The sequence below is a fragment of the Lissotriton vulgaris genome, chromosome 3_1, assembly GCF_964263255.1.
Source record: "Lissotriton vulgaris chromosome 3_1, aLisVul1.2, whole genome shotgun sequence".
NCBI lineage: Eukaryota > Metazoa > Chordata > Amphibia > Caudata > Salamandridae > Lissotriton > Lissotriton vulgaris.
The window spans coordinates 586,456,570-586,528,658 of NC_141689.1; the positions used below are offsets into that span (position 1 = coordinate 586,456,570).

At 49.0% G+C, this 72,089-nt stretch overlaps 1 protein-coding gene across 1 annotated transcript; it reads right to left on the reverse strand.

Moving 5' to 3' along the window:
* Window positions 1–23,896: 23,896 nt before the first annotated feature.
* LOC147726816 (uncharacterized) lies at window positions 23,897–41,825 on the reverse strand. Its single transcript, XM_086963510.1, has 2 exons — window positions 41,069–41,825; window positions 23,897–23,910 (listed from the first exon to the last, which is right to left on the reverse strand). Exons 1-2 carry the CDS (start codon window positions 41,823–41,825, stop codon window positions 23,897–23,899), a joined length of 771 nt encoding a protein of 256 aa, XP_086819636.1.
* Window positions 41,826–72,089: the final 30,264 nt, after the last annotated feature.

The following is a 72,089-nucleotide window of genomic DNA, read 5'->3' on the forward strand; positions in this document are numbered from 1 at the left end:
CCATGTTTACCTATTGTATATCTGTCTCCATTACCCGTATTTTCTTTAGCTCAGGACTACCGAATAAAGGATTAGTGAAACTCCTTTGATATTTGTAAAAAGGTTTGGATTGATCATACTATGACCAAATATCATCTTAGATGGGCCTACCATAATAAGATTAACAGTTCGGTTTGTGATTATTATCCGACTGACTAACAACCCGCTGCGTTTCTTGTGGTATTCTTTCATAAGTTCATCAATTAAATAATTCTTTCTTCCTTCACGCCTGTAAATAAACCGGCGTCTTTAAGACCGTGATGTGATCACGTTGGACACGTGATCGGCAGTACCGCCTCACACGCATTCCGCATTTCCTGTGTTTTAAATCACCAGCGGCTCCAGTACCGCGGTTGTTGATACGGACGGCGGATGTGGCTGTCGTAGGTTTTCCAGTGGGGAGCCGCTTGGAAACTAGTAAGTTTATCTCCACTTTTAGCAACGACAGTCCATTATTGTTTTATTAGCGGCTCCGAGAGGATAGAAAAACTCATTCCCATTGTTTTCACGCTAGATCCAAACGTGAAGATTTCCTCCTGCCGCTACGCCCATGGGGTTCACTAAACCATGATATGATGTAAGTGTCTGGCCGATTTTTCCTCTTTTGGAGTGTACTGTGCCCTAGATGCTCTTTGTGAAGGTGTTTCTGGTGTTATCACTTTAGTTTCCAAACCACATTGATGGTTCGTCGAGCACTGTTTTTATGTAAACACTTACTTTTTGTGGGTATCCTATGCACAACGGACAAAGTTAAGACGTTGTTTGAAATGCTGCATGTACAATATTTACATTACAAGCATGTTTTTTCCTACCAATAGTTTAAGGAAAATTTTTTTTTCTCAAAGCGCACGTAACATGGTCTCAGTAGGCGCATGCACATGATCAGAGACTACCAATGTAGATGTATCTTTTCAAGGGCTTGAAATGTGGACGCCTTTGTGTATTTGTTTATTCCTACAGATTTTTTCCGTTTCTCCTATAATGAGGAGTTAATTGAAATTGGGGAAGAATATCCTAGAGGAGCTTCGACAACTGCAGGTCGTATTGTTCCTTGCAACCATTCTTTAGGTCTGAGCGCTTTAGGGTGTTCCGACCATCGAGTGGTATTGTATTTTACTTTTTTGTCCTGACGAATGCTGAGCTGAGTTATTGCTCAATAAGCAGAAACATGTTGACCGGATTTTATCACTTTTCTTTTTCTTCTTTCACATAATTAAGGGACTCATTGGTTCAAATTTGCACAACCTCTTAGTAGTCCTGAAAAATAATCACGTTTTTCAAACATTGGTTTTAATAGAGTTAGAGCTACCCTCTCATTAAAATAGTCTTGAGGAGTAGTCCACACTCTTTTTAATGCACTTTCACTATTCCTAGCAACTAAGGAGGCCCCGATGAAGACAACTGGCTACCAGCGTTAAGCTGGGGCCTGAGGGTTTTTTTAGCAAGATCTAGGTATGGGCGGAAAATCCGTTCCGCTCGCGGATTTTGCGGATTTTCGGGAAATCCGCAATCCGCGAGATTCGCGAATCTCCCGCAAAATCCGCAAATCCGCGAGCAGCGGATTTTGCTCGCACTGCTCGCACTGTTCGCGTGAGTTCGCGGCTTCCCAGTACAACTTCGCGCCCCGCGAATAAGTGCTAAATTGCAGAAATACGATCTTAGCAAAACTGAAAGTACTTGCCAGGTTCAAAAGTTCAGGCTCATCATTAGTAGCCATTTCCTGTAGTGCTTCCTGAGGGGCCCCTCCAGAGTTCAGTTGCCAGTTGCAACTATTATGTGACCCTGCTCTGAACCTCAGAATGGTTACACATATGCCACAAAGGTCCTGAATTACAGCTAAGGGAGACAAGCAGGAGCCAGGCTGGAAGTTAAAATCCATTAATCAGCCCCTAATTCATTATTGTCAGTTGGGGCAGGGCAGGTGTTGTAACTAATTTTGCAACAATGAAAGCACTTAGCAAGTGCAAAAGATCACTAATCAGGGCGCACTAAGGAAGCAGGTGCCAGCTAAAAAAATATTCCGTGACACATTAATCAGCCCCAAATTAATTCAGGTCACTTGAGGCAGGGAAGGTGTGCTTTGCTTTGCCGAAAATAATGTACACTGGACAACCAGAGGGTGTGGTGATGAAACAGAGGGTGGCATGGGTGGGCCAGAGGGTGGCATGAGTAGTCAGAGAGTGGCAGTGGTGACAGAGAGTGGCAGTGATGAAGAAGAGTGTCCCAAACAGGCTGGACACGTAGAAACAACAAGTTCGCAAAACTTGCGACCCGACAGGTAAGTTCGCAAATTGCGAAATTGTAAAAACCCTCGCGAAGTGGCAGAAACACGGGCGAACACAAAAAAAAAAAAATCCGGGAATTCGCGGATTTTGCGGATTGCGAATTCGCAAATCCGCAAAATTCGCGAACGCGAGATCCGCAAAATTCGCCCATGCTTAGCTAGATCTCTGAGCACGTGCAATCTATTTTTCCTACTGGAATAACAATCTTTTTCTAAGGTTTAGAAGTATTTTGAAAATAATTTTTCTTGTCTACCGCATCTGATGTTTATATTAACACTCTCTTGTTGTTTGGTATACCAATCCCAGGTTAACCCAAGTGATGAAGATATTAACTTTCAGCGTATCCCTGTTAGAGCCTGCAGCAAGGTCAATGACTGACGTTCCCAGATTGATCCAGCTAGGTCCACACCTTCTTACTTGCATGGCCTTCCGTAAGTGGCCCAGCTTACTGGATGGGTACCTCCCCTGGGCCCCCCTGCGGCATCAACGTTAAACTCAATAAAAAAAGAGGCGAAGCTATTATGCCTCCTTGCGCCCTTGAGCGCATGCGCGTGCAGGAATTTGCCAACCAGCCTACTGGAAGTGAGACTTCCCTCCTCCCCGCACACCTACAGACTACCGGCTGTAACTACCCCTGGAGTTCCATGAGAGACCCTCTGTCTCCCCCTTGGGCGTCCCCATTTTACAATAGTAATGCACCCTAGGGACTGAAAACTATTAAGCCTGGGCGTAGTTCGCGTAGCCGCACTCCGCGAGCTACGCGAAGATGCACTTGCACTCCGCGAACTACGCATAGCTCCGCGAGCACGCGTAGTAGCTTGCTTGACCCATTCGCAAGCCATTTTTCGTCTTCGGGAGCGCCGTGGAACTCTGGAACCTGCTCGACACCACATCTCCAGACGTCGCCTTCCTCACGTAAACATGGATGAACGCCTCCTCAGTGCCCGACATCGCCGTCGCCATCCCGGACGGATACAAGATCACCCGGAGAGACCGCGTCAACGAGACAGGAGGAGGCATCGCCATCGTCCACAAGAACACCATCCGCATCACGACCAACTCAGACGACACCCTCACAGCCGCTTAACATCTTCACTTCCAGATACACACCGTCCCCAAGACCACACTCAGAGGCACCCTCATCTACAGACCCCCAGGACCTCGCACACAATTCAGAGAAGACATCGCAGACTTCATCAGCCCGCACGCCCTCGCCTCCGCTGACTACATCCTCCTAGGGGACCTCAAGTTCCACCTGGAGAACAACAACGACAACACCACCACCACCCTGCTGGACAACCTCGCCAACCTCGGACTCATGCAACTGGTGAACACCCCCACCCACTACGCCGGACACACGCTTGACCCAGTCTTCTCCTTCAGCAAGTACATCTCCTTCAGCCACTCCACCGGGCTGCACTGGATAGACCACAGCTGCGTCCACTTCAGCTTCAGAAAGACCACGACTCACCACCACCCGCAACAGGTTCCCCGCAGGAACTGGAACAAGATCACCACTGACCAGCTCACCACTTCACTGAGCCAGAACCCGCCCGCCAGCTCAACGGACCCCAACCAAGCAGCCAACAACCTCACACAGTGGATCACCAATTGCGCTCGCCCAACCAGCCTCGACCCTCATCGCAGCCACTGACGACATCCGAGCCCTGCTCGACAACTGGGAAACAGCGGCCCTCATCCTCCTGGACCTCTCCGCAGCATTCGATACGGTCTGCCACCGCACCCTAGTGCAGCGCCTCAGCAACATCAGAATCCAAGAGAAGGCACTGGAGTGGATCATCTCGTTCCTCACCGGAAGAACCCAGAGTCCGCCTCCCCCCGTACAGATCCAAGGCCACCAAAGTCATATGCGGCGTACCACAAGGATCATCACTCAGCCCCACCCTCTTCAACCTCTACATGAGCCCCCTCGCAGCCATCGTACGCCAACACAACCTCAACATCATCTCCTACGCCGACGACACCCAGCTGATCCTCTCCTCACCAACAACCCAGGAACCGCCAGAACCAACCTACACGAAGGGATGAAAGACGTAGTCGAGTGGATGAGGAACAGCCGCCTGAAACTGAACTCAGACAAGACGGAAGTCCTCATCCTTGGATCATCACCCTCTGCCTGGGACGACTCCTGGTGGCCCCCTGCCCTGGGCAGCGCACCCAAACCAACGGACCACGCACGCAACCTGGGCTTCATCCTGGACTCCTCCCTCACGATGACCAGACAAGTCAACGCCGTCTCATCATCATGCTTCAACATCCTACGCATGCTCCGAAAGATCTTCCCATGGCTCGCCACCGAAACCAGGAAGACAGTCACACAGGCACTCTTCACCAGCCGACTGGACTACGGAAACACCCTCTATACCGGAACCACAGCCAAACTCCAGAAAAGACTCTAATCAATCAATCAATCAATCAGTGACACTTATAGAGTGCGCTACATACCCATAGGGTCTCAAGGCGCTGGGGGGGGGGGGGGGGTGCCGCTACTGCTCGAACAGCCAGGTCTTCAGCTTCTTCCTGAAGGAGAGGTGGTCTTGGGTCAGGCGCAGGTCGGTCGGGAGGGAGTTCCAGGTCTTGGCGGCCAGGTAGGAGAAGGACCTTCCTCCTGTAGTCGCTCTTCGGATGCGGGGGACGGCGGCGAGGGCGTGGTTGGCTGATCGGAGGTGGCGTTTGGGAGCGTAGAAGTTGATCCGGCTGTTGAGGTAGCTCGGGCCTTGGTCGTGTAGGGCTTTGTGTGCGTGGGTGAGGAGGCGGAAGGTGATTCTTTTGTTGACGGGGAGCCAGTGAAGGTCTCTCAGATGTCCGGTGATGTGGCTGGTTCGTGGGATGTCGAGGATGAGTCTGGCTGAGGCGTTCTGGATCCGCTGGAGTCTCTTCTGGAGCTTGGCGGTGGTACCGGCGTAGAGGGCGTTGCCGTAGTCCAGTCGGCTGGTGACGAGGGCCTGGGTGACGGTCTTCCTGGTCTCGGTGGGGATCCACCGGAAGATCTTCCGTAGCATGCGTAGGATGTTGAAGCACGCCGAGGAGACGTTGTTGACTTGCCTGGTCATGGAGAGGGAGGAGTCCAGGATGAAGCCCAGGTTGCGTGCATGGTCTGTCGGTTTGGGTGCGGTGCCCAGGGCGGGAGGCCACCAGGAGTCGTCCCAGGCGGAGGGGGAAGAGCCCAGGATGAGGACCTCCGTCTTGTCAGAGTTCAGTTTAAGGCGGCTGGTCGTCATCCACTCGGCTACCTCTTTCATCCCTTCGTGCAGGTTGGCTCTGGCGGAGGCGGGGTCGTTGGTCAGGGAGAGGATCAGCTGGGTGTCCTCGGCGTAGGAGATTATGCTGAGGTTGTGTTTGCGTACGATGGCCGCGAGGAGGCTCATGTAGACGTTGAAGAGGGTGGGGCTCAGAGATGATCCTTGAGGGACGCCGCAGATGACTTCGGAGGCCTCTGACTTGTACGGTGGTAGGCGGACTCTCTGTGTTCTTCCGTCGAGGAAGGAGATGATCCATTCCAGCGCCTTGTCCTGGATTCCGATGTTGCTGAGGCGCTGTACTAGGGTGCGGTGGCAGACCGTGTCGAATGCCGCGGAGAGGTCTAGGAGGATGAGAGCCGCTGTTTCTCCATTGTTCATCAGGGCTCGGATGTCATCGGTGGCGGCGATGAGGGCGGTCTCGGTGCTGTGATTGGCTTGGAAGCCGGACTGTGAGGGGTCGAGGGATCCGTTCGTCTCGAGGAAGGCGGCCATCTGCTTGTTGACGGTCTTCTCGATGACTTTGGCAGGAAACGGGAGGAGCGAGATGGGGCGGTAGTTCTTGAGTTCGGTGGGGTCCGCTGTTGGTTTCTTGAGTAGGGCGCTGAGTTCGGCGTGTTTCCAGCTCTCAGGTAAGGTGGCGGTGTCGAATGATGTGTTGATGATGTCTCGCAGGTGGGGTGCGATGACACATCCAGAACTCCTCCGCACGACTCATCTTGGACATCCCCCGACACAGCCACATCTCCGGACATCTGAGAGACCTTCACTGGCTCCCCGTCAGCAAGAGAATCACATTCCAACTCCTCACCCACGCACACAAGGCCCTCCACGACCTGGGCCCCAGGTACCTCAACAACCGCCTGACCTTCTACACTCCCACCCGCCAGCTACGATCGAGCAGCCACGCCCTCGCCGCCGTGCCACGCATCCGAAGATCCACCATGGGAGGAAGATCCCTCTCCTAGCTGGCAGCCAAGACTTGGAACTCCCTCCCCATCCACCTCCGCCTGACCCAAGACCACCTCTGCTTCAGGAAGCAACTCAAGACATGGCTGTTCGAGCAGTAGCGGACCCCCCTCCCCCAAGTGCCTTGAGACCCTCTGGGTGAGTAGCGCGCTATACAAATATCCTGATTGATTGATTGATTGCCTGCATGCTCGGGATGTGTAGCGCGCGAAGTTACCCATGAGGTTTGTCCCGCCCGCTCGCGTCCCCTTATTTCCGGTCACTACTAACGTGTTCGCGAGTTATTCTGTGCCAGATTGCAGTTTCTGCGTGTTCGGCAACTCGATCTTACCGACAAGCATCCTCGCGCACGCGAAAATGCTATTGAGCGCGCGAGAACTACGCTACGCAGCAGTTTGCGGAGTATTCAACAACTTCGCGTTCTCCGCGGAGCGCGGAGTTGCCGAAACTCCGCAAACTCCGCGAACGGAGCGTAGTTCTTCGCCCAGGGTTAAAAACTATGTTTACCAATCATGACCTTACCAAGGAAAAAAGCATAAAAATACAACAAAATTAGTTATCCTGAAACGCAAGTCTTTTATTACAAACATTAACATCAAACCATCACATTAATTTACATTACCTCTCCTGTAAATGAATAACATACTTATTAAATCACAACATCTGCCTTAGGGGATGGTGAGTGGGTGAAAATACTTCTTTGGGGCCTCAGCCTGAGGCCCTGTCCCTGCATGTCCTGTCAGCAGGCTGGGGAGCAGTGAACAGAGACTGTTTGCTCCACTCCCCAGCCCTTTAATCTCCTTGGTGCAAGACAAGCCGGTTCCGACTGGCTAGCCTGACGTTGTTCCAACACGTGAACAGTAAGCACTTGAAGTGCTTCCGGTTTACCCTGGCTAACTAATAAGGCGGATGTTGACAAGAGGAGGCAGGGCACCGCTTCACTACTGTGCGTAGTGCTCTCTGCCTTCCCCTTTGTGAGGTGGCCTGGCGGGACCGCCATAATGGCAGCAATCCCGAGTTGGGCTCGCCTTCCAATATGGTCTGGTAGTGCCCAATACCCCCTGCCCACTAAAGGACATATACCCTTGGTGAATTGAGGGACCCTCCTCACTCCCCTGGGAGGTACACCGACCCTCACTTTCCCCCAAGGCGAAACAATGCAACCACCACAACAGTTTAGATTAGGGGTCATAGTAACCTAGGCCGTATTTTATTACATACAATCTTAAAACAATAATAATCATGTTATTTACCAGATGGATACCTCCCCCGGGCCCTCTTACACCCTCAAAATTAAACTCCATAAAAAGGGGTGCAGCAATTATGTCTCCTTGCGCCCTTAAGGCGCATGCCCATACAGGGATTTGCCAACCAGCCTCCGGAAAGCGAGCTTTCCCTCTCCCCGCACCTCTACAGCCTTCTGGCTGTAACTGCCTCTGGAGTCCATGAGAGACCCTCTGTCTCCCTCTCGGGCATCCCCATTTTACAATGCTGATGCTGGCTAAGGACCGAAAACGATGCTCACCAATCATGACCTTACTGCCACAGGCCAGTATAGTTGCCTGACTATCTGGCCTCCCCCCTCTACCTACTAGAAAGGTCATATCCCTCCCTCTACTCATGCCATTATGTTCTCCATGAATATCTGATTGCCCTGACTTGAGAGATGCACCCCATTCCCAAGTAAAAACTGTTCCCTCTGATGTACCCATGACCTATGGATGTTAGTTTCGGGGTCCTGAATAACTTTTCCATTTTCTTGTTAATCCGTTCAACTGAAATATTTAAGGCCCATACTGACTCACCCCCCTCCACCCTAATCTAGGAATCATAGCTGACCACACTATCATTGACTCGGGTCATCTTTTTGTCAACCACCCTACCTCAGTCAGCAGCACCTCAATTACGCCCCTCCACCCCAGGTGCACCAGGTCATTACCACCCTAGATGCAAAATCCACACCAGAGAAAGCCCCTCACATTTTTTGCGGACGTCTTAGCTTCTTGCTTCAACTTTCCTAGTAAGTGCCTTGTACACAGGCTCTCTTCACCCCGTCAGGGCCGCAAAGGCATTTGTACCATTCCTAGCAATTTGGAGTTCACTAATAATTGTGTAGGACTGCTTTTAATTTTTATTTTAAACCTCACTCACCCAATGCGCTTTTTTTATAGCTCCCTATGACCATGCGCGTGATCTGCATATATTTCTAAACTGCACTTAGACAGGTTTTAATTTTTGTTAGATCAATCTTAGTTTTTAACCTCACATACCAGGTACCACAAGGGACACCCTGATAGCGCGTGCCTATAAGCTTTATTGGACCACATTTTACTCAATTCTTAACTTCACGTAGAGAGTTCCATCTTAGCCCTTAACCTCACACATCGGGTATCACACTAGACACCTTTATAGCGCGTTTCTTCCCTTGGACCGCTTATATGAGTCATATATAATCCTTAACTTCACTTAGACGGGGAGATTCCATCAATGTCCGCCTCCCACAGCCTCCCTGGGCACCTTTAGCACGTTTTTAATCACTTTTCACAGACATACACTCCATGCACTGCCACAGTTATTTGCTGTATCACTTCGCTATATAAAACAGGGCACTGTACTCACCCGCCATGCACCTCTCGCGTACTGCCCGAGTTAAATGCTAAATCACTTCGCTGGTACCTGACAGGGACAGCTCACTTATTCGCCACCTTCCCCTTTTTCACATCAGATCGGCCCCCCACAGTTCCCCAACCCCATCTGCCTTCCTGAGTCTTTAAGATCATAGGTACGATACTCACCCCCTTTACACTGTGTGAAATATTAAATTAACCATTAGGGGGCACTTGGAGGATCGTGAGCATGCCTGGTAGACTGGTAGCAGCACCTTTGTTATCAGCTCCACTTCACCACTGCAATGCATTAGTCCGGAGACTCTGCTTATCTGATGAGCTTATTATAGGTACCCCCTTTTCACCTGCTGGTGTAGAAGATCGCTAAATAAACATACAAGGGATGTGTCTTCCTATCCGCATATGTATTTGGGTAATACATTACCATTGATCCGTAGTAGAGGCCTGATTCATGCCTTACTTGCTTTCTAAAATTTACTCCATGAATGGCTTTTGAGTTTGCCGGCCTACATTCTCCCACCCATAAAGACCCACTGAAGAAAGCAAACACGCTTCTTCCGTTCATTCAATTGAGGCTCACCCGGTCCCCTTCGCCACAAAGTCCATCCCTGACACACACTCAGGTCTTAAACCTCCCCCCTGTTTTACATTGACAGGCTGTCCTACGCCCGACTTCAGTCCTGATGAAGACCAGACACAGATGCATAAGAATCTGCACTAAGATGTAGGGTCGAAACGTCAACGTTCTTTACATGTATCCGTCCACACAGAGTCACAACAAAAAACAAGGAAATACTTCATCCGGTTGTGACAATCTTATTCTAGAGTGGACATCCTTGTTATAATGTTTTGTCTATATGTATGAATATATGTCATTTGTTTTATCTTTGCACAGCACCTTGTCACCAGTCACGACCAATCACTAAATGTCTATTACAGTCTATATGTCTCCTTGTCTTGGACAGCTACGTATAATTTGTCGAGTGATTCTTTACAAGGTTTCTACTAAAGATTGACCTTCAGAACTACATACAGTAGTTTGTGCCTTTGTATATCCTTCTATGGGATATGTATATTGATATGTATTAAGTACAGTTTTTCAAATTGATTGTTACTCCTGACAGAACCATTGTTTTTGTTTAGCTTACACACTCAGGTTCTGAGGGTTTCTGGGTTACCCCATTACTACTAATGGCTACCTAGTGCAGGTGCATACCTGCAAGGGTGTTCATACACAATTTGTTGTGTCCTATAGACAAAGATAACATGTCAGATAAGGAAACATTATTTTACACAGAGGAATATATCAACAAGTTAATCTAAGAACAGGGGGAATTTGATTATCTTGGTATTGGGCTAAAACCGGTAGACACCACTCCTAATGATACATTAACCCGCCTAGAGAGACTAGAGAAAAAATTGATGCGGACACGTTTGCCTGGTCACCTATTGACTAAGTATCTGCAAGAAAACATTATCCCCAAAGGACTACAGGTCCACAACGAACCAGGCATCTTCGTAGAACTCCCTAAATTCCTAGAGGGTTTTAGTTTTGTGGCCAATAACTGCTCCCGACACTGGATGGTGTTGGGGGTTTAGACAGCATTGGAATACGTCAAGAAAATGACCCAGGAGATAGCAGACCTCAAGAAAGAAATTCTAGAGGACACAGCCCTGAGAAACTCTAAAGAAGCACTGGAACGTGCAGAGAAAGCCACAGCTGAGTTCAACACAACAACGTTGGCCATGGGGACTGGGTTTGCCCCAGTCTAGCGAACTTGTTCATGGATAACTTTGAAGATCGCTACATTTACTCAGACCAGAACCCCTACATTGACAGCATAACCACCTGGAACCGATAATAAACAATATCATGATGAACTGGACGGGCCCAGAAGAAGAATTGAAGTCTTTTCTGACATGGTTAAATGCCTGTTCCCAGGACAACCAGTTCACAATGGCCCACAGTGTTGAGTAAATTCCATTTCTGGACCTCACACTGGAAGTGGAAGAGGAAACAATTGTGATGAATCTATACAAAAAACCCACTGATCGGAATACACTCCTAAAGTACAACACACATCACCCTAGGAATCTCAAGGACAACTTGCCCTACGGGCAATTCCTGCATCTACGCAGAAACTGCTCAAGAAGAAAAGATTACTTCAATAAACGGATTCACTTATCTCCAAACTAAGAGACAGGGGATATCCAAAGGGGCAGTAAAACAAGAGGAGCATAGGAAAGACATGTAGGCCAATGGCAAAATCACACTGACTGGCTTCAAAATGGCCACCAGCCATATGGCCAGGCCCACAACAACAACAAGAAAATGAAGACAGACAATGTAGGTCTTTGGCAAAAGCACACTGCCTCAAAATGGCAGCCAGCCACATGGCCAGGCACACAACAACAACAAGACTAGGCCAAAAAGGAACAAAGGAAACACATGCAGGCCTATATGGCAAAAGCAGAACACTTATAACTACCACCACAAAATGGCCACCATCCACATCGACACTCACAGTCACAAGCAACAAGCGAGAGGCCTAGAAAACAATGAACTGAAATAGGCCTATAGTAGCTAGGCAAAGGAGGCATGCTTCACAACACTGCTTTAATGCAATAAAAATGCAAAAACGAAAATCCACAGGGCTAAACAAGGTGTGCAAGGTACAAAACAAACAGGCCACACACAACAAAGTAATTTATTTAACACACACCAAAAAAGTGAAATACCCCCAAAAACATGTTGCAAATCAATCCAATGCTATCCATGCCCTAAAAGATGTTTCAATTAAATAGAACACCTGGAAACAGTTGTTTTATGCACCCATGGCTACCCCTGAGCCTTCTGGATAAAAGGCCTATTGGCATACTAGGCCACAAGCTTGCAGACCTATGGCAAAAGCACACTGCCTTGCTTCAAAAGGGCCACCAGCCACATAGCCAGGCCCATAACAACAACAAGAAGCAATGACAGACAATGCACACTGAATGGCTTAAGAATGGCCATCAGCCACATGGCCAGGCCCACAGCAACAAGAAGCCTAGGCCAAAAAGTAACAAAGGAAACACATGCAGGCCTATATGGCAAAAGCAGCAGACTTATAACTACCACCACAAAATGACCAACAGCCACAACGACACGTACAGTAACAAGCAACAAGCAGGAGGCCTGGAAAAAAATTAATTGAAATAAGTCTATATTAGCCAGGCAAAGAAGGCATGCTAAACTACACAGCTTTAATGTAATAAAATGCAAAAATGAAAATGTACAGAGCTAAACAAGGTGTGTAAGGAAGGTACACAACACACCACACACACACACACACAACAAAGTCATTTATTTAACACACACATAAAAACTGAAATACCCCAAAAAATACACAGTTTGCAATTCAATCCAATGCTATCCATGCCCTAAATGATGTTTAAAATAAATTCAACACACACCAAAGGAACAGTTGTTTCATCATGCACCAATGACTAGCTCTGGGCATACTGGCTACCCACAATAAATGTTATAAAAACATGCTGAAAAGTACCACAATTGTAGGTGCAGCAACTGCAATGCCACAATCAAACATACAACAACACCAACTTACTTGTAAATTCTGAAATCCAAAAGTCCTCAAATCCAATGATATATGATTCAGCAGACACAAAGAGTGATCCTTCCAGCTCCAAATCCAAATGAAAGAAAGAGTGATCCTTCCAGCTCCAAATCCAAATGAAACACGAACAGGAGATGGATAAAGCACTGGATGGAGACTGCTAGGCAGGACAGGAAGTTGGAGAATCGGAGGTACTTCCTTCCTCTCTAAAAAAATGTTTTTTTTTAAAAAAAAGGACTCCTTGCACAAAAAAGTACAGCCAAATGACAATCTGAGGAGTTTTTTTAATCAAAATCATCATTTAGAGGAAGTTTTATGCTGCTCGAGATATTCTTCTTCTCCAAATTGCAAATTTTGCGTGTTCGGAACCGCAAGCTTCAAACTTCTGCTGGATTTTCGATGGCGCATCCGAATGACGTGTTTCATTGCACACTCTTGCTGTGTCCGTTGGCACGGCGAATGACATGTTTGCGATCAAACACTCTCGCGGAATCGCGCAACCGGCTACCAAAATCTTGTGGTGCATTCGAATGAATAGGAAAACTCGTCAGTGAAGTCCTGGTAAGTTGCTATTGCGTGCACGAAAACACATTTTTAAAGAGCGAACAAGAAAAGAATTCTGCTACGCCGCGGATCGCAGAATGTTCGGTACTTCCGTGTTCTCTGTGGAACGCGAAATGCAGAAATTCCGCTAGCGGAGTGGATTTTACCGCCCATGGTTAGTTTTAATTACATAGTTAAAACGGGCCAGGCACTCCTCTACATTGTCTGAGTCAAGATTCTGGGGTGTAGGGAACATCTCTTGAAAATCAGACCACAACTTCCCTAAAGGAACTGTTTAGGGTTGTTAAATCTCTCATGATAGTCGAGTTGAGTAGCACATTTCCGTCATCCTCCGCACGATGTAATGAGTTAGCAGATTTCTAATATATACTAGAGACGTATGGAGTGTTTGAATTCCCTTTGCCTTATTATATACTAGGGACTTACAGGGGTCTGCCATTGCCAATTAGAAGTATACAAGACCATGTACTTTTAATCAGAGCACAGGCCCTGGGTCTGGTTAGCATAGCACAGGGCACAATCAGAGTCAGAAAGCCAGCATTTAGTAGTCATAATTGGGGTCAAAAAGTGAGGGACACTGCAAACAGGTCCTGATATCTGACAGATGATGTTCAAAGTAATGTTAATAAACTGATTTTTGTGTAGTGCTTTGAATACTTTCAAGCTTGAAGCAGATGTGCATATTTGTCACTTGCATAATCCAACAATTCTAGGCCTGAGTCACCCATATTTTTAGGTTGAGCCTAGCGGCAGTCTGCACACACTGCTTGCACTGCTAGACTGCTGTACTAGAGTATGGGAGAGAAGCCAGTGCCCACTCTCCACCCATATTTTTCATTGGCTTGTGTTATTGTCTTGCATAAAGAGTGCCTTCAGATTTGTTGATAGGCTAATTGGTCCCTCCTTAGAATCGCCTTGTCTTCATTTCTACCTTCCCATGGCTACTGGCCCCTTTACTTCGATTGTTACATGGGACCTGTTATTTAGTCTGTAAGCACTATTTACTTTTTTAGTTTATCTTACTGCAGGCTGGAGATGTGCTGCTTCAGCTGAAACCGCTTTTGTTTCTTAAGCAGCAAGGCTACCCCCGTAACATGCACGCCCACTTTCAGTCACCTTAACCTGGCAACCCCCCAAGTAAAATTGATTTAGAAATGATTAGTGAATTAAGTCATGTGAATTCCAGGTACCACATAATCGTGTGCTAATGGGCTGAAGCTGACAACAGCACATCTGTGTTACTTCATGTGCACTGCAGCCACCTAACAGGGTTGTTTTCAAAAACCTGTTTTTCTAACAACAAGAACAGCACCAACAATACCTCCACCACCAATACCAATACCAGCACCAATTCCATCACAACCACTAATACCACCCCCATCAATACTATGACCACCAATACCATCAACCCCAATACCACTACCAACAATACCACTAGCAGCAATACCTACACCAAAACCACCACCAATACCACCACCACCAATATCACCACCACCACAATACCACCACCATATGAATACCACAAGCACCAATACCACCACCAATAATACCACCACAACCGCCAATACCACCACCACCACCAATAGCACCTCCACCAATACCACTACCATCTATACCACACCCTCCAATACCACCATCAATACCACCACTACCAATACTACCACTACCACTATCACCAATACCACCACCACCAATACCAATACCATCACCACCAATACCACCATCAGTACCAATACCACCACCAATAACAACACCATCACCACTAATATCACTACCAAAACCACCACCAATGTCCCCACCACTACCCCCAATACCACCACTAATACCAACACAGCCATTAATACCACCCCAATACCACCACCCCAATACCACCAATACCAACACCACCACCAATAGCAGTACCACCACCAACAATACCAATACCACCAGCAATACCAATACCACCAGCAGTACCAATAACACCACCACCAATACTGCCACCAATACCATCACCACCAATACCCCCACCACCACCAATACCACCAATGCCACCACCAATACCACCACTACCAATACCACCACTACTAATACCACCAATACCAGCACCACTAATACCACCACCACCAATATCGCCAATACTAATACCACCACCACCCATACCACTATCACCACCAATACCCCCACCACTAATTCCACAACCACCACCACCAATACCAATACCACCACCTCAGCAATTCTCGCTCACTAGTTATAGCACGGGGCACTGTACGAGGCCGGAGCTGCAGCCGAGACCATTCCTCCCTCCCTCCATGCCTGCCATAAAGCACAGCCCGCCCTGCACCAGGAGGTGAAGCCAGGGCCCTACTACAGCTGGGGTGCTTGTTATTAGGCCAAAGATAGCAATGACATTACGTAATGCCACACTGCACACTCAAATCACAGAGATGGCAGAAAATAGCCCCCCTCCTGCTCTTTCCACTGATCCGTGACAGTGTAATCACAGAGCGAAAGGTGATGGAGCGCTTTGTTAGTGTTTATAGCTCGGATCATGTGTAACTCTCACTTCACACTTTGTGTCTGTGCAATTTACAACACTTACAAATCTTCTTCACTGCACTATTCATCGCTACCTTGAAGACGTAGCAGGCGGGTCTCTTCCTCTGACATTCACAATCTATTAAGCGGTTGAGAAGGCCCATTATTGCAATGCAAGAGGTCTCGCATTTGCCAGAGTTTAAGCTATTAGCATTGTAAATATAAATGCCTTTTATTTATGTTTTAAAACCCAAAACATAAATAAAAGGCATTGTCATTTACAATGGCAATAGCTCAAACTTGTGTGAGCGAGGCCTATTCCATTGCAAATGCTTGACTTCTTATCACAGTAGTCTTCCTTCTCGCTTACACTCTCCATTTCATCTGCTTCATAGTCTTACACCTGCCAATCCTTTTTCCCATAATCCAAATACCTTTCTTTAACTGTAGTTTTCTTTGCAACTAGAATCTCCTCCCACACATGTGCAGGCTAGTCATGTCTGCCACATTTAATCAAAGCAAGCCTTTATAGCAAACAGCAAGTATGCTAATGTTGATTAACGAATTTGTGTAACTTCGATACTACTGTCATATAGCTACTTCTTTTCTATATACAGTGTTAAGTTAGCATGAGCTTATTAAATGTTTAAACGCCATTTTTTCCTTTTGCTTCATTTTGCACACGACACATAATTGTTATTTTAGATTTCAACCTAGAAGAGCGTTGTGATTTACTTGGGAAATAATATGTTATTGCTCTGATATCAGCTTTGCTTGGTACACTGTCTGCACAGTGAGTGCTGAAGCTTCCAAGGATAACTTGACACAGTGTTGTTGTGAGGTCTGATCTTCGCACCTTTCTAGACATAACACAAATGCAGCTGCTGCCAGAATCTGGCTCGAAGCGGGTTTTATATTGCTTTGCCGAAAACACATGTAACACACTTGATGGTGCTTCGCATGCAGAGAGCTGGTGGAAGATGATGTGATCCTCTGCCACTGAGATTTTGAGGTATGGGCCCGCCCTGCTAAAACCCAAATGAGACCTTCATAGATATAAAATACTATGCTAAATAGGGAGGGTGAGAAATAGGTATTGTTAATTCCTATTCATTACAGCATCTTAGTTTGCTGTCACCGTTCGCTTTCTATTGACTAGTAACTATGATGATAACTTTGTTTCTTATAATATGTTTGCTTGTATTATATAAGATATTGTGTTTGAGAACCCTGCATTAGTAAATAAATATTTCAAATATGCACGTGTCCTCATTTACTCCACGTTCTGGTTTGAAATGATTATATAGCGAAAGAGTGTTCATGTGTTCCACGATACCTGAGGTACTCTAAGTTCATGTTCTGGTTTGTCTAAACATTGGGAGTTTGTTATGACCAATGAGACACTGTAGCTAGCTCGGTAAGGGGATTTTGGGTACTGAGGTGAGTTTTGGGCCATCCTAATTCACCAAGGTTCCAGATCTCTATGCACAGTTCTGTAGGAGAGCGGAATTCCCGCTACAAGGCTCCCATACGTTGTTGGCCTTATATCATGACACTCGAGTATTATATCGTTCAATCCTTAACCCCTTCACTGTCGTTTCCGGAAAACGGTGGTGTCGTATCAAACCTACCTATTTGTGAAATAGGTCTTTTCAAGCTTGATTCTTACTAAAATGGTTTCCTTGAATTACTACCCAGTTGTGCTACAAAGTTTCCTTTGTTTTTCTACATTCATGTGCAGTCATGGCCAATCCGGTGGACATTCCGCAGCATAGTCGCATTGCGGTGCGCGATCATTTGCGGATTTACAATGTACTTTTGGAGGGCTTGGCTGTGATAATGGTGGTAAGTGCAAATGCTGCTTACCCTTACGAACTGTTTTAATCGCGGGTGACATTTCCGGCGGTGGACGTTAATTCTGGTGTGTTCCACACATACACTCCCGTTGCTGTACCGAATGAATATACTCTGCACAGAGCACAGGAAGTACCTACTGATGTTTGGCAGCATCGAGTTTGGTTTGGTGGCGCCCTACCCCATACTTTGATCGCTCCGAGGTTAGGTCCTTTACCCATTCCGGGCGCAAGTTGGCCTGTTTTGGCTGGATTTACTCCTCATCCTCTACACGGCAATTGTAACATAGTTGAACTTCGGAGACTACATGTGGTCTCCATTGCCGTGATTAGAGCCTTAGTGCACTACATAAGCCGTAATCTTCCGGTTGGACCACCGGGGGATGTGGCACTTCCAGCCGGACAGGGTGGTTTGAAACTCAGTCCTGTGATGGTCAATGTAGTAATGGGCAAGAAGCCCCAGGATGAGGATGATTTTCCCTTCTGGCTTGCCGAGAAATTTGACCTGCTGGAAGCTGTATTTTCTAATACGACTCCTGGTGAAAAACACAGGATTCTAACGCTAAGTTTGCCGAATGATTTGGCCCCTGAACTCAGTGACTGTGAGACCTGGGGTAAGACTTTTGCAGCGGTCTATGTGAGGTGCTTAGGCACTCCGTCTATGTCTGTCCTGCCTACGGTCCTTAAACGTGTTCAAGATGATCACGGACCGGAGTCTGCGGTTGAGTTGGGTATGCGCCTGTGTGGCTCCTTTGATGTGGTTTGCGATCTGATCCTTGCCACTGTCAAGGGGGATGCAGTGAACTTTCAGGTAGCAAACGCTTTGGCAGCGATTCCTGATGCCGAGAAACCCCGACAGTTAGCGAGAATTATTATGGCGGCTTATAAAACCATGGGTTGCAATAGTAAGGGTCTTAAGCCTTTTTTCTGTTAAGGAGAAAAAGCAACCCCAGGGACAAGCTTCGGAAACAGAAGTTCAGCCCAAGTCCAAGAAACAGAATTGGCCTAAAAAACAAAAACAAGGAAAGCAACAGCAACAACAACAAACACAGGTTTCACACCGTGCGTCTCCGTTGCCTGCGCAAACAGAACATGTTTATGACTTGCGCAATCGCGCGACGATTAAAACTCCTGATCGATTTCAGGTTTCTGATCAACGCTCTCCTCGTTCCTTTCAGGACTCATTGGCCTCGTCGACCGGTGGTGGAGGGGGTGGCAGGGGTCGGGGTGGCCAACAAGGACATGACCAGCCCCGCCCGAAAGACGGTGCAGGAAAGCAGGATGGCTCGACACCGAGGAGACAGTTTGCAAAAAAGAAATTTGCAGCTTTAACAGCGCATCGATATGCCACAGATTGTGAGAACGCAGCTTCGGAATCTGACGTGGGCTCTGACCTTGCTGGACAGCGCGGCGGAGATTACCATAGTTAGAGAGGCCCTCCGTCCACTACTGAAGGTGACAGCGACTGATACTTAAATTGTGATAGAAACAGCTGATACAAGAGTTGCACCCCCTGATAGACTTTTTGAAATTGTCCTGTTAATCGAAGGTGACATACAGCGAACCATAAAAGGGGAATTTGGGAAAATCTTTCGTCTACATATGACATTTTGCTTTCTGAGGCTGACTGGCCCCCACCTTTTGTTCTCGCAGCACCGCGAGGGGAGGAGGTAATCCTCCCCAGTTTCGCGAACACAGTCTCAAAAGAGGATGCGCTTAATTTTGCAGAAGAGTGGCCTCTGGCTCTAGCGCCGGCTTTGTTTAAAACCACGCTTGACATTTCCAATGGTTTTTATGCACATAGATTGGATGGTCTAAGTTCCCAATGGACCTCCTTTACTTGCGGCGGTGTCCAAAAACAGTTTCGACGTTTGCCTGTGGGCTATAAGAATAGCCCTGGCATTTTTACTGCCCGCATAGTTTCTATTTTGGAGAGAATCGACCCGGATGCTTGTTCTTATGTGGATGACATATATCTCACAGACGACGAACTTTGGGAGCATCTGTGTCGAGTCAACGGAATAATTTGTACCTTTGCAAATTTGAGTTACAAATTTAACTTTGCAAAATCGCACATTGCAGAGTTCACAGTGTTGTTTCTGGGCTACGAGCTCAACAATTAAGGAAAAGGTTTGGCTCCTCACTTCCTGGAGAAATGCGCACAGCTGCGCTCTCCAACGACACTGAAAAAATTACAATCTTTCCTGGGCTTCTTAAATTTCGGAAGGACATACATTCCGGAATATGCCCAGCGTATCAAGCCTTTGTATGCTTTGATACAACCATCATTTTCCAAATCATGCTGGCTGCCTGAGCATTCAGCTATACTGCAGTCTTTGCAAGCTGATCTGCTCGCTTCTATATTCTTACAGACTCGTGATAACCAGACCAACCTGGTGATAAGAATTATCCCTGGGATGTTAGGTTTCACGTACACAACTTTTAATGAGGGAGTCACAGTACCTATTGCTTACAAGTCACACTTGTACACTGCGGCTGAAATGCGATTTTCCACTGTGGAGAAAGTTTTACCGGCTGTGCAGATGGCAATTCTCAAGGAACGTGCCCTGTCACAGGGAAAACGCATGTTGATTGTTACCCCGTGTCCTGCTTGGAGGCAGTTACGAAAGCCAGTGTACCAAATTCTAAAGCTTTGCACCATCGGTGGGTTCAATGGGCTGCATCCTTGACGTCCCAGGATGTCACGTTTATTTTTGATGTCTCATTATGGTCGCAGGAGTACTTACAGTATGAATTTGTTCATCCGGCTCCTTTAGCAATGCGGCCTTTGGAGGATTTCCATTGCATCATTTACATTGATGGTTCGGTGCAGGTTGTGCATGGCTCTAAACAGCCTACGTTTCCGCATGCGCCATTGTGGTCAGTGCTATGGTGAACGATGAGTTCAAGTCCAGTGTTGTGCACACGCAGACACTAGGGGACTGCACCGCACAATTAGCAGAACTTCATGCTCTGATGCTTGCATTGGAGTACACTGATCCTAGTGTGACGACTTTAATTGTAAGTGATTCTTACTACTGTGACCAGTCTTACAATGAGAACTTGTTCTTTTGGAATCAGAATGACTTTCGTGATTCCAAGGGTAGCACAATAAAACATAAGATGGTCTGGGTCCGAGTGGCTGAACTTAAGGACACGTTGCCACTTGTGTTTGCGACTCATACTCTTGGCCATCAGCGTTTTGGAGTTCACTCTGTTGGTAACTCGCTTGCTGATGAAGCGGCGAAATCAGCAGTATCAATATATTTAGTTGCAGCAGTTAGCCGGTCCAAAAGTAAAATAGATGATGACATCTTGGCGGCTGTAGCTGCCACTGAGAAGGGAGGTGAATATCCTACGGTATTCCCTTCGCAGTACACATACCACTTAAGTCCCGATAAGGTTCCTTATGTGAAAATTCCTGAAGTTGGGGAATGGTTGATTCCCAACTTGGATCGCAGGGCTATGTTGATTACAGCGGCGCATGAAGGTGTGGCGTCTGCGCATGCAGGCGTCTCGGCCACTATAACTCAGCTTCAACAACGTTTCTGGTGGCGGGGACTGTACAAACAGACGTGTGATTATGTCCTTCAATGTGACATTTGCCAGCAGATTAAGCCTTCGACTGCTGCGCGTCCGCCTCAGACACAGTTGTACATATCTAATAAACCACTGGGTTACATTTATTTAGATCACTGCGGTCCTTTTTCTTCTGATACTGCGTATAAGTACAGCTTAGTAGCAGTTGATTCATGCACACGCTTTGTGTGGGTCTGGCCCCATCGCAGCGCTGATTCACGGACTGTCTTAAGAGATTTGCAGGTCTTTGTAGGGATTTTTGCCTGTGGTACCTTCCATTCGGATCAGGGTCCGGCTTTTGCCTCTAAGGCGTATAAGGATGCTATGGTTTTGTTGGGGGTCCAAGTCAAGTTTTCGTCTCCATACAGACCTGAGGGTAATAGTGTAGTGGAACAAATGAACCGTGACTTAAAGCAATCTTTGATAGCTCGAGATATAGGCACTGGCAGAAACTGGATGGCCCATCTGAATGGCGTGCAGCGTGCTCTTAATAATATTCCTAGAAGGTCTCTGGGTGGGTGGACCCCGTACGAAATGCTCTTTGGTATCAAGATGTATGTCCCTGATCTCGACGGTCTAGACTGCGTGGCCCAAGCAACGGCCTTTGACGTAAATGAACATTGCAGTGTTTTACAGGATCTAAAAAAGACCAGAGACAGTCTTGCAAAGGAACATTTGCCCTCCCCAGCGGATGATGCATTGCAGATCCCGGTAGTTGGCTGGCTACCCCAAGTTGGAGAACTGGTTCGAGAGAAGATCGATAGCATGAAAGAATTTGGTCCTTCCTACCGAGCTCCGGTTCCCGTTTTTGAGTGAAGGGCACATGAACAGTCATTTTACCACCACTTCCAGGTCGTAAGAAAAACAGGTTTATCTCAATTGACAATGTCAAGATACACAGGGTGGCCGATTTTTCATAGTATGACACCGGCGGTCTCCTGTCCTTCGATTGTGAGAAATTCTGTTTTGGCCACTACTTCTAATGCTGAGCCAGAAGTGGCCCTCAAGATGCCTGCTGTTTCCCATCCTTTATTAAGTACTTTGCCTGTTAATAACATTGATGACCTAGACTACGCCTATCCTGCTGACTTATCAATGCCTGATTTGCAAACACGTTTGGCCACAGAATCCAGATTGTCCTTTGACTCTGTTTCAGTGAATTTGAAAAAACCCTCACGTTTTGGGGTTTATGCCACTTTGTTTAAAAAAAAATTTCGATCCCCCTTGGACATATATTTGGCTGGTACATTTTTCATTTTACCTTTTTATGTCAATTGGCTTTGTGTTTTATTTTTTCCGTCTTATCGATGGACACTATGTCGAGGAGAGAACATGCATTCAGCATCTTAATGGCACTTTGGCCCCCCTTTCCTAGTCACATTCTGCACACAGACTGAAGAGAGACTTGAGTTTTGTTAACAATTGTTGTATTCGAAGTCCTTCCTAGACAAGTTAGCTGTAGAGGGCTACGAGCTATAGAAGGAAACCATTGACCTTAAATCAGTTTGGGGTTCTAAAAGTTGGCAGGTACAAGGCGTTGAGGCTTTGCACCGTGCATGTCTCATCCCAAATCATATGTTGTTTTTAAATTCTACCATTTTCCAGACAACATGCTTTGGATTGGCTACTTCTAAAAAATTAAATACACCTACTATCCCTATTTTGGAAGAATATTCTGGTTGGAATAATTTTACACAGTTTTCCATTGGTGAATTGCAATCACTATTGCACAACTCATCCTTTAATGTGTCCAGTTTGAGTCCAAAGGGTTGGTTAATGTGGCACAGAAGCTCTGATTTGTGCCAACGTCGCTTTCTGGGTTTAGCTGACGGGTTTACACAAGTCAGGCCTGATCCCCGTTTTACAACTGAACATTCTGTCACCACTTACTCTGTAGGCAAATTGTGTCAGAATTGGCTTCAACATTCTACATTGGCTGCAGTTAAGTTGCATCTATCCAAACTGACAGATGATGTGGATTTAAATGATTTCATAAAAGGCCCGGCTAGTGGTAGGTCTAAAAGATGGATTTATGCAATTTACAATGAAATCTGGAAAACTTCACAGTTTGAGGCTGTTAAGCGCCTTAGAGCAATTGATCAAGCTAATTTGGAAAAGGTGCTTGCAGTTGTGGATAATAGTATTAACATGCTTTCTTCACGCATTTACAAGTTGAATAATATTGTATCTTCTGTTGTTGGTATTGTACATGATGAAGTGTCTGTGTTATACCATGGCAAAATCAATTGCGTTCCATTATGCAATTTGTGTTGACCCTGCAGACGCTTGAGGCTGGTAGGGTGCCTTGGAATTACATGAACGTGTCCTCCCTCTTTGCCCCTTTTAATTTAACAGACAAACAACTCATGCTTTCAATGCGTGATGCATCCTTTTCCATGTTACACATTGAGAGGTTGGAATCTTTACCGTTCTCTGTAGCTGAGGCCACTGCTGCAACGTGGCTTATCCACGGATTAATCACATTACCATTTGTCTTGTAGAAATGTACAAATTGTATGCGATATATTGCGATAGGGAGATATGAACCATTAGGTAGCTCGTTTCTCCATGAAGCATGGTCGCTTCCATTCACTTATCGGTGCCTGAAAGACAAGAAAGAAGTTTATCTTAAGGGGGAAGAATGCACAGAGACACCTGATCATTCATTGATATGCAGACACAACCAGTTGCACAGTTCTTGTAACCAGGACCGGCTGAATTTAGCCTGTGTTTTAAAAGGTACTCCGGTTCCCGCAATAGTTCCCACTTTCACTTTACTGGCGAACGGTAGTTATTTACTGTTGAATAATGAAGAATGTTGTGGGTTAATTAAAGGTATCGCTTATGTGGTAACAGTATAAGAACGTGTGGTCTGTTGCAAAAACGTTCTATATCCTCCTACACATGGGAATTCAGATGTTTCCATCTGGCCACGCATCCCAACCTTGAAAGCAGAGTTCAATGGTATGAGTAGAATAAGAGCCCTTTTGTCTAAAAAAGAGGTGGCCCTGAGTTCGGCCCGAGAAACTTTTGTCCGTCACATAGCTAACACGCGCACTGAGGTGCATGCGCTTTTAAAAATTGATTTGCCGTTACATTTTAGCGAGCTGGTTCGTCAAATCCTTAATGCCTCCTCCACTTCTGGCCTCTCTCATTTTTTTTAAATAGTTAGCAGTGGTCTTGTGACTTCCTTCGAGAAAATATTTGGAGTCATCCCGGCTTTCTTTCATTCTATATTTTCAAGCCTGTTTGGTGGCTTCCCAGTTTTGCTAGCATTAGCTGCAGGCGTTTTGGTGATATTTTGTTTTATTAAACATGGATGCCCGTCCTGCGTTAGTGGCCGCACAGCCCCTCCTGTCAGTGTTTCGCAACCGGATGCTTGATTACTATGGCACACTGCCGCTTGCGACTTTAGGCACAGCATTTGGATTATGAACGGAATTCCCGCTACACTGCAAGATACGTGACACAAAGTGTTGTTGGCTAAAAAATAGATCTAATAAATTATACATCTTGTGAACTACATGCAGTCCTAAAGTGGTTCTCTTTTGAGGATGCCCTTTGTTTAAACATAAAATAAATGTTATATTTTTTTGTGTAAGAAATAAAATGAAGCAGAACCCAAAGGTCATTAGCCCTGCAAGTAACACATTGTTTCCAATAAAAAATGAAAGAACCTACAAAGTCTGGGAGTATTCTTGTCTTTTTAGTTCTGTGTTTACAGAAACTTCCAAAAGGCTATAACTATCACAAGTATCTGTGTCCGAATCACTGAGTATTTGGTGAACTCAGACTACTCAAAAAATCACCGCAATTTGAGTTCAGGCCAAATAAATCTGCTCAGCACTATGAGTAAGAACTGTGGGCCTCATTTATGAGGCTATGTGTCACTTTTATGCCACCGGTGCGTCACTTTTTGTGACGCACCAGTGGCGTAAAAAATGCGCCTTATTGCGCCATATTTACAAAGTGACGCATCTAGGTAGATGCGTCACTTTGTAAACCACTGCACCACATTATACCTGCGCCAGGTATAATGTATGCAAGGGGGGCGTGTTGACGCAAGAAAGGTCGTAGAAGTGACGCAGTGAAATCTATGAGATTTCACTGCATCACTTCTAGGACGCCGTTGCGTCAAAATCTTGCGCGTGCCTCACAGCAGGCGTAAGACTGACGCAAGCCCTTTCACATGGGGCTTGCCCCATGTGAACGGACGCATTGCTGGAGTTGCGTCACTTTTGTGACACACTCCAGCAATGCATCACTTTTGCGCTTACAGATACATCAGAAATATTGACGTATCTGTAATTCCTTGCGCAATAATGCGTCATACTGTAAATATGATGCATCATTGGGGTCGCAAGGAGGGCGCAATGAAAAGTGACGCATCGCTGTTTTCTCGCAGCGATGCGTCACTTTTCATAAATGAGGCCCCGTGTCTTTCACCTTGAGAGTTATATGTACGATTCCTCCTGTGCTATACATTTTAACAGAGGATTCATATACATTTAGCTACCAAATAAACCAGGGTTCTTGCAAATTGTAATACATTGATCTGCCATGAAATAAAACGTGACCGCAACAGATAGTCAACATTAATGTGGCACATGATGATGACGATGGTATCACATACGTGCATGCCGTACCAGTCATAAGAATTACCAAGTGAATCTGCATTGGAAATGGCATAGAGACTGTGACTTGTGTTGCCCCTACACAGCTTTTCGAATCGGGTGCTTAGGCTTTAAAAAAAAATATTGCCTGATATCTCCACACACTGATTTTCCATCTAATGTAAAAAATACAATCAAAGTTATGTGTTCAATTGTTTTATTTCAGGGGAAGCAGTAGCAGTCAAATGTTTTCCTTATTGAACAATACTTGCTAGATTCTGGCAATTAACTAATTGCCTACATTCCCACGAGTATGTTATTGCTTGTGTTTTCAGGGTAATAGTAATGACCTGGATGGAGTTTTAGCGCCCGGAAAAACTGCAATGGTTGTAGTTGCCAGGAGAAGTATCATGGACCCCGCCACCCCCGGGAATTCGTTTTAGGGTTTGTGTGTTTTTGAGGTCATATTTTAGGAGCCCTGGGCCCTCCTCGCCCTTGCTAAAGGCCGGCCCTGTATGCATGAGTGGTGTTGGCTTATGCTGGCTCTCCCACTTCTGCTTTCACGGGAATCAAAGTACACAGATGTAGATGTTCTGGAACCTGTGATGGTATCCCACTGGATGCCCAGCAGTGCAGCCCGTTGTTTACACATCGTTGCCCATTGCTTGATACTAGTCCCGCCATGGCCTTACTGGGCAGAAACCCAGAACAATGGAAAGGTAACGGCTACATGTGTTGTCGCAACCACCCGATTGTGTTCTGAAAGAGGCATTAGTTCAACCACAGTGCATTTCGAGGCAGCTTTGGCGCTTGTTGCACTTGAGCTTCTGGTGGTTTCTGGTAAGTGGCTAACACAGGTCTGCCTCTTAAGGAATACTGATGGTGGTGCCTGTATAACCCAAACTCTGACCTTACGATGTGTTGTATCACTCTTCTCGTCTGCTTTGTACACCTCTGGCCAGCCAATGGAGAATGATAGTATTGGCTCTTGGTGTTGTTATAATACCTGGCTTGAGGGTCAGGCCTCACTGTTGGAGGTATTTCTTGCTTGGAGTTATTCTATTTGGGGCCTAAGCATATTTGCAGTGTTTGCCATTCAGGATACTCTGCTGCTCTGTTTGAGGGTCTTAATTACAGATAAAGGGGCATATCATCAAGGGACAGCGATAAATAACGCAAAGCGTGCTTATTGCTTTTTTATTTATCACTGTCTATCTCTGGAATTTATTGCCCTGATGGTACGTTATTAACTACGCGTTCTCAAGGGCGATAAAAATTCCATTGATAGCGGGGAAATGTCCGTTTTGCAGGGAACATCGCTGGTTTTCCAGTGATGTTCCCTGCAAAACGGCAATAACCTTGCTGATACAACCCTGTGGTTGTATCAGCATAAACCACCCCCAATGTAAGGGATAGGTAAGTCTGCAATTTAGCAGACATTAATTTTTGGCAAAAACAGCAGTTTTCTCCAAAAAACTAACGTCTGCTTAAATGCTGGGGCAGCCTTGGAAATATCACGATGTGCACATCAGCGATATTTACAAGGTTGTACTGCCCAGTGATGCCCTTTGCATCTCATTAGAGATGCAAAGGGAGGCGTTGGGTAAAAAGGTGCTAACATGCACTAATGCATGTTAGCACCCACTTGTAAATAGGGCAAAAAGATTTGGCTTTAAAAGGCAAAAAAGCGGAGACAATGTCTTTGATAATAAGCCCTTTAGTTGTTTACATACAGGAAAAATAAGGGGCATATCATCAAGGGATGACGATAAATAACGCAAAGCGCGCTCAGCGCTTTTTTATTTATCGCCATCTATCTCTGGAATTTATCGCTCTGGTTGCGCGTTAATTATAACGCGTTTCTCCAGGGCGATAACATTTCCAGCAATAGCGGGGAAATCGCCGTTTGCAGGGAACATCGCTGGTTTTCCAGTGGTGTTCCCTGCAAAACGGCAATAAGCTTACTGATACAATCCTGTTATCGTATCAGCATACTCCTCCTCCAATGTTAGGGATAGGTATGACTGCATTTTAGCCGACGTTCGTTTTTGGCAAAAATAGCGGTCTTCTCCAAAAACTAACGTCTGCTTAAATGCTGGTGCAGTTTTGTAAATATCTAAATATTTGCAAGGTTGTACTGCCCAGTGACGCCCACTTTCCATCTCATCAGAGATGCAAAGGGAGGGGCCGGGTAAAAGGGTGCTAACATGCGCTAATGCATGTTAGCACCCACTTGTAAATTGGGCAAAAACATTATTGCCCCTTTTTTGTCTTTTAAAGCCAAAAAAGCAGAGATAATGGCTTTGTTAATGTGCCCCTAAATCTCTTGAAGTGCATAGAAACATGCTTGCCTGCACCGAATGCTGTAGAGAAAAGCGGACATTTTCATATATTAACACTGTTAGATTTGGGGGTCTCTAGTTGGCACAGGTAGGTATTTTTGACAATAGGGACCATAGGGACCATTGCCTCTAGTCAGGGTAAGGGGGTGCACTACTAAAATAAACCCTGCTCACCCCTTTGGTAGCTTGGCATGAGCAGACAGGCTTATCTCAGAGGCAGTGTGTAAAGCACTTGTGAACACATACAGTAATCAAGTGACAACACCACAGATGGACACCACACAAGTTGTATTTTAAAAATAAGTATTTGTTATATAGATTTAACACAAGACCACAAATGACAAAAATCCACAATACTATACTTAAAATGGTAGGTTTAGCTTAGTTCTCTTTAGATCTTAAAATGCAACACTTTGAGTCAATGTACCTCAAGATGCGACACGCAGGGCTGCTTCTGTGGGTGGCACAACCAGTGCTGTAAGCCCACTAGCAGCATTTGATTTACAAGCCCTGGGCACGCGCTGTGCACTGCACTAGGGTCTGACAAGTAAACCAAATCAGCAGTGGTAAAGTTCCCAGAGTCGTAAAACTAACAAAAACAGGTCAGACAAAATAAAGGAGGAAGGCAAAAAGTCCAGGGATGACCTTGCAAAAAGGGCCAAGGCAAACACACACTGTATCCGCTGCTCTACTTTTATTTTTGCCTAGGCTCCCCTGTATCTTTTGCAGCAATTGTGAGAGAGGTCACGTATTGCAAAAATATATTTGTTCCTAGTGAAAGGGCACGTGGCCTAATGCACTGTTGAGTGTGAGTTGTTTTGAAAATTTTAAATTAGGATGTGCAGTCCGCGACAATGGTTCTTGTTGCCTTTCACAACTGCGTGAGGTACAATGAAACATTTGTCCATGGAGGTGGGCTTTTGTGCTTGCTAAATACATAATTTTGTTGTGGTGAATCGTATGCACACGCGTGTATAGACGGTTTGCCTGGATGTGTCTGGTTTAGGGGGTGTGGACATTGTTGTAGCAGATGTATTTATCTCTGGCCATGGTGTTAATAAGCACATGCTTTTTTTCAGCAGTTTGTGGCGCACGTCCGTACCCTCAGAGCAGGATTTAATGTTTGTCCATATGTGTATTTTTGTGGCAGATACACCTTTTTCACTACCAAGGCTGGTGCATCCTTTGTAGTGTGAGCTGTAGGTACGTTTTTGTTTTTCTTAAGTTGGATTTATGTTGCTCCACTTTTTGCTTTTGGACAGTGGATATCCCATACCTGCATGTTTTGTTCTTGCCGGCGGGTAAAATGCACCTTGGCATCTGCACCACACCCGGCTAGGCCGCTTATTAAGACCCACCGTCTTAATTTGTTTATTTATATTTACACATGTACGTTAAAATCATTAACTCACCATAGCCACAAGGAAACTGGTGTGAACATAGTGGCGATAATTTTAACGCAGTTCTTGATAATATGCCCCTTTGTGTCTTGTACTTCACTTGCTTGCCTGTGGAAGTTTGTGCGCAGTTTGCAGGTGCAATGTGCAGAGGTTCTTGGGCTGACTTCCTGCATTTTAATGTGTTGTTGCTAGGGTGTTCTGCATGTATTTTTCATATGTTTTTACACTGTGATCCTGCCTAAAATGTCCATGTTGAAAAACAGGAGAACTGAGGCAGCTACCTTTTCTGATAAAGGAAAGGTAAATTTCAACACTTTAACATTTCAAATGTCTTCCAGGGTGCGCTCCAGGCATAGCCTTTGTCTAGTGATGCCCCTCATAGCAGAGCTGTCTTTAGCCTGGAGCACCCACAACAAAGGCACAAAGAGGTGTGAGGGTTCTCCACTAAAAGTGTGATCAAGGTAAACAAATGCTTGGCCTCATCTAAAGGGTGAAATGAAATGAAATGAAATGAGATGAAATGAAATAAAATGAAAAAGGATTTTATTAAGCGCTACAGCTGGCCTGAGGCGTCCAGGCGCTGAGACTAAAAACAGTGTCATCAAGAGGAAGAGAACAAGAGAACAAGGATCTACCTAATCAAAAAGAAAGGTCTTGAGCTGTTTGCGAAAGCTCAACAGATTGGGATTAGTTCTCAGATACAAGGGGAGAGTATTCCATAATTTGGAGGCATTATAAGAAAAAGATCGACCTCCTGCTCTCACTCTCTGGATTCTGGGAACCTTGGCCAGGGACGCATATGATGGACGGAGAGTTTTGTTGGGTAGATAGATTTAAATCAAGGAATGGCTAATTTCTGGACCCGATTTCCAAAAGGCCTGGTGAGCGAAACACATAAATTTGAACTTATCTCTCTCCCTAATGGGGAGCTAATGCAGAGCTCTTAACCCAGGCTTTATTGGGGTTCTACGTGAAATTCCGAGCAAAGCTCGAGCTGCACAGTTTTGAGTTCGTTGAAGTTTTTTTGCAAGCTGTACTCTGGCACCCCAAGGTATAAGGCATTATTGAAATCAAGGCGAGATTGAATAAGACGCTGTATACCTATCTGCCTGGCCTCAAAAGGAAGGAGTGGAAGAATCTTTTTTATCATCCTAAGGAGGCCAAAGCAGGTTGCCGCCACCTTGGTAGCCTGTGTATTGAAGGTCAATGATTTGTCTAACCATACCCCCAGACTTTTGATGTTATCTCTGGGAGTGGGAGCTGTACCCATGCTCAAAGGCCATAGCAGCTCCAGGGTGGAGGGGGCTGCTGGGCCCAGGAGCATAAGCTCTGTTTTATCGTCATTGAGCTTCATACAGGACTTCATCATCCAGCTATTGACCTGTTCCAAGCATGTTGTTAAATTGGGCAATGGTTGGAGGTTACTCTTCTGCACAAGGGAGACCACTAGCTGGGTGTCGTCCGCATAGGAAATGATGCGGACGAACAATCCCAGCCAGCGGCCTCATGTATGCATTGAAGAGCGTAGGACTCAGTGAAGAGCCCTGTGGCACTCCGCAGCCCAGAGGCCTGCTTGGCGAGACAGATATACCATTAAAGAACTGGAAAGTTCGATCAGTTAAAAAAGACTTGAGCCAGACCAGGGCTTCTCCCGATATACCCAGGTCAGCGAGACGGTTTATGAGGATTTTATGGTTTACCGTATCAGGCGGCACTCAGATCGAGGAGGACCAGATCGAGGAGGATCACTGCCACCGATCCTCCCCGATCCAGGATCCGCCTCGCCTCCTCTGTCACAGCCAGCAAGGCAGTCTCCGTCCCATGTTTGGGTCGGAAACCCATCTGGGAAACATCAAGCAGATGGTTATCCTCGAGGAACAGAGTTAGAACGATGTTAATGTGTTTCTCGAGGATCTTGGTTACCCAGGGAAGCAGGTAAATCAGGCGGTAGTTGCTAGGATTGCCCGGGTCAAGAGCTGGTTTCTTCAGCAATGCCCGTACCGTGGCATGCTTCCATGCCGGAGGTACCGTCCCACTCAAGATGGAAGAGTTCAACAACTCCATAAGTGTGGGAAGGATGGCTTTGCTGGCCAAAACCAACGTGCCTGGGGAGCGGGGTCACACGGGGAGCCAGATTTTATTTAATGTGCTAAAATCTCAAAGTGTTTCCAGATTCAGCAGAGGGAAGTGATCAAGCTTGTTTTGAAGGGGAACTTCTATGTTTGAGGCCAAATCAGGATTTTGGGTGGATAATTCCACAACTGGGTCCGAAAAGGAGAGATAGATTGTATTGACTTTATGGAAGAAAAAGTCAACCAGCTCATTACAACGAGAACGTGAATTGTAATTGCCAGCCGAATGAGCTGGAGGCCTTATCAGAGTTTTTACTATCTGATATATCTCTTTAGGCTGATTGTATGGCTTTTATAGCGGATTTATAGGTCTTAATGGCTTCCCTATAGGTAGCTTTGTCCGTGAAATCATAAGTCAAGCGCCATTTTCTCTCTAGTCTCTTCCAGAGACGCTTTTTGTCCCTGAGCTCTACCGTGTACCGAGGTGCAGTTTTTTGCTGTCTTTTCGAGCCAGAGATACAAAGAGGGAGTATGGAGTCCAAAGAGGTGGTGATCCAATTATTGGATAGGTTATTGTTGACAAAAGGGTCTCAGGAGGGTGAAGGTCTAGTAGTAATGAGGGTATTGGTCCAATTATCTACATTAAAGGGCTAATTAGGATGGCGGACGGAAGTGCGTCCGCAGCCCTGGAGTATGCGGAACAAGCCTTTTTTGTGTCCGCCTGCCGTGGACACTCCGTCCGCCATATCAGGATAGGAAAGAGTGTCAAAATTCTGTCCGCGACGGAAGAACACGCACCGCCGCCCAACTACACCCGACCCCGCGGCGGACGTAACCAATCCAGAGACTCCGCCGTACGGACTAACGTCTACAACCGTCCTCCAAATCAAGATGGCGGAAAATACACATAAAAGCGCTGCGGAAAAAAGACTTTCCTGAACACTGCGGATGCCCCACTGTGAAGATACCATACATAGCTGAGATACCCACCACGAGCTGCTCGCCGACATGGACCCAGCACTACACGCTTAGTGATAGTCTTCACAATCCACCACGTCCTAGTCTTGGCCCACTATCGAGGACGACGCAGGTACGCTACAAACCATTTGCTGTCTGGAGGGGGTACCTGCAAGGGTCGTGACGTTGGGAGAGGGAGTGTCATGTATCTGAACCCACTGATTTGAAGCAAATACAAATACACACCTGTATCACACACGCAGGAATGCCTATGACAAACCACGACACATGATTGACTCGCTTTATTACACATAATCGGGGTATAATCACAGTGTATGCTTGAGCATGGGCATTGTGGCCACCACAGCTGGTACATCAGAGGCAGCACATGAGGTCAGACAGCAGTATCACAACAGCAACAGGGCATTGTGGCCAACAGAGCAGGTACATCAGAGGCAGCACATGAGAGGGGCTAAGTGCATCAACAGTCCATAGCACTGAACAGGTACATCAGAGGCAGCACATGAGAGGGCAGACTGCAGTATCACAACAGCAACAGGGCATTGTGGGCATCAGAGCAGGTACATCAGAGGCAGCACATGAGGGGGGCTAAGTGCATCAACAGTCCATAGCACTGAACAGGTACATCAGAGGCAGCACATGAGAGGGCAGAATGCAGTATCACAACAGCAACAGGGCATAGTCGACACCAGAGCAGGTACATCATTTGTTTTTACACTGTGATCCTGCCTAAAATGTCCATGTTGAAAAACAGGAGAACTGAGGCAGCTACCTTTTCTGATAAAGGAAAGGTAAATTTCAACACTTTAACATTTCAAATGTCTTCCAGGGTGCGCTCCAGGCATAGCCTTTGTCTAGTGATGCCCCTCATAGCAGAGCTGTCTTTAGCCTGGAGCACCCACAACAAAGGCACAAAGAGGTGTGAGGGTTCTCCACTAAAAGTGTGATCAAGGTAAACAAATGCTTGGCCTCATCTAAAGGGTGAAATGAAATGAAATGAAATGAGATGAAATGAAATAAAATGAAAAAGGATTTTATTAAGCGCTACAGCTGGCCTGAGGCGTCCAGGCGCTGAGACTAAAAACAGTGTCATCAAGAGGAAGAGAACAAGAGAACAAGGATCTACCTAATCAAAAAGAAAGGTCTTGAGCTGTTTGCGAAAGCTCAACAGATTGGGATTAGTTCTCAGATACAAGGGGAGAGTATTCCATAATTTGGAGGCATTATAAGAAAAAGATCGACCTCCTGCTCTCACTCTCTGGATTCTGGGAACCTTGGCCAGGGACGCAGATGATGGACGGAGAGTTTTGTTGGGTAGATAGATTTAAATCAAGGAATGGCTAATTTCTGGACCCGATTTCCAAAAGGCCTGGTGAGCGAAACACATAGATTTGAACTTAACTCTCTCCCTAATGGGGAGCTAATGCAGAGCTCTTAACCCAGGCTTTATTGGGGTTCTACGTGAAATTCCGAGCAAAGCTCGAGCTGCACAGTTTTGAGTTCGTTGAAGTTTTTTTGCAAGCTGCACTCTGGCACCCCAAGGTATAAGGCATTATTGAAATCAAGGCGAGATTGAATAAGGCGCTGTATACCTATCTGCCTGGCCTCAAAAGGAAGGAGTTGAAGAATCTTTTTTATCATCCTAAGGAGGCCAAAGCAGGTTGCCGCCACCTTGGTAGCCTTTGTATTGAAGGTCAATGATTTGTCTAACCATACCCCCAGACTTTTGATGTTATCTCTGGGAGTGGGAGCTGTACCCATGCTCAAAGGCCATAGCAGCTCCAGGGTGGAGGGGGCTGCTGGGCCCAGGAGCATAAGCTCTGTTTTATCGTCATTGAGCTTCATACAGCACTTCATCATCCAGCTATTGACCTGTTCCAAGCACGTTGTTAAATTGGGCAATGGTTGGAGGCCACTCTTCTGCACAAGGGAGACCACTAGCTGGGTGTTGTCCGCATAGGAAATGATGCGGACGAACAATCCCAGCCAGCGGCCTCATGTATGCATTGAAGAGCGTAGGACTCAGTGAAGAGCCCTGTGGCACTCCGCAGCCCAGAGGCCTGCTTGACGAGACAGATATACCATTAAAGAACTGGAAAGTTCGATCAGTTAGAAAAGACTTGAGCCAGACCAGGGCTTTTCCCAATATACCCAGGTCGGCGAGACGGTTTATGAGGATTTTATGGTTTACCGTATCAGGCGGCACTCAGATCGAGGAGGACCAGATCGAGGAGGATCACTGCCACCGATCCTCCCCGATCCAGGATCCGCCTCGCCTCCTCTGTCACAGCCAGCAAGGCAGTCTCCGTCCCATGTTTGGGTCGGAAACCCATCTGGGAAACATCAAGCAGATGGTTATCCTCAAGGAACAGAGTTAGAACGATGTTAATGTGTTTCTCGAGGATCTTGGTTACCCAGGGAAGCAGGTAAATCAGGCGGTAGTTGCTAGGATTGCCCGGGTCAAGAGCTGGTTTCTTCAGCAATGCCCGTACCGTGGCATGCTTCCATGCCGGAGGTACCGTCCCACTCAAGATGGAAGAGTTCAACAACTCCATAAGTGTGGGAAGGATGGCTTTGCTGGCCAAAACCAACGTGCCTGGGGAGCGGGGTCACACGGGGAGCCAGATTTTATTTAATGTGCTAAAATCTCAAGTGTTTCCAGATTCAGCAGAGGGAAGTGATCAAGCTTGTTTTGAAGGGGAACTTCTATGTTTGAGGCCAAATCAGGATTTTGGGCGGATAATTCCACAACTGGGTCCGAAAAGGAGAGATAGATTGTATTGACTTTATGGAAGAAAAAGTCAACCAGCTCATTACAATGAGAACGTGAATTGTAATTGCCAGCCGAATGAGCTGGAGGCCTTATCAGAGTTTTTACTATCTGATATATCTCTTTAGGCTGATTGTATGGCTTTTATAGCGGATTTATAGGTCTTAATGGCTTCCCTATAGGTAGCTTTGTCCGTGAAATCATAAGTCAAGCGCCATTTTCTCTCTAGTCTCTTCCAGAGACGCTTTTTGTCCCTGAGCTCTACCGTGTACCGAGGTGCAGTTTTTTGCTGTCTTTTCGAGCCAGAGATACAAAGAGGGAGTATGGAGTCCAAAGAGGTGGTGATCCAATTATTGGATAGGTTATTGTTGACAAAAGGGTCTCAGGAGGGTGAAGGTCTAGTAGTAATGAGGGTATTGGTCCAATTATCTACATTAAAGGGCTAATTAAGATGGCGGACGGAAGTGCGTCCGCAGCCCTGGAGTATGCAGAACAAGCCTTTTTTGTGTCCGCCTGCCTTGGACACTCCGTCCGCCATATCAGGATAGGAAAGAGTGTCAAAATTCTGTCCGCGACGGAAGAACACGCACCGCCGCCCAACTACACCCGACCCCGCGGCGGACGTAACCAATCCAGAGACTCCGCCGTACGGACTAACGTCTACGACCGTCCTCCAAATCAAGATGGCAGAAAATACACATAAAAGCGCTGCGGAAAAAAGACCTTCCTGAACACTGCGGATGCCCCACTGTGAAGATACCATACATAGCTGAGATACCCACCACGAGCTGCTCGCCGACATGGACCCAGCACTACACGCTTAGTGATAGTCTTCGCAATCCACCACGTCCTAGTCTTGGCCCACTATCGAGGACGACGCAGGTACGCTACAAACCATTCGCTGTCTGGAGGGGAGTACCTGCAAGGGTCGTGACGTTGGGAGAGGGAGTGTCATGTATCTGAACCCACTGATTTGAAGCAAATACAAATACACACCTGTATCACACTCGCAGGAATGCCTATGACAAACCACGACACATGATTGACTCGCTTTATTACACATAATCGGGGTATAATCACAGTGTATGCTTGAGCATGGGCATTGTGGCCACCACAGCTGGTACATCAGAGGCAGCACATGAGGTCAGACAGCAGTATCACAACAGCAACAGGGCATTGTGGCCAACAGAGCAGGTACATCAGAGGCAGCACATGAGAGGGGCTAAGTGCATTAACAGTCCATAGCACTGAACAGGTACATCAGAGGCAGCACATGAGAGGGCAGACTGCAGTATCACAACAGCAACAGGGCATAGTCGACACCAGAGCAGGTACATCAGAGGCAGCACATGAGGTCAGACTGCAGTATCACAACAGCAACAGGACATTGTGGGCATCAGAGCAGGTACATCGGAGGCAGCACATGAGAGGGGCTAAGTGCATCAACAGTCCATAGCACTGAAAAGGTACATCAGAGGCAGCACATGAGAGGGGTAAGTGCATCAACAGTCCATAGCACTGAGCAGGTACATCAGAGGCAGTACATGAGAGGGCAGACTGCAGTATCACAACAGCAACAGGGCATTGTGGGCATCAGAGCAGGTACATCAGAGGCAGCACATGAGAGGGGCTAAGTGCATCAACAGTCCATAGCACTGAACAGGTACATCAGAGGCAGCACATGAGAGGGCAGACTGCAGTATCACAACAGCAACAGGGCATTGTGGGCATCAGAGCAGGTACATCAGAGGTAGCACATGAGGGGGGCTAAGTGCATCAACAGTCCATAGCACTGAACAGGTACATCAGAGGCAGCACATGAGAGGGCAGACTGCAGTATCACAACAGCAACAGGGCATAGTCGACACCAGAGCAGGTACATCAGAGGCAGCACATGAGAGGGCCTAAGTGCATCAACAGTCCATAGCACTGAACAGGCACATCAGAGGCAGTACATGAGAGGGGCTACGTGCATCAACAGTCCATAGCATTGAACAGGTACATCAGAGGCACTACATGAGAGGGGCTAAGTGCATCAACAGTCCATAGCACTGAACAGGTACATCAGAGGCAGTACATGAGAGGGGCTAAGTGCATCAACAGTCCATAGCACTGAACAGGTACATCAAAGGCAGTACATGAGAGGGGCTAAGTGCATCAACAGTCCATAGCACTGAACAGGTACATCAGAGGCAGCACATGAGAGGGGCTAAGTGCATCAACAGTCCATAGCACTGAACAGGTACATCAGAGGCAGCACATGAGAGGGGCTAAGTGCATCAACAGTCCATAGCACTGAACAGGTACATCAGAGGCAGCACATGAGAGGGGCTAAGTGCATCAACAGTCCATAGCACTGAACAGGTACATCAGAGGCAGTACACGAGAGGGGCTAAGTGCATCACCAGTCCATAGCACTGAACAGGTACATCAGAGGCAGCACATGAGAGGGGCTAAGTGCATCAACAGTCGATAGCACTGAACATGTACATCAGAGGCAGTACATGAGAGGGGCTAAGTGCATCAACAGTCCATAGCACTGAACAGGTACATCAGAGGCAGCACATGAGAGGGGGTAAGTGCATCAACAGTCCATAGCACTGAACAGGTACATCAGAGGCAGTACATGAGAGGGGCTAAGTGCATCAACAGTCCATAGCACTGAACAGGTAAGTCAGAGGCAGTACATGAGAGGGGCTAAGTGCATCAACAGTGTATAGCACTGAACAGGTACATCAGAGGCAGTACATGAGAGGGGCTAAGTGCATCAACAGTCCATAGCACTGAACAGGTACATCAGAGGCAGTACATGAGAGGGGCTAAGTGCATCAACAGTCCATAGCGCTGAACAGGTACATCAGAGGCAGTATATGAGAGGGGCTAAGTGCATCAACAGTGAGAGGGCAGACTGCAGTATCACAAATGCAACAGGGCGTAGTCGACACCAGAGCAGGTACATCAGAGGCAGCACATGAGAGGGGCTAAGTGCATCAACAGTCCATAGCACTGAACAGGTAAATCAGAGGCAGCACATGAGAGGGGCTAAGTGCATCAACAGTCCATAGCACTGAACAGGTACATCAGAGGCAGTACATGAGAGGGGCTATGTGCATCAACAGTCCATAGCACTGAACAGGTACATCAGAGGCAGTACATGAGAGGGGCTAAGTGCATCAACAGTCCATAGCACTGAACAGGTACATCAGAGGCAGTACATGAGAGGGGCTAAGTGCATCAACAGTCCATAGCACTGAACAGGTACATCAGAGGCAGTACATGAGAGGGGCTAAGTGCATCAACAGTCCATAGCACTGAACAGGTACATCAGAGGCAGCACATGAGGTCAGACAGCAGTATCACAACAGCAACAGGGCATTGTGGGCATCAGAGCAGGTACATCAGAGGCAGCACATGAGAGGGGCTAAGTGCATCAACAGTCCATAGCACTGAACAGGTACATCAGAGGCAGCACATGAGAGGGGCTAAGTGCATCAACAGTCCATATCACTGAACAGGTACATCAGAGGCAGTACATGAGAGGGGCTTTGTGCATCAACAGTCCAAAACACTGACCAGGTACATCAGAGGCAGTACATGAGAGGCAGACTGCAGTATCACAACAGCAACAGGGCATAGTCGACACCAGAGCAGGTACATCAGAGTCAGTACATGAGAGGGGCTAAGTGCATCAACAGTCCATAGCACTGAACAGGTACATCAGAGGCAGCACATGAGAGGGGCTAAGTGCATCAATAGTCCATAGCACTGAACTGGTACATCGGAGGCAGTACATGAGAGGGGCTAAGTGCATCAACAGTCCATAGCACTGAACATGTACATCAGATGCAGTACATGAGAGGGGCTAAGTGCATCAACAGTCCATAGCACTGAACAGGTACATCAGAGGCAGTACATGAGAGGGGCTAAGTGCATCAACATTCCATAGCACTGAACAGGTATATCAGAGGTAGTACATGAGAGGGCAGACTGCAGTATCACAACAGCAACAAGGCATAGTCGACACCAGAGCAGGTACATCAGAGGCAGCACAAGTACGTGTTCCAAGCAACCCGTCCCAAGGACCACAACAGTGCAAGTCTGTTTACAATGGACAATGTACACACCATGTGCAATGACATGTGAATGAAGTGAACAGCACCTCACATCACACTATCAGGTGGATTGCGTGAACTACCTGCCTCGGACAGACTGCCAGCACCAGAAACTGGAGTGTGAGACACAGCCACAGCTCGAGTGACTGACACATGGGCCACAGACCCAGACACACTGCCAGCACCACAAACAGGAGTGTGAGACACAGCCACAGCTCGAGTGACTGACACATGGGCCACAGACCCAGACACACTGCCAGAACCAGAAACAGGAGTGTGAGACGCAGCCACAGATGTAGTGACTGACACGTGAGCCACAGACCCAGACGCACTGCCGGCACCTGATACAGGACTGTGAGACACAGCCACAGCTCGAGTGACTGACACATGCGCCACAGACCCAGACACTCTGCCAGCACCTGATACAGGAGTGTGAGACACAGCCACAGCTCGAGTGACTGACACATGGGCCATAGACCCAGACACACTGCCAGCACCAGAAACAGGAGAGGGCACAACTGAGACAGTGCTACAACATGATGCATGACAGCAAACAACAGACACAGTGCCACTATCTGACACATGCGAGTCAACTGCACCTGCGCCACTGGGACCACTGAAATGATGAGCCACAGGGCTGTATAGGCCAGGAGGCAGGGTGGCTCTGGGAGCTGGGGATAGTTGCACTTGAGCGACATCGGGTGGGCATGTGTCAATGGTGTGTGTCTACGTCTCTTAGGGATATGTGAGTGCACCCTGGACAGGACAGGACTGGCAAGTGGTTCGGACTGAAATGAAATATCACCCACCATAGGTGGAGCATCTGCTGCTGGGGGTCTGGTCTCTGGGGATGTGCTGGAGCCTGCTTGTCGTTTGCTGTGTGGCGGCCTTCTGGCCTCTGCAACATGTGTCATGGAGGATGCTACAACAGGGTCCACCTTCCTCTTCTCCTGACGGGCCCTGATGGGAGTGGACGTAAGGGGTGACTCCACCGCGGAGACATCTGTATTCCGTTCCGTCAACAACATCAGCCTCAGTGCAGCCAGGGGTGATGTCTGCCTGTCCTTGATAGCGCCAGTGTCAATGGGAGAAGGCTTGTCTCTTGGATGTTCCTTTTCCATAGGAGGAATGTTGTCTCTGGACTTTCCCTGTTCCTTGGATGGTGCCCTGTTCCTGGCAGCAGACTTGTCGTCTGTGGTGTACCTGTCTTCAGAACATACCTTCTCCTTGTGTGTGTGCCTGCCCTTGGGAGTGTCCCTGCTCTTTTGAGGTGCCTTGGTCTTTTGACTGTCCTTGTCCCTGCCCTTGGGAGTGGCTCCTTCCTTAGTAGTGTCCCTGCCCTTGGGAGTGGCTCCTTCCTTAGTAGTGTCCCTGCCCTTGGGAGTGGCTCCTTCCTTAGTAGTGCCCCTTTCCTTGGGAGTGGCTCCTTCCTTAGTAGTGTCCCTGCTCTTTTGAGGTGCCTTTGTCTTTTGACTGTCCTTGTCCCTGCCCTTGGGAGTAGCTCCTTCCTTAGTAGTGTCCCTGTCCTTGTGAGTGTCCCTGCTCTTTTGAGGTGCCTTTGTCTTTTGACTGTCCTTGTCCCTGCCCTTGGGAGTGGCTCCTTCCTTAGTAGTGTCCCTGTCCTTGTGAGTGTCCCTACTCTTTTGAGGTACCTTTGTCTTTTGACTGTCCTTGTCCCTGCCCTTAGGAGTGGCTCCTTCCTTAGTTGTGTCCTTGTCCTTGTGAATGTCCCTGCTCTCTTGAGGTGCCTTTGTCTTCTGACTGTCCTTGTCCAAGGGAGTGTCCATGGACCTTGGAGTATCCCTTGCCTTGGGAGTACCTTTAGTGTGGGATGCCTGTGTAGCATGTGAAGGCATTTCCCCCAACACCACTTGTGGATCCTGTGTGTGAACTCCAGTGTATCTGACGTTGTCTTTGTGAACAGATTTTGCTGACCTAGGGGATGGTGTCTGTGCCCTCCGTGCCCTGACGTGCTGTCTGACGCTGCTTCTAGTGCAATAACCTGTATTTGAGTCCTGGTCAGAATATGCACTCCCCCCTGAGACATCCAGTGGTGTAGATGGGGAAACAGAAGTAGCACCCAGTCCATGCGACTGTACAATGGCAGACGACACACTGCTTGCCAATGACTGAACTGTCCTGTGTAGACCAGGAAGATCGCTATGCATCCCTTCCATGAATGCCACCACCTGCCCCAACTTCCTATCGTGGTCTTGGAATGCATTTATCATATTGGTCTGCCCCACACACAGCTGTTGCAGCAGATCAACAGCCTCAGCACAAAGTGCATTTTGGGTCACCGAGGCTGTGGCAGCCTGTACTGAACACCACTCTGCTCCCCCTACTCCTGCATGCACGAACAGTACATGGTGCAGTTGGCGGCAGTGTGGGCCCTGTGTGCTGTGTCCCGACCGAAGGCGTTGATTGCCCACTCCCAGTCTGTGACGACAGTGCTGACTCACCAACACTGTCGAAAGATGAGGACAATGGTCTCTCCACATGCGAGTCCTCAGGGACGGACCTGCCCCCTCTCGGGCGCTGCCCTCTTCTGTGTCAGTCTGCGTGTGCGCGAAGTCTGATCCGGATGCATTGCCTCCACTCATCTCCGCCGTCTGTGGCTGAGTGCCCTCTGCCAAAGCTGTAATGCACAGAAAAGAGGTGTAAGTCATGGGCACACTCACGTGCAGTAGGACAAGGAATCCCTAATGCCATTGCTGACAAAGTAGATCTAGCCCCCAACCTACACACGGCCCACCCCTACCAGTCATCCTCACATGAAAGAAGCGGTGTTGGTCGTGAAACATGTACAGCATGCCGACAGGCCAGGAGCACATACATCTGCACACATGTCTTGCCATGGGGCGATGGACCATTACGGCATGTGCTTCAACACTCAACTGCTAAGCAAGTGGCGTGTCAACATGCCGGACCTGGAAGTCACATTAGACTCCGCCAATGGCACCAACATGCCATTGCAACAATACATACACAACACGGAAGTCACTAATGTGTCTGAGCAACAATACATGCATTGCACTCCCAAGTAGCATACACAGACAGTCTGCTTACCGCTACTTTGCTGTTGATCCACACGCAGCCGTTCGGACAGGTCAGGATGCGTCACAGCAATGATACGGTGCATGAGAGGGGTCATGGAGCGTCGGGCCAGACGTGGCGTTCTTGGCATCATCCCCAGTGTCACTTCCGCTACATTCTTGCTCAGCCGGGAAATGTCGTCCCAGCGTTTGTGGCAGTGTGTATGTCGTCTATTGGACACCCCCACTGCCCGTACATCACGTGCAATGCTCCTCCACACGTCCTTGCGAAGGTGCAGTTTGACCTACCATGATGGGAGACAAAAGGGTGCAAGTCAGTGGACAGTTGGCCAGTCACACAGTAAGGGGCAACACGTATCTGTCAGCAGCCATGCACATTCTGACAAATGTGTTGGGCCCACAGCACACAGCCAAGATTTCAGAGGCCAGGAGTCATTGACCACCTCATGCACATCGATATGTCCCCCACTGCACTTACCACCTGTCCGGGGGCGCCGTACAACCGTCCGAAGTTGCGGAGCACACCGTCCACGAGGACATCCAGCTCCGCGGCGGTGAAGGGATGAGACCGGATCTCTTTGACGCTCGACATGGCAAGTTCACGGAGTATGGCACTAGAGCAGCAGTCAGTGGTCAGCTCAGCAGCAGCAGGTCGAGGTGATGGTCGCAGGCAGCAGTCGGTGGTCAGCTCAGCAGCAGCAGGTCGAGGTGATGGTCACAGGCAGCAGTCGGTGGTCAGCTCAGCAGCAGCAGGTCGAGGTGATGGTCACAGGCAGCAGTCGGTGGTCAGCTCAGCAGCAGCAGGTCGAGGTGATGGTCACAGGCAGCACTGGTTCCCAGCATTGAATGTGGGCTTTCGGAAATCACACATATATAGGGCCCTGAGGCCATGTCAGTGGCATACGTCGCCAGCCATTGGTCAGCCCTGGATGCGTGTTTGTAAAAGGGCCAATGACTGGCCGTGGTGTTGCGGTGCACTGCTTCCGCTACTTTCGATTGGGCATACGCGGGCCTTGTTCCCACTTCCCATTGGCTGCATGTGCACGAACCGTCACGGTCACACATCGGCACCCGCATGTGCAAGCTTCCGGGACGGATGCTTCAATTGCAACAATGTTCAATCACTGGCGCCACCATTGTTAAAACCTAGATTGCAGTGTCAACATTATCAGCGCCATCTTGCCCCTTTTCGAGCCCATTCGTGCGCGTAAGCGGCAGCCATTTTAAATACCACGGCCTCTCTGCCCATCACCGACAGCCAGCGAGTCTCTCTCACTCTCTCTCCTAACCTCGCAAGCATCCCCCGCGCGCTGACAGCCCCCGCTCCCACATGCCTTGGCAAAAACAACAGGTGATGGACCGAATGTGGATCAATGTCACACATTCCCCCAGTCAAAAGATCTGGGCCCGAATCCATCATTTTTTTGCACTCCACACCACCCTGGGTTAGACAATGGCGATATGCAAATCAGCTCTGACCCTGTTGCCCCATGGGAACAGTCCAGTCCGAACTACAAAAGCCATGTCCTCCCCAGAACGGAATCAAGCATCCGAGGACCGGACCGGTTTCGAGGTAACACCTCTCATCAGCCCGGCTAGCTTGACTCCAAGTGGTGTGGAGTGCCTGGGACCCACGTCTGGGCATCCCCAGCGCACTTAGGGCGGCAATTGCAAAAACAACAGGTGATGGACCGAATGTGGATCAATGTCACACATTCCCCCAGTCAAAAGATCTGGGCCCGAATCCATCGTTTTTTTGCACTCCACACCACCCTGGGTTAGACAATGGCGATATGCAAATCAGCTCTGACCCTGTTGCCCCATGGGAACAGTCCAGTCCGAACTACAAAAGCCATGTCCTCCCCAGAACGGAATCAAGCATCCGAGGACCGGACCGGTTTCGAGGTAACACCTCTCATCAGCCCGGCTAGCTTGACTCCAAGTGGTGTGGAGTGCCTGGGACCCACGTCTGGGCATCCCCAGCGCACTTAGGGCGGCAATTGCAAAAACAACAGGTGATGGACCGAATGTGGATCAATGTCACACATTCCCCCAGTCAAAAGATCTGGGCCCGAATCCATCGTTTTTTTGCACTCCACACCACCCTGGGTTAGACAATGGCGATATGCAAATCAGCTCTGACCCTGTTGCCCCATGGGAACAGTCCAGTCCGAACTACAAAAGCCATGTCCTCCCCAGAACGGAATCAAGCATCCGAGGACCGGACCGGTTTCGAGGTAACACCTCTCATCAGCCCGGCTAGCTTGACTCCAAGTGGTGTGGAGTGCCTGGGACCCACGTCTGGGCATCCCCAGCGCACTTAGGGCGGCAATTGCAAAAACAACAGGTGATGGACCGAATGTGGATCAATGTCACACATTCCCCCAGTCAAAAGATCTGGGCCCGAATCCATCGTTTTTTTGCACTCCACACCACCCTGGGTTAGACAATGGCGATATGCAAATCAGCTCTGACCCTGTTGCCCCATGGGAACAGTCCAGTCCGAACTACAAAAGCCATGTCCTCCCCAGAACGGAATCAAGCATCCGAGGACCGGACCGGTTTCGAGGTAACACCTCTCATCAGCCCGGCTAGCTTGACTCCAAGTGGTGTGGAGTGCCTGGGACCCACGTCTGGGCATCCCCAGCGCACTTAGGGCAGCAATTGCAAAAACAACAGGTGATGGACCGAATGTGGATCAATGTCACACATTCCCCCAGTCAAAAGATCTGGGCCCGAATCCATCGTTTTTTTGCACTCCACACCACCCTGGGTTAGACAATGGCGATATGCAAATCAGCTCTGACCCTGTTGCCCCATGGGAACAGTCCAGTCCGAACTACAAAAGCCATGTCCTCCCCAGAACGGAATCAAGCATCCGAGGACCGGACCGGTTTCGAGGTAACACCTCTCATCAGCCCGGCTAGCTTGACTCCAAGTGGTGTGGAGTGCCTGGGACCCACGTCTGGGCATCCCCAGCGCACTTAGGGCGGCAATTGCAAAAACAACAGGTGATGGACCGAATGTGGATCAATGTCACACATTCCCGCAGTCAAAAGATCTGGGCCCGAATCCATCGTTTTTTTGCACTCCACACCACCCTGGGTTAGACAATGGCGATATGCAAATCAGCTCTGACCCTGTTGCCCCATGGGAACAGTCCAGTCCGAACTACAAAAGCCATGTCCTCCCCAGAACGGAATCAAGCATCCGAGGACCGGACCGGTTTCGAGGTAACACCTCTCATCAGCCCGGCTAGCTTGACTCCAAGTGGTGTGGAGTGCCTGGGACCCACGTCTGGGCATCCCCAGCGCACTTAGGGCGGCAATTGCAAAAACAACAGGTGATGGACCGAATGTGGATCAATGTCACACATTCCCCCAGTCAAAAGATCTGGGCCCGAATCCATCGTTTTTTTGCACTCCACACCACCCTGGGTTAGACAATGGCGATATGCAAATCAGCTCTGACCCTGTTGCCCCATGGGAACAGTCCAGTCCGAACTACAAAAGCCATGTCCTCCCCAGAACGGAATCAAGCATCCGAGGACCGGACCGGTTTCGAGGTAACACCTCTCATCAGCCCGGCTAGCTTGACTCCAAGTGGTGTGGAGTGCCTGGGACCCACGTCTGGGCATCCCCAGCGCACTTAGGGCGGCAATTGCAAAAACAACAGGTGATGGACCGAATGTGGATCAATGTCACACATTCCCCCAGTCAAAAGATCTGGGCCCGAATCCATCGTTTTTTTGCACTCCACACCACCCTGGGTTAGACAATGGCGATATGCAAATCAGCTCTGACCCTGTTGCCCCATGGGAACAGTCCAGTCCGAACTACAAAAGCCATGTCCTCCCCAGAACGGAATCAAGCATCCGAGGACCGGACCGGTTTCGAGGTAACACCTCTCATCAGCCCGGCTAGCTTGACTCCAAGTGGTGTGGAGTGCCTGGGACCCACGTCTGGGCATCCCCAGCGCACTTAGGGCGGCAATTGCAAAAACAACAGGTGATGGACCGAATGTGGATCAATGTCACACATTCCCCCAGTCAAAAGATCTGGGCCCGAATCCATCGTTTTTTTGCACTCCACACCACCCTGGGTTAGACAATGGCGATCTGCAAATCAGCTCTGACCCTGTTGCCCCATGGGAACAGTCCAGTCCGAACTACAAAAGCCATGTCCTCCCCAGAACGGAATCAAGCATCCGAGGACCGGACCGGTTTCGAGGTAACACCTCTCATCAGCCCGGCTAGCTTGACTCCAAGTGGTGTGGAGTGCCTGGGACCCACGTCTGGGCATCCCCAGCGCACTTAGGGCGGCAATTGCAAAAACAACAGGTGATGGACCGAATGTGGATCAATGTCACACATTCCCCCAGTCAAAAGATCTGGGCCCGAATCCATCGTTTTTTTGCACTCCACACCACCCTGGGTTAGACAATGGCGATATGCAAATCAGCTCTGACCCTGTTGCCCCATGGGAACAGTCCAGTCCGAACTACAAAAGCCATGTCCTCCCCAGAACGGAATCAAGCATCCGAGGACCGGACCGGTTTCGAGGTAACACCTCTCATCAGCCCGGCTAGCTTGACTCCAAGTGGTGTGGAGTGCCTGGGACCCACGTCTGGGCATCCCCAGCGCACTTAGGGCGGCAATTGCAAAAACAACAGGTGATGGACCGAATGTGGATCAATGTCACACATTCCCCCAGTCAAAAGATCTGGGCCCGAATCCATCGTTTTTTTGCACTCCACACCACCCTGGGTTAGACAATGGCGATATGCAAATCAGCTCTGACCCTGTTGCCCCATGGGAACAGTCCAGTCCGAACTACAAAAGCCATGTCCTCCCCAGAACGGAATCAAGCATCCGAGGACCGGACCGGTTTCGAGGTAACACCTCTCATCAGCCCGGCTAGCTTGACTCCAAGTGGTGTGGAGTGCCTGGGACCCACGTCTGGGCATCCCCAGCGCACTTAGGGCGGCAATTGCAAAAACAACAGGTGATGGACCGAATGTGGATCAATGTCACACATTCCCCCAGTCAAAAGATCTGGGCCCGAATCCATCGTTTTTTTGCACTCCACACCACCCTGGGTTAGACAATGGCGATATGCAAATCAGCTCTGACCCTGTTGCCCCATGGGAACAGTCCAGTCCGAACTACAAAAGCCATGTCCTCCCCAGAACGGAATCAAGCATCCGAGGACCGGACCGGTTTCGAGGTAACACCTCTCATCAGCCCGGCTAGCTTGACTCCAAGTGGTGTGGAGTGCCTGGGACCCACGTCTGGGCATCCCCAGCGCACTTAGGGCGGCAATTGCAAAAACAACAGGTGATGGACCGAATGTGGATCAATGTCACACATTCCCCCAGTCAAAAGATCTGGGCCCGAATCCATCGTTTTTTTGCACTCCACACCACCCTGGGTTAGACAATGGCGATATGCAAATCAGCTCTGACCCTGTTGCCCCATGGGAACAGTCCAGTCCGAACTACAAAAGCCATGTCCTCCCCAGAACGGAATCAAGCATCCGAGGACCGGACCGGTTTCGAGGTAACACCTCTCATCAGCCCGGCTAGCTTGACTCCAAGTGGTGTGGAGTGCCTGGGACCCACGTCTGGGCATCCCCAGCGCACTTAGGGCGGCAATTGCAAAAACAACAGGTGATGGACCGAATGTGGATCAATGTCACACATTCCCCCAGTCAAAAGATCTGGGCCCGAATCCATCGTTTTTTTGCACTCCACACCACCCTGGGTTAGACAATGGCGATATGCAAATCAGCTCTGACCCTGTTGCCCCATGGGAACAGTCCAGTCCGAACTACAAAAGCCATGTCCTCCCCAGAACGGAATCAAGCATCCGAGGACCGGACCGGTTTCGAGGTAACACCTCTCATCAGCCCGGCTAGCTTGACTCCAAGTGGTGTGGAGTGCCTGGGACCCACGTCTGGGCATCCCCAGCGCACTTAGGGCGGCAATTGCAAAAACAACAGGTGATGGACCGAATGTGGATCAATGTCACACATTCCCCCAGTCAAAAGATCTGGGCCCGAATCCATCGTTTTTTTGCACTCCACACCACCCTGGGTTAGACAATGGCGATATGCAAATCAGCTCTGACCCTGTTGCCCCATGGGAACAGTCCAGTCCGAACTACAAAAGCCATGTCCTCCCCAGAACGGAATCAAGCATCCGAGGACCGGACCGGTTTCGAGGTAACACCTCTCATCAGCCCGGCTAGCTTGACTCCAAGTGGTGTGGAGTGCCTGGGACCCACGTCTGGGCATCCCCAGCGCACTTAGGGCGGCAATTGCAAAAACAACAGGTGATGGACCGAATGTGGATCAATGTCACACATTCCCCCAGTCAAAAGATCTGGGCCCGAATCCATCGTTTTTTTGCACTCCACACCACCCTGGGTTAGACAATGGCGATATGCAAATCAGCTCTGACCCTGTTGCCCCATGGGAACAGTCCAGTCCGAACTACAAAAGCCATGTCCTCCCCAGAACGGAATCAAGCATCCGAGGACCGGACCGGTTTCGAGGTAACACCTCTCATCAGCCCGGCTAGCTTGACTCCAAGTGGTGTGGAGTGCCTGGGACCCACGTCTGGGCATCCCCAGCGCACTTAGGGCGGCAATTGCAAAAACAACAGGTGATGGACCGAATGTGGATCAATGTCACACATTCCCCCAGTCAAAAGATCTGGGCCCGAATCCATCGTTTTTTTGCACTCCACACCACCCTGGGTTAGACAATGGCGATATGCAAATCAGCTCTGACCCTGTTGCCCCATGGGAACAGTCCAGTCCGAACTACAAAAGCCATGTCCTCCCCAGAACGGAATCAAGCATCCGAGGACCGGACCGGTTTCGAGGTAACACCTCTCATCAGCCCGGCTAGCTTGACTCCAAGTGGTGTGGAGTGCCTGGGACCCACGTCTGGGCATCCTCAGCGCACTTAGGGCGGCAATTGCAAAAACAACAGGTGATGGACCGAATGTGGATCAATGTCACACATTCCCCCAGTCAAAAGATCTGGGCCCGAATCCATTGTTCTTTTTGCAATCGCCGCCCTAAGTGCGCTGGGGATGCCCAGACGTGGGTCCCAGGCACTCCACACCACTTGGAGTCAAGCTAGCTGGGCTGATGAGAGGTGTTACCTCGAAACCGGTCCGGTCCTCGGATGCTTGATTCCGTTCTGGGAAGGACATGGCTTTTGTAGTTCGGACTGGACTGTTCCCATGGGGCAACAGGGTCAGAGCCTCTTTGCATATCGCCATTGTCTATTCCCAGGGTGGTGTGGAGTGCAAAAAAACGATGGATTTGGGCCCAGATCTCTTGACTGGGGGAATGTGTGACATTGATCCACATTTGGTCCATCACTTGTTCTTTTTGCTATCGCCGCCCTAAGTGCGCTGGGGATGCCCAGACGTGGGTCCCAGGCACTCCACACCACTTGGACTCAAGCTAGCCGGGCTGATGAGAGGTGTTACCTCGAAACCGGTCCGGTCCTCGGATGCTTGAATCCGTTCTGGGAAGGACATGGCTTTTGTAGTTCGGACTGGACTGTTCCCATGGGGCAACAGGGTCAGAGCTGATTTGCATATCGCCATTGTCTATTCCCAGGGTGGTGTGGAGTGCAAAAAAACGATGGATTTGGGCCCAGATCTCTTGACTGGGGGAATGTGTGACATTGATCCACATTTGGTCCATCACTTGTTCTTTTTGCAATCGCCGCCCTAAGTGCGCTGGGGATGCCCAGACGTGGGTCCCAGGCACTCCACACCACTTGGAGTCAAGCTAGCCGGGCTGATGAGAGGTGTTACCTCGAAACCGGTCCGGTCCTCGGATGCTTGATTCCGTTCTGGGAAGGACATGGCTTTTGTAGTTCGGACTGGACTGTTCCCATGGGGCAACAGGGTCAGAGCTGATTTGCATATCGCCATTGTCTATTCCCAGGGTGGTGTGGAGTGCAAAAAAACGATGGATTTGGGCCCAGATCTCTTGACTGGGGGAATGTGTGACATTGATCCACATTTGGTCCATCACTTGTTCTTTTTGCAATCGCCGCCCTAAGTGCGCTGGGGATGCCCAGACGTGGGTCCCAGGCACTCCACACCACTTGGAGTCAAGCTAGCCGGGCTGATGAGAGGTGTTACCTCGAAACCGGTCCGGTCCTCGGATGCTTGATTCCGTTCTGGGAAGGACATGGCTTTTGTAGTTCGGACTGGACTGTTCCCATGGGGCAACAGGGTCAGAGCTGATTTGCATATCGCCATTGTCTATTCCCAGGGTGGTGTGGAGTGCAAAAAAACGATGGATTTGGGCCCAGATCTCTTGACTGGGGGAATGTGTGACATTGATCCACATTTGGTCCATCACTTGTTCTTTTTGCAATCGCCGCCCTAAGTGCGCTGGGGATGCCCAGACGTGGGTCCCAGGCACTCCACACCACTTGGAGTCAAGCTAGCCGGGCTGATGAGAGGTGTTACCTCGAAACCGGTCCGGTCCTCGGATGCTTGATTCCGTTCTGGGAAGGACATGGCTTTTGTAGTTCGGACTGGACTGTTCCCATGGGGCAACAGGGTCAGAGCTGATTTGCATATCGCCATTGTCTATTCCCAGGGTGGTGTGGAGTGCAAAAAAACGATGGATTTGGGCCCAGATCTCTTGACTGGGGGAATGTGTGACATTGATCCACATTTGGTCCATCACTTGTTCTTTTTGCAATCGCCGCCCTAAGTGCGCTGGGGATGCCCAGACGTGGGTCCCAGGCACTCCACACCACTTGGAGTCAAGCTAGCCGGGCTGATGAGAGGTGTTACCTCGAAACCGGTCCGGTCCTCGGATGCTTGATTCCGTTCTGGGAAGGACATGGCTTTTGTAGTTCGGACTGGACTGTTCCCATGGGGCAACAGGGTCAGAGCTGATTTGCATATCGCCATTGTCTATTCCCAGGGTGGTGTGGAGTGCAAAAAAACGATGGATTTGGGCCCAGATCTCTTGACTGGGGGAATGTGTGACATTGATCCACATTTGGTCCATCACTTGTTCTTTTTGCAATCGCCGCCCTAAGTGCGCTGGGGATGCCCAGACGTGGGTCCCAGGCACTCCACACCACTTGGAGTCAAGCTAGCCGGGCTGATGAGAGGTGTTACCTCGAAACCGGTCCGGTCCTCGGATGCTTGATTCCGTTCTGGGAAGGACATGGCTTTTGTAGTTCGGACTGGACTGTTCCCATGGGGCAACAGGGTCAGAGCTGATTTGCATATCGCCATTGTCTATTCCCAGGGTGGTGTGGAGTGCAAAAAAACGATGGATTTGGGCCCAGATCTCTTGACTGGGGGAATGTGTGACATTGATCCACATTTGGTCCATCACTTGTTCTTTTTGCAATCGCCGCCCTAAGTGCGCTGGGGATGCCCAGACGTGGGTCCCAGGCACTCCACACCACTTGGAGTCAAGCTAGCCGGGCTGATGAGAGGTGTTACCTCGAAACCGGTCCGATCCTCGGATGCTTGATTCCGTTCTGGGAAGGACATGGCTTTTGTAGTTCGGACTGGACTGTTCCCATGGGGCAACAGGGTCAGAGCTGATTTGCATATCGCCATTGTCTATTCCCAGGGTGGTGTGGAGTGCAAAAAAACGATGGATTTGGGCCCAGATCTCTTGACTGGGGGAATGTGTGACATTGATCCACATTTGGTCCATCACTTGTTCTTTTTGCAATCGCCGCCCTAAGTGCGCTGGGGATGCCCAGACGTGGGTCCCAGGCACTCCACACCACTTGGAGTCAAGCTAGCCGGGCTGATGAGAGGTGTTACCTCGAAACCGGTCCGGTCCTCGGATGCTTGATTCCGTTCTGGGAAGGACATGGCTTTTGTAGTTCGGACTGGACTGTTCCCATGGGGCAACAGGGTCAGAGCTGATTTGCATATCGCCATTGTCTATTCCCAGGGTGGTGTGGAGTGCAAAAAACGATGGATTTGGGCCCAGATCTCTTGACTGGGGGAATGTGTGACATTGATCCACATTTGGTCCATCACTTGTTCTTTTTGCAATCGCCGCCCTAAGTGCGCTGGGGATGCCCAGACGTGGGTCCCAGGCACTCCACACCACTTGGAGTCAAGCTAGCCGGGCTGATGAGAGGTGTTACCTCGAAACCGGTCCGGTCCTCGGATGCTTGATTCCGTTCTGGGAAGGACATGGCTTTTGTAGTTCGGACTGGACTGTTCCCATGGGGCAACAGGGTCAGAGCTGATTTGCATATCGCCATTGTCTATTCCCAGGGTGGTGTGGAGTGCAAAAAAACGATGGATTTGGGCCCAGATCTCTTGACTGGGGGAATGTGTGACATTGATCCACATTTGGTCCATCACTTGTTCTTTTTGCAATCGCCGCCCTAAGTGCGCTGGGGATGCCCAGACGTGGGTCCCAGGCACTCCACACCACTTGGAGTCAAGCTAGCCGGGCTGATGAGAGGTGTTACCTCGAAACCGGTCCGGTCCTCGGATGCTTGATTCCGTTCTGGGAAGGACATGGCTTTTGTAGTTCGGACTGGACTGTTCCCATGGGGCAACAGGGTCAGAGCTGATTTGCATATCGCCATTGTCTATTCCCAGGGTGGTGTGGAGTGCAAAAAAACGATGGATTTGGGCCCAGATCTCTTGACTGGGGGAATGTGTGACATTGATCCACATTTGGTCCATCACTTGTTCTTTTTGCAATCGCCGCCCTAAGTGCGCTGGGGATGCCCAGACGTGGGTCCCAGGCACTCCACACCACTTGGAGTCAAGCTAGCCGGGCTGATGAGAGGTGTTACCTCGAAACCGGTCCGGTCCTCGGATGCTTGATTCCGTTCTGGGAAGGACATGGCTTTTGTAGTTCGGACTGGACTGTTCCCATGGGGCAACAGGGTCAGAGCTGATTTGCATATCGCCATTGTCTATTCCCAGGGTGGTGTGGAGTGCAAAAAAACGATGGATTTGGGCCCAGATCTCTTGACTGGGGGAATGTGTGACATTGATCCACATTTGGTCCATCACTTGTTCTTTTTGCAATCGCCGCCCTAAGTGCGCTGGGGATGCCCAGACGTGGGTCCCAGGCACTCCACACCACTTGGAGTCAAGCTAGCCGGGCTGATGAGAGGTATTACCTCGAAACCGGTCCGGTCCTCGGATGCTTGATTCCGTTCTGGGAAGGACATGGCTTTTGTAGTTCGGACTGGACTGTTCCCATGGGGCAACAGGGTCAGAGCTGATTTGCATATCGCCATTGTCTATTCCCAGGGTGGTGTGGAGTGCAAAAAAACGATGGATTTGGGCCCAGATCTCTTGACTTGGGGAATGTGTGACATTGATCCACATTTGGTCGATCACTTGTTCTTTTTGCAATCGCCGCCCTAAGTGCGCTGGGGATGCCCAGACGTGGGTCCCAGGCACTCCACACCACTTGGAGTCAAGCTAGCCGGGCTGATGAGAGGTGTTACCTCGAAACCGGTCCGGTCCTCGGATGCTTGATTCCGTTCTGGGAAGGACATGGCTTTTGTAGTTCGGACTGGACTGTTCCCATGGGGCAACAGGGTCAGAGCTGATTTGCATATCGCCATTGTCTATTCCCAGGGTGGTGTGGAGTGCAAAAAAACGATGGATTTGGGCCCAGATCTCTTGACTGGGGGAATGTGTGACATTGATCCACATTTGGTCCATCACTTGTTCTTTTTGCAATCGCCGCCCTAAGTGCACTGGGGATGCCCAGACGTGGGTCCCAGGCACTCCACACCACTTGGAGTCAAGCTAGCCGGGCTGATGAGAGGTGTTACCTCGAAACCGGTCCGGTCCTCGGATGCTTGATTCCGTTCTGGGAAGGACATGGCTTTTGTAGTTCGGACTGGACTGTTCCCATGGGGCAACAGGGTCAGAGCTGATTTGCATATCGCCATTGTCTATTCCCAGGGTGGTGTGGAGTGCAAAAAAACGATGGATTTGGGCCCAGATCTCTTGACTGGGGGAATGTGTGACATTGATCCACATTTGGTCCATCACTTGTTCTTTTTGCAATCGCCGCCCTAAGTGCGCTGGGGATGCCCAGACGTGGGTCCCAGGCACTCCACACCACTTGGAGTCAAGCTAGCCGGGCTGATGAGAGGTGTTACCTCGAAACCGGTCCGGTCCTCGGATGCTTGATTCCGTTCTGGGAAGGACATGGCTTTTGTAGTTCGGACTGGACTGTTCCCATGGGGCAACAGGGTCAGAGCTGATTTGCATATCGCCATTGTCTATTCCCAGGGTGGTGTGGAGTGCAAAAAAAACGATGGATTTGGGCCCAGATCTCTTGACTGGGGGAATGTGTGACATTGATCCACATTTGGTCCATCACTTGTTCTTTTTGCAATCGCCGCCCTAAGTGCGCTGGGGATGCCCAGACGTGGGTCCCAGGCACTCCACACCACTTGGAGTCAAGCTAGCCGGGCTGATGAGAGGTGTTACCTCGAAACCGGTCCGGTCCTCGGATGCTTGATTCCGTTCTGGGAAGGACATGGCTTTTGTAGTTCGGACTGGACTGTTCCCATGGGGCAACAGGGTCAGAGCTGATTTGCATATCGCCATTGTCTATTCCCAGGGTGGTGTGGAGTGCAAAAAAACGATGGATTTGGGCCCAGATCTCTTGACTGGGGGAATGTGTGACATTGATCCACATTTGGTCCATCACTTGTTCTTTTTGCAATCGCCGCCCTAAGTGCGCTGGGGATGCCCAGACGTGGGTCCCAGGCACTCCACACCACTTGGAGTCAAGCTAGCCGGGCTGATGAGAGGTGTTACCTCGAAACCGGTCCGGTCCTCGGATGCTTGATTCCGTTCTGGGAAGGACATGGCTTTTGTAGTTCGGACTGGACTGTTCCCATGGGGCAACAGGGTCAGAGCTGATTTGCATATCGCCATTGTCTATTCCCAGGGTGGTGTGGAGTGCAAAAAAACGATGGATTTGGGCCCAGATCTCTTGACTGGGGGAATGTGTGACATTGATCCACATTTGGTCCATCACTTGTTCTTTTTGCAATCGCCGCCCTAAGTGCGCTGGGGATGCCCAGACGTGGGTCCCAGGCACTCCACACCACTTGGAGTCAAGCTAGCCGGGCTGATGAGAGGTGTTACCTCGAAACCGGTCCGGTCCTCGGATGCTTGATTCCGTTCTGGGAAGGACATGGCTTTTGTAGTTCGGACTGGACTGTTCCCATGGGGCAACAGGGTCAGAGCTGATTTGCATATCGCCATTGTCTATTCCCAGGGTGGTGTGGAGTGCAAAAAAACGATGGATTTGGGCCCAGATCTCTTGACTGGGGGAATGTGTGACATTGATCCACATTTGGTCCATCACTTGTTCTTTTTGCAATCGCCGCCCTAAGTGCGCTGGGGATGCCCAGACGTGGGTCCCAGGCACTCCACACCACTTGGAGTCAAGCTAGCCGGGCTGATGAGAGGTGTTACCTCGAAACCGGTCCGGTCCTCGGATGCTTGATTCCGTTCTGGGAAGGACATGGCTTTTGTAGTTCGGACTGGACTGTTCCCATGGGGCAACAGGGTCAGAGCTGATTTGCATATCGCCATTGTCTATTCCCAGGGTGGTGTGGAGTGCAAAAAAACGATGGATTTGGGCCCAGATCTCTTGACTGGGGGAATGTGTGACATTGATCCACATTTGGTCCATCACTTGTTCTTTTTGCAATCGCCGCCCTAAGTGCGCTGGGGATGCCCAGACGTGGGTCCCAGGCACTCCACACCACTTGGAGTCAAGCTAGCCGGGCTGATGAGAGGTGTTACCTCGAAACCGGTCCGGTCCTCGGATGCTTGATTCCGTTCTGGGAAGGACATGGCTTTTGTAGTTCGGACTGGACTGTTCCCATGGGGCAACAGGGTCAGAGCTGATTTGCATATCGCCATTGTCTATTCCCAGGGTGGTGTGGAGTGCAAAAAAACGATGGATTTGGGCCCAGATCTCTTGACTGGGGGAATGTGTGACATTGATCCACATTTGGTCCATCACTTGTTCTTTTTGCAATCGCCGCCCTAAGTGCGCTGGGGATGCCCAGACGTGGGTCCCAGGCACTCCACACCACTTGGAGTCAAGCTAGCCGGGCTGATGAGAGGTGTTACCTCGAAACCGGTCCGGTCCTCGGATGCTTGATTCCGTTCTGGGAAGGACATGGCTTTTGTAGTTCGGACTGGACTGTTCCCATGGGGCAACAGGGTCAGAGCTGATTTGCATATCGCCATTGTCTATTCCCAGGGTGGTGTGGAGTGCAAAAAAACGATGGATTTGGGCCCAGATCTCTTGACTGGGGGAATGTGTGACATTGATCCACATTTGGTCCATCACTTGTTCTTTTTGCTCCCACATGCCTTGGGCCATAAACCCCTCTTCAGCACAACTCTGCCTCAGAACCCCATCCTGTTCCCAGCTCAACACCTCCCTCCATTCCTTTCATGATCCCGGGTCCTTTGATAAAACCCCCCTTTCCTCTGTGCCCGTTAGTCTTACTTGTTCCCAGGCCACCACCTGGCCCTGCGGATGCTGTTTGTTGCCCCCCCATACAGTAGGAAGCTTCTCCCATCAAAGGATCCACGAGTTGATCAAAGCCCCCACCCCATGAGATCCGATCAACCACATACATTCCGTGAATCGGCGGAATGTCCAGCTGCGCGACAATTATCACCTGTTGTGACCGGGGTGGGGACTTCAACTGTAAATATGTGTGGGAACAGGCCTGAAGCGGGGATTCCGAGGATGTCCTTTCATACTTCAAAGCATTTGCAAGAATGTGCCACATGCAATAAACTGTAATAAAGATCATAAACCGGTGCATAAGAGGCCAGGCCTCAGAGATGCGGTTAGAGCACCTCGAGAAGATACCCTGTTGTCTGATTTGACGTGTTCTGCTCCGTCGGAATAAAACTTCTGTTTCCTGCCTTCCAGTCTCCAGCGCCTGCCTCTTTGTTTGGTAACTTGAGTGGTAATAGAGGCGGTTAACGCCGGGCAACTCTGAAAAAGGTCATCGGCCCTACCTTTTTCCACAATTGGCGTCCCAAACGTGGGGCCCATCAGCGACTCGTGGATCCAGTGGGAGAGGTCCTGACGACAGAGTGAACGACTGCAACGATCGGGAGAGCTCCTGTCCGACAGACCCTCGTCTGACAGCCGATCATCCAAACTTCACTGGTTCCGAACAGACCTCTCTCGAGTGATCTACGGTCCTGACTGGGAACCATCAGGAGTGCCGCAAAGATCACGAAGAATAGAGGACGATTGGGTTGTGTAAACGCGACAAATTGCGAAATGATTGTTTGATTTGGATAATACTAGTATTACTCTTTTGTTGGTTTGTTTGGAGATTCACTGTCTGCAAACGGAGAAACAACAGGCTCTCTCTTTGCAAGCAGTGAAGGATAGGTAACGCAGACTTTTGTCCCCGTTGTAATCCGTCGTGCCTATCTTCCTCCCCCACTGATTGATTGTTTGGCCCGAACTGTTGTTCGCGGATTGTTTTCTGGAGATTCTCTGTCTGCAAACAGGGAAGAACAGTTTCTCTCTTTGCAGGTAGTGAAAGGGTAGGTAACGCAGACTTTTGTCCCCGTTGTAACCCGTCGTGCCTACTCATTCTCCCCATTGATTGTTTGATTGACCGAACATTGACTGTTCGATATTGGTTCTTTTGAGGTATTCACCGCCTGCAAACAAAGAAGAATAGAAATATTCTGTCTAGTCTTTGCACGCAGTGATAAGATAGGTAGTGCAGACTTTTGTCCCCATTGTAATCCGTCATGCCTATCTTCTCCCCACTGATTGGTAGCCTGTTTAGCCCGGACCGCTTATTAGAGATGAACCATCCGGCTCCACTGGAAGGCACCCCTAATAAGGACATGTTTGTGAAGCATGGATTGATCGCTATAGCTTATAGCAAGCTGTGGCATAAATATACGAAGAAGGATCGGGAAAGTCAGTGGCCAATGATAGGATCCTTCGACGAGGATAAAATAAGCGCGCTAGAAACAGCCCTTGGGAAACACAAGACAACACCCACTATGCTTGATAGTCTCGGCATTTGGCGCAAAGAAACCGAACAGCGTAAAAAGAGAAATGAGAGTAGGTTGGGAAAAGAGCTGCGAAAGGCAGCCCACCTAGCTGCTAAGAAATTAGAAGAAGAGATTAAGGAAAGAGAAGAAGCCAAACAGAAACTAGAGGTAGAGACATCAAGCCAGTGTCCGGTTAGAACGCCCTCTACGCTCTATCCTGAATTGCCCTTGAAACAGCGAGCCAATGATGATCTCTTGTTAGGTCCTCCGATCATCTACATGCCCCCTCCATATGCCCCTTCCCGAACCTTAGCACAGCGCCCGCTATCCCCAAGCGCAGACGAGAGTGGTACCAGAGCTTCGGTCCCTATGGCCTCCGCGCCGGCCGAACCCCTTGTACTGGATACAGCACAAGCGACAGTGTTAGATGACCCAGAGACCCGAAAGGCTGATTCCGCAAGAACGAACAGATTAAGCAAGGATGAGCGAGCAGGGATTGACAAGATAGTGAGGACACTGGTAGAAAGAAAGGAAAGTGAAGAGCACATCACGGATATGTTCAACTGATATGCAGGGAGCCACAGACGACATTTTGCCGTACGACTGTGTTATCATGCCCTGAATGCGTATGAGGACCGATATCGAGACAAAGGTCCCGAGAGCCTAACGACTCTGTATAGGAAGGTCGATATCGGGGATGAGGGCGAGTGTGATGTGATGGACCTCCTTACGCGTACGCTTGAGGTTTTCCGCCACCTCACTGAACAGGAATCGGAAGCTAAACCCACGACACCCGTAGCAACCGAACCACGAACTGAGCGAGCTAGCACCATGATGCCAATAAGAGAGGCTGCCCCCTACTGGGTTCCTCCACGAGGTCTAGGAACACACGATGACGTCAACCACCAAGATGCAAGAGGGAGGGTAGTGTACAACTGGGTCTACCAGCCATGGGATCGGCAAGATATTCTGACGTTCCGGAAATCTCTGCCCGATTTACGTAAAAACCCCACTGCCTTCTATACTGAATTAGGTACGGCCCTAGGTTCAACGATCATGACCCTGGCTGACATCGACTTGTTTTTCGGGTTATGTCTGCCAGCTGATGTGTGGAAGCAAATCCGGAAAGTCGATCACCTTGAGCTGTTCGGACATACCTGGTCACAACTCGATGGCATAGATAGGCAATGAGAACCTGGACAGAAGCCTTTGAAATCCATTTTAGATGTCCTAGACAAAATTGTACAGAAATTGAAAACCCTGATCCCAGAAAAGAAAGTGGACTGGTCGATAGTAACGGCTTGTCGTCAGAAACCCCAGGAAGACGTATCGGACTACTTCTCCCGGTTTGAAACGGTGTTCTCTGATTACAGCGGCCAGGACATGACCACTGCAACCGGACACCATCTGTTTGTCCAGAATTATGTTAAGGGTTTGTCGCCGGAGGTCTCTCAGAAACTGCAGGCCAGTGAGAGTAGTTGGGCGGCCTCCAAACCTGCGGCTATCCTTCAGATGGCCCAATATTACGAACACCAGAAAAATGAAAACGATAGAGCAACAGAGAAAAAGAAGAAAGACTTAAAAGAGAGGGTGATGATTGCGCAGTTGCAAGGGGTGACTATAGGACAGACCCCCCAGGATATAGCGGCATGGATTAGCAAATTTAGCGGCACAAATATGGAAATTTAGCGGCAAAAATATTTAAATTTAGCTGCATTTTTGCGGCATTTTATTTTACTCATAATCATTCATTTTCATATTGTAACCTGCCTGAGTGTGACTCTAATGTCCTTAATGCTACCTGAGGCACTATCCAGCTACCTGCTTGTTATCTGATGCCACTACCTACTTCATTGCTGCCTGTCTGCTGTATCTGCCTGCATTCCAGTTCCTGTGACATCGGTCACTCTTAACTTCAGAGTGCCACCCCTGCTTCATTTCCCTGTTCACTGCCTACCTGTTGGATTTTCTGCCTGCTATCTCCTTCTTTACTGCCTCTCTACTGCATGCCTGTCTGCCTGCGTTACCTGATGCCCACTGCAGCCTGCCTCTGTTGCCATCCTGCCTGCTGTAAACGGTTTGTGGACACTGCCATATTTTTTGTGAAGAAGAGCGTTTCACTGCATCCATAATTACAGACTGATGCGTTAATTAGAAGGTGCCATTTACCCTGCTGCCTTCATTGCTCATTTTGTCTACTTGCTTCTAAAACTTTCAACCTGATTTTAACCGGACTTGGAGAACAAAACCGGGGTATAAGGAAGAGATCCGTTTGCAGAGCAGATGACACTGAGCCCAGATCGGGGGTGGAAATGTTAACTTGTGACCTTTAACCAGTGAACGGGAGTCTGTTTTATGCTGTCGCCTTACTGATCTATTTTGCTGGGTGCCCTCGGTAACCTTTGCAGCTCTGGATCGTAAGGAGATTTATGGTTAACTTTTCGGCAGTGTTCTGAATGTTTACTGTGAGCATTTCATTATTTTCTCGAATTATTATTGTTAAATTGCCTCTCTATGTGCACCCAAACACGCAGCCCAGGCCGGGGGCCGGTCGGCCACATCTCCACTGCCTCCCTCCCACCCGGGCAGCGCTCTCCGCTATGTGTGCGGCGGGCCCCCACCAGTGTAGGACGGACGTACCTGTCTTCTGTTCGCCGGCCGGCTTTCCTCCTGCTCCGAGCCCCGGTCTCTGAGGAAGAGTCTTCGTGACGCTGCGCTTCGTGCTCTCTCCCCCTCTTGGGAATGGGAAAATGGGTGCCTCGCGCCTTCTTTTAAGGCGGAAACGGGCGGAAAGACGGCGAACGGGCGGAAACGGCAAATTTTGCAGGCTTTATGCCAAATATCGCTGCATTTCCCGATATCGGCCGATTTTGCGATTTTTTTGCAAATCGCGAAATCGCGATAAGCTGGAGGGTCTGATAGGACGAGAGCAATACAAAGGAAACTACCAGACAAATGTCCCTAGGAACGCACCTCCTAAAGACCGCACCTCAACACCCCACATTGGACGTACAGACATTAGCGAGGACCAGTGCGCCTTCTGCAAAGGATTCGGCCATTGGAAATCCCAGTGCCCGGTTCTGTTGGAGATGATCAGAAATAGGGACCCCAAGGACGTAGCGGGTGGACCGAGAAATAGAGGACAGCAACGGGGGCCCGCAAATGACACGACTAACGATAAATCAAACAGACCAAATACATTTGACCGACCCAGACAGAATCAGTACCAGCAGTCTGACTGCGACGATGTCCACAACTTCGCGTAGGACTGCCAAGGGCAAGGGAGGGATCCAGTTGAGCTCTATGTTGACCAGCAAGGTCCTTATGTCACTGCTAAGGTCCTGGGTACAAAGTCTCCATTTCTGGTAGACACTGGCGCGACACGTAGTGCGTTATCTAAACGACTGATTCCAAGGGCACCCTTGTCTGGCTGTCAACAAAAATTGTGCAGAGTTCCCAGAAGGGGCCAAAGAAGTGGCTCAGAATGACAATTCTCTCACTAATTAGGAACACAAAAGTGCATAGTGTGAACCCTTGTTGGAAAATTTAGGATACCTCACACAAGTAACCGGTTGGACAACAGCTGTCATCCCATCCGGTGACCGTCCAGCGTCATCATTGGCATCCTGCTCCTACGGCAGGCTGGCGGTGCAATGCCCGTCGGGTAGCCCAGGAGGGCTACACTTTAGTGGAGATCTTTTTTTCCTGCCAACGGGTGAGTGAGTGTAAGGGGCCTAAGTGTAGTGCAATTGTGAGCGTGAGTGTGAATATTAAAAAAAGTCAGTTGAGTCCATTAAGCAATCTTTAATAGTGTGGCTCACTGCTTTGTTAAAAGGGAATAAGGGGTATTAAGGAGTGATGGGTAATCTGATCAAACCTTATTCAACCCTTAATGTGAAGCTGGTCAACATGTTTCTTGCCAGGACGGCAATTCATCAGGACCTATAAAGCTCATAAATTGCTAGCGGTCCCTCTGATTTCAGAGAGATCGGAGATACGACCTGTATGTTGTCGCAGAGTTAATGTATTCCTTGGGGACCTCTCAGGAACTGGGAAAGAAACAAAACAAGTGGTTACTCACTTTGTTCGCTCTAGGGCTGGTTGGCAACACATGATCCCGAGAGCGGGGTGTCCTTGAGTGGTCCAGGGGTGTGGCAGGCAGGAACCCCTGTTTATTTAAAGTGTGTCCGTGAGTGAGAGAAAGTCAGATCAAAGGACAGAACGTGGGTGGCTACGTCCTGTAAGTGGCATGCTTACTAAGTAGGTGGCATGCTTCATGGTGTCTAGATGTACCATGTCCGATCGCTACATCATATGTTGGTGTGTCAATTGTACTCTTAAAAACAAAATTTACTTATTACAATTCCCAGTATAGTAGCGAGGTGAAGGGAATGTGGTCATAATAGCCAATCTAAGTAAATCACTCAAGCGCAGAAAACACCGTGACAGATAAATAAACACTCTTTGGGAACACGTCAATAACTGACTGGTGACGTGGTGTATTTACATAGTCGGTGCCGACTGGTCATGCTTGCCGAGTAGGAGGTGGCATATCTAACAGACTTACCCGATAATCCCTGGGGGAAGGCCACCTCGGCTGACCAGGTGGGGCCAGCAACCATCGAGGAGAGCCTGAAACCAAAGTAACAGGGAGTGCGGGAGAGAAATCAATTAGTCCAAAGCGCTGCTGGCTGCCGGAAAAAGCGCCGTGTCAGAGACCGGGCGCCGGGAGCACAGCAACGCGCTCGTCTTGGTCTGGGGACAGGGCGGGGGGAAGAGGGGAGGGGGAAAAAACAAGGGGGGCAGCGTTTAAGCAGAGTTTCCCCTGTCTTACCTCGTATGTTGCTAGAGGAGAGCCTCTAGACACCTACCCTGCCCACGTCGCTGCCGAGTGCAGGACAGCCGGTAACACCAAGGGGCTTCCGGCGGTGCAGATAAGCGTGGGTTGCGCGCGCACAAGGGGGCGTTTCTCTCAAGTCGCTATAGCAACACCCAACAAGCTCAGAAAATTACAAGAAATCGACGAAGCCGGCGCTCTGCTCATGGATTGAACTTGGGCGCCATCTTAGATAGGGAACCCTTGGAGGATGGAAGTACTCGGATGAATACTGGGAGCATAGAAGCACAGTCTCAATGTTAAAAAGCGAGGAAGTCTGTATTTAGGACGAACTTTGTAAATACGGGCGCCATCTTTGAAAAGGCATATTGGACAAAACAGGTGAAATGAATGTAACTAGAGAAGGGCAATCTAGTCCAAAAACAGATACTATCTGGCTAAACTCGTCCATGGCACCGCATCGTTGAGGCCCAGGTCATCTGTATGGAGACGGTGTATCCATCTTTGTTCGAGTCTAAAAAGGGTTTGCTGATTGACTGATGGTAGGCTTTCAATGACAGTCCATCGGATACTTTCTGTGGAATGGTTTAGCTCTTTACAATGTTCATATAGTCGGGTGTGGGTTTTCAAGCAACGTATATTACTATTATGTTCCATTATGCGCTGTTTGACAGGGCGCATTGTCATCCCAATATAAAGTTTCTCACATGGGCATATGAGAGCGTAGATACATTTAGAGCTGTTGCAGTTGGTGTGCTTGTTATATGTCCAAGTGAAATCTCTTTGTAGTATAATAGTTTTTCCTTGGATGGTCTGGGGGCACACCACGCAGGAGCCGCAGCGGTAATGCCCGGTTACCGGAGGGAGGTCCCAAAGGGTATTACCTGGTTGGGTACTGGTCTTCTTGGGGCGGGTGTGGATCAGAGTATCCTTTAAATTGGCTGTCCTTTTAAATGCAAATCACGGGCGTGGGAGCTCAAGCCCTGCAGAGTTGAGAATGCCCCATTGGGAATTGATAGTCTTTTTAATGAATGTTGAGTGCTTGGTAAAGGAGGTTACACACGTGATCATCTCATCTTGTTCTTTAGGGTGAACCTCAAGCAGAGCTTCTCTGTTGTTGTTTAGTGCTCTTTTGGTTGACGTTTTCAGTAGTCGTGTAGGATAACCCCTGTCCCTTAGCTTGTGTTGTAGTGTTTGTGCTTCTTGCTTGAAATTTTCAATGGAACTGCAGTTTCGCCGGAGGCGAAGAAATTGGCCGAAGGGTAAATTGTCCCTGAGGGCCCTCGTATGGTGGCTAGTATAAGGAAGTAGACTATTCCTATCAGTCTCCTTTTTAAAGAGGGTAGTACTGATAGTTGTTGGCTCAAGAGTGATGGTCAGATCCAAAAATGGTATAGATTTTTCGGAGATGGTGCCCGTGAATTTCAAGAAAGGATCTTGTTGATTAATCCAGACACAAAATGCCTCACAGGAAGGCCGATCCCCCTTCCAAAAGACCAGGATATCATCGATGTAATGTCGCCAGCAGGTTAGATTGTCACGGAAAGGATTTAGTTCCGGGGGGTAGATACAGTTCTTCTCAAATGTCGCCATGTAGATACATGCTAGGCTCGGCGCAAAAGTCGAGCCCATCGACGTTCCACGTATTTGGTGGTATAGTTTGGACTCATATCTGAAAAAGTTTTCAGTGAGTGCAATGTGTGCCAGCTCCATAATGAAGGCTATCGGGGTAGGTGACACCCATTCCTCTTCTCGCAGCAGAGAGTCGACTGCCTCCAGCGTTGCTTGTTGGGGGATGTTTGTGTACAACGCTTCAACGTCAAGTGTCAGGAGGAGGTCGATGTCTTCCCTTCCATCCATGTCGGAGATCAGGCGTAGCACATCTCTGGTGTCTTGGAGGTAAGACGGGATGAGTTTGACCAAGGGTTGAAAGAAGGCATCGCAGAATTGGGAAAGGGGTTCCAGCACTGAACCAATGCCCGACACGATTGGTCTCCCAGGGACCGGGGTGGTTCCCTTATGTATTTTTGGGAGGGTGTAAAAGTATGGAGTTACCGGGTCTGTTGTTACTAGAAATTCTGCCTCTTTCCTACTGATCCACTCATTGGTTTCAGCTTCGATGACCAGAGCCATAATGGTAGTGATTAATCGTTTAGTGGGGTCCTCCGTCAATGGTCTGTAGTGTGTGGTGTTGGCCAATTGGCGTTTACATTCTAGGTCATAGTCGTAGTAGTCCTGTATGACCGTGGCTCCCCCTTTATCTGCCTGTTTTATGACAATCGAGGCGTCCTTGCCCAGAGTATTGGCTGCCAATCTTTCCGCATTAGAAAGATTATTGAACGGTTTTATGAATGGTTTATTCTGCAAGTTCCTCAGGACCGCTCTCTCAAAGGTCAAAACTTCGGGTGGTATCATCCCATCAGTGGGAGTAAAAGTAGAAGGTTTCCTGAGACCTGTATCCTCACTGGGAGGTTCTGGATGATTGGCAAAAAATGCTCGAAGGCGTATCTTCCTAAAGAACTGCTTAAGCTCAATCATTTCCTGGAAAGTGTCTGGTATGGGGGTAGGTACAAAGCTAAGGCCTCTTTCCAGGACGTTAATCTCCAATGGGGAAAGAGATCTCTTCGATAGATTGACGATCAGGCTCGTTTCCCTCTGGATGTTGAGCTCCTGGTCTCCATTGCTGTCGGTGCCGACGTCTGGTCCTGCCACTGGACACCCTTTTGTCCTCCTCGCTTTCGCCCTCTTCCTCTGCCCCAACCTCTGCCCTGAAAAGGTGGCAGATTGAAGGGGTAGAATTGCGGGGGGCCCTGAGGGAAGAAAGGGTATTGCCATTGTGGCGTCATATTAGGTGGTCCATGGAACACCGGTCCTTGGTGATAACCATGTTGCCAGGCACGTGTTGGTCTTGTATTCCTTGCGGGGTAGCCGCCACTCGAGTCAGTGCTTGCGGAGCCGCGTCTGTTGTCACCGCTGGAGTTTTCATCTGACGAATAATTACTCTTCTTCCCTTTGTAGTCATCTTTGAGATAGGGGTATACTTTTTCTTTTTCGAATTTACTAATATCCTTCTCCAGTTTGGTTGTTTTTTGTTTAAGTAAAAATTCGTGGTGGTCAGCCATTTCCTGGTTGATCTCGGATAATTTGGTCGTAAAAGCCGATTTGTTGTTCTTTGAGATAGCATTCTTCATGGTAGTTTCGAGGGCAGAGATTTTCTCCAGTAGTGCTTCAGATAGACGTTTCGCAGTCTGGCTGATCAAAAATAGAAGGTCTTTGGTGCATTTCCAGGAGACCTGGCACCAATCTACTTTGAAACGTTTATCATCTAGAAACAGTCTGGGAATGATGTTAACAATTAAGCCTTGTGGTGCTATATTGCTTCTTAAATACTCTGTCATCATGATCCCATGAATAGTTATTCTTATAAGTTCCTTCTTCATTTCTGTTAGAGTGGTCCATTCATCAGAAGATGCGCCAGAGGCCTTGTCTGGCTCACTTGTGACATCGATAGGTTTTGATGGAACGCCCTCCACTAACCCTTTGTCCACTCCGATCCCCTTTGACTTAGAGAACAATACAACTGACGCAACGTTTTTGCTTTCCGCCAATACTCCTGACGCCATTATAGGACTTGACTTACTGAAGCATTTCCGATCGACTATTAGATGTTCCCAAGACGGAGTTAGAGTTTTCCTGTACGACAACCCCATTCTACTTAGACATTGCCCTTCCCGACGCATGTTTTCTATCACTGATGCTGACTCGTCCCTACTTGACATCCTGCCTCCGTATCGGTGGGCCAAGACAGATTCGGACGTAGGACGCATGATGATTGACCCAGTGCACATCACTGTTCGACCGGACGCAATACTCCCAAAACTTCCACAATATCGGATATCGCCCGAGGGCGAGAAGGCATTGGTAAAGATTATTCAATCATTGATAGACGCAGGAGTGGTAGAGGAAGTGGTTAGCAACGTTTGCAACAGCCCTATCTTGCCCATCATCAAGAAACAAGGAGAGGGAGATGAGAAAGCATACCGCTTCATCATCGACCTTCGAGAGATCAACAAAGTAGTTGTACCCCAGTACCCCGTAGTCTCAGACATCACCACTATCCTGACTTTGATTCCTTCTACTTCTACCACCTTCACTGTCATTGACCTCAAAAACGCATTTTTCTCTATCCCCATCCACCCAGACAGCCGATATCTCTTCGGCTTCACCCTAAAAGCCCGCTCATATAGATTCTGTCAAGCACCCCAAGGCTACACAGAAAGCCCCAGCATCTACAGTCAGGCCCTCAAGAGACAACTGGATGAGGTCCAGTTACCCGATGGGGTGGTGTTGATACAATACGTCGACGACATCCTTTTGGCGGCCAACACCACTCCACTAGCAGTCACAGCCACCATTCAACTCCTGCACTTCCTTGCGGAAAATGGCCACAAGGTCTCCAAGAAGAAGTTGCAATTCTGCCAACCCCAGGTCACTTACTTAGGCCACCTTCTGTCCAAAGACGGAAGGAAACTTACCCCCGACCGGATCCAAACCATTCTTGAAACCCCTGTTCCTAAGACTCAGAAACAGGTCCGCTCCCTACTAGGCCTCACCTCCTTTTGTCGGCAGTGGTTACCAAACTTCAGCCTTATTGTGAAACCGCTGCTTTCTCTGCTAGCTAAAGATGTCCCCTTCCCCCTCCCTGAATGCCAATCCTCCTTCATAGAGCTACGAGATGCCCTTTGTTCAGCCCCTGTCCTAGGTACCCCCGATTACACAAAGCCCTTCTCCCTCTACACTCACGAAAGGGAGGTGTGTGCTTTATCTGTCTTGACCCAGTCCATTGGCCCAAAGAAACGACCATGCGCTTACTTCTCTGCCACTCTTGACCCCGTAGCCAGAGCCTTACCTGCCTGCCTTCGAGCTGTAGCTGCCGCTGCTATCTCTATCCGACAGAGTGAGGGGATCGTGCTCTCGAATCCTCTCACGGTATTAGTACCCCATGCAGTTGACACCCTCCTGAACCAAACCAAGACGCAACACCTGTCGAGTGCACGACTGACTGGATACGAACTGACTCTGCTCGCACCCCACATCACCCTGAAAAGATGCACCACACTGAACCCGGCAACTTTGTTGCCCCTACCGGAGAACGATCCCAATGTGCCCCCTGTACATGACTGTGTGACCCTCACGGATGAACAGACTAGAAGTAGGGTTGACCTCAGAGACATGGCTTTTCCTGACCCTGACGGAGAGCTGTGGGTGGACGGCTCTTGCATCAAACTCCCCGATGGCACCACTTCAGCTGCCTATGCAGTCACCACCGCCCGAACTGTAGTAGAGACAGCCCGCATCACGCAACGATCTGCACAGGCAGCAGAACTGATTGCCCTGACACGAGCATGCATCCTAGCAGCAGGAACCACAGCGAACATTTACACCGACAGCCAGTATGCCTTCGGGGTGGTTCACCATTTTGGGCTCCTTTGGAAGGAAAGGGGATTCTTGACCTCGCACGGCACCCCCATCTTACATGGAGATCTAGTCTCCGCCCTGATCGAAGCTGTCCTTCTCCCCAAAAGACTTGCGGTTATCAAATGCCAGGCACACAAGAAAGTGACAGACATTATTGGACATGCACTAGCCGATATCACTGCTCGAACCACAGCTGAAAATAGGACGACGACACGCATGTACGTGACCAGGTCGCAAGCAGAGAAATGGACCGACGCTAGGGACACTATTAGGGACATTCAAATGGCTAGCACACAACACGAATTGACTGAATGGGCACGGGTGGGACTGAAAGACGATGAAGGCTGCTGGCGGACCAAGGACACGAACAAATGGTTGCTACCTGACTCATACCTGATTCCCATACTGACTATGGCACACTCCCCTGCCCACATAGGATCAGCCCCCATGATTGAACTTGTCTCCAGAGTTTGGCACAACGACAAAATCACAGACTCCGCCAAACGTCTGGTCTAACAATGCTTGATATGTCTGCAACATAACACCGGGAAAGGAACTGTCGTACCCGGGGGAGGGTTTGGGGTTCCCAATCACCCGTTTGAAGTCCTGCAGATGGACTACATCCAACTAGACAGATGCCAAGGCCTGAAATACGTACTTGTCGTGGTGTGCGCATTTAGCAAATGGGTGGAAGCATACCCAACCCGTGATAACACTGCTATGGCCACTGCAAAAGTACTGTTAAAAGAATTTTTCCCTCGCTACAGCCTTTGTCGAATTTTATGGAGCGACAATGGCCCCCACTTCGTAGTAGTTATCCAGCTCATCTTAAAGGGGCTGGGTATCAAACAAAAGTTCCATGCAGTCTTCCACCCCCAGTCTGCTGGACTTGTTGAGCGGCACAATGCCACACTAAAACTAAAGCTAGCCAAGGTAGTGGCTACCACGGGACTGAAATGGCCAGACTCTCTCCCACTGGCATTGCTATCGATGCGTTCCACCCCCACCAAACACCACTTGACACCTTACGAGGTCGTTTTCGGCCGACCCATGAGCGTCTGGTCTGCACCAAAACCGACTTCCATTCATGACGTCCCGGACGTCCTAATGTCTGATTACTTGTATAAATTGACTGAAACTCTGTCTGTCATTCACCAACAGGTGCTGCATGCCATCCCTGACGCTTCCAGGGGTCCTGGACACAACCTGCAACCCGGGGATTTCATTCTGATCAAGAACTTCCAGCGTGCCAAGAGTCTGGAACCCCAGTGGACGGGCCCCTGGCAAGTCCTACTCACCACCCGAGCAGCTCTTCGAGTGGAAGGAAAGCGGACCTGGGTGCATGCACACCATTGCAAGCGGATTCCCCCGACTCTGATGACAACCGAAGATGTGACCACCCAGGAAGAGCTCCTGAACAAAGACCGACCATCGCTGAATTGCTACCCAGACACAGAGACACTTGAACTTGCAAAGATTCCTGACCCTACCGTGCCATCCAAAGAAGGGTATAACCTGCGACGAAAGGAGAGAGTTTCGGCTAAGCAGACCATTGACTAAGTCATAATTCCCAGATCGGTGGCCTAACACAACAAGGGCTGTCAGGAGAGAAAGCCAGACGAGGTCTTTGGTTCTGCCCGCTACCGAGCTCCCTTGAAGATGATGGAAGCGCCCGATAAAAAAATGATGGAAGCGCCCGATAAGAAGGTGATGGAAGCAACCGTACATCCGAAAATTCGCTACAGGAACCCAAAGACAGACAGAATCCACAGTTCAAAGACAATTGCACTTTTTATCACAATCCTCTTCTGCCTTCTCTTCATGACAACGCTCTGGATTGAGGAAGAAAATGCGCCTGCTCATGAAACATTCCTGACCACTGCACAGCCTACCACCATGAAGGAACATTATTTGATCTCACTCTCTCCCCAACTCAGAGAAAGGCGAAAGGAATTTTGGAACAACTCCTTTGTGCAGCTGCTGCACCAGCACAATCTTGCCACCAATGCCACCAACTGCTGGATCTGTGGGTTGCTACCCAAGCCACTGGACATTTGATACCTTTCATCCCTTCACCCTTCTCAATTCACGGCTCCTGCCTTGCCTGGCTGATCCTCCTGCAAGAGAGCTATAAGGACAATGCCAGCTCCAGCAAAACCATGACGCATTTCTTCCACGAGGTCTGGCAAAACAAAACAAAGACACATTTCTGCCCACAGACCTCCAACAACTCTATCCACATGGACATCCCTGCTAAGGAACGAATTGAAATGCAGGTGTTCAACAATCCAACCAGACCCACCTTCTCCTACCTACGGAAACGAACAGCTGCCACTCTGACTGTGTCATCAACGTCACAGGCCATATGTGCATAGAAGGACTTGGGACACAGCTGGTGGGCCGCAGTGCTTGCCGCTTCACCACAACTTTGGACTCTACCGATCCACCTTCCTTTGTATCCTCTCCAAACATGTACTTTGTTTGTGGCACAAAAGCCTACACCTGGCTCCCCAAAGGCTGGGGAGGCAGTTGTTTTATCTCCTTCATCCTTCCCCCGACTTATGTGGCTCCAGCGAATCACCATAGACAAAAACGAGCCAAGGACATTGAACAAGCCGACTCTACAGGAGCACAGTTCCTCGATGCCATGAAGGGACTTGTTCCACTCTGGGGCCCGATGGCAAACAGCCGTGCCATCCGACATCTGACTCAGGCAATCGAGACAACAATGAACATCACAGCTGGTATCCTTGCAAACAACACAGCCGAGCTTCAAGCGGTCCGCCTGGTGGCTCTCCAGAACCGCCTTGTTCTAGATGTGGTTCTAGCGGACCGTGGTGGAGCATGCCGCATTATTGGGTCCCGCTGCTGTACGTATATACCGGACAATTCGCCCTCAGTGTACAAAGCCATCGAACATCTCCACAGACTGTCCTCAGAAGTCCACCAGGAGCAGGAAGAATGGTCGCTTGGTGGATGGTTTTGGAATACCATTAAGAACTGGGGCTGGAGACTGTTTACCATTATCCTGATTCCTGTGGTTG

What these genes read in the sequence shown, in the direction of transcription:
- LOC147726816 (XM_086963510.1), bottom strand. Translation starts at nt 41,825, where the DNA reads ATGATAAATGCATTCCAAGACCACGATAGGAAGTTGGGGCAGGTGGTG.